The sequence below is a fragment of the Arachis hypogaea genome, chromosome 15 (assembly GCF_003086295.3).
Source record: "Arachis hypogaea cultivar Tifrunner chromosome 15, arahy.Tifrunner.gnm2.J5K5, whole genome shotgun sequence".
NCBI classification, from domain to species: Eukaryota; Viridiplantae; Streptophyta; class Magnoliopsida; order Fabales; family Fabaceae; genus Arachis; species Arachis hypogaea.
In genome coordinates, this window is record NC_092050.1 from 158,866,285 (window position 1) to 158,932,742 (window position 66,458).

General features: G+C 32.9%; 5 protein-coding genes across 6 annotated transcripts; 1 reads left to right on the forward strand and 4 right to left on the reverse strand.

The window, feature by feature from the left end:
• Positions 1 to 25,524: 25,524 nt before the first annotated feature.
• Positions 25,525 to 28,478, forward strand: LOC112751882 (DEAD-box ATP-dependent RNA helicase 35). The gene is made up of 2 exons (XM_025801178.3): positions 25,525 to 26,043; positions 26,435 to 28,478. Exon 2 carries the CDS (start codon positions 26,477 to 26,479, stop codon positions 28,241 to 28,243), a length of 1,767 nt encoding a protein of 588 aa, XP_025656963.1. The 5' UTR covers positions 25,525 to 26,043; positions 26,435 to 26,476; the 3' UTR covers positions 28,244 to 28,478.
• Positions 28,479 to 30,886: 2,408 nt separating this feature from the next.
• Positions 30,887 to 32,529, reverse strand: LOC112751884 (UDP-glycosyltransferase 1). Its single transcript, XM_025801180.3, has one exon. It carries the CDS (start codon positions 32,367 to 32,369, stop codon positions 30,990 to 30,992), a length of 1,380 nt encoding a protein of 459 aa, XP_025656965.1. The 5' UTR covers positions 32,370 to 32,529; the 3' UTR covers positions 30,887 to 30,989.
• A 9,562-nt stretch (positions 32,530 to 42,091) lies between these two features.
• Positions 42,092 to 43,785, reverse strand: LOC112751885 (UDP-glycosyltransferase 13). The gene has a single exon (XM_025801181.3). It carries the CDS (start codon positions 43,625 to 43,627, stop codon positions 42,287 to 42,289), a length of 1,341 nt encoding a protein of 446 aa, XP_025656966.1. The 5' UTR covers positions 43,628 to 43,785; the 3' UTR covers positions 42,092 to 42,286.
• Positions 43,786 to 45,377: 1,592 nt separating this feature from the next.
• On the reverse strand, positions 45,378 to 52,536 carry LOC112751881 (SPX domain-containing membrane protein At4g22990). The gene is made up of 11 exons (XM_025801177.3): positions 50,856 to 52,536; positions 49,885 to 49,943; positions 49,654 to 49,774; positions 48,866 to 49,177; positions 48,661 to 48,765; positions 48,106 to 48,560; positions 47,620 to 47,930; positions 47,287 to 47,462; positions 46,808 to 46,998; positions 46,442 to 46,575; positions 45,378 to 45,927 (listed from the first exon to the last, which is right to left on the reverse strand). The coding sequence occupies exons 2-11, from the start codon at positions 49,935 to 49,937 to the stop codon at positions 45,689 to 45,691; spliced, it is 2,097 nt and encodes a 698-aa protein (XP_025656962.1). The 5' UTR covers positions 49,938 to 49,943; positions 50,856 to 52,536; the 3' UTR covers positions 45,378 to 45,688.
• A 3,993-nt stretch (positions 52,537 to 56,529) lies between these two features.
• LOC112751880 (receptor-like protein EIX2) lies at positions 56,530 to 60,677 on the reverse strand. Of its 2 annotated transcripts, XM_072217361.1 has the most exons (3): positions 60,363 to 60,677; positions 56,964 to 60,211; positions 56,530 to 56,839 (listed from the first exon to the last, which is right to left on the reverse strand). In XM_072217361.1, the coding sequence occupies exon 2, from the start codon at positions 60,147 to 60,149 to the stop codon at positions 56,991 to 56,993; it is 3,159 nt and encodes a 1,052-aa protein (XP_072073462.1). In that variant the 5' UTR covers positions 60,150 to 60,211; positions 60,363 to 60,677; the 3' UTR covers positions 56,530 to 56,839; positions 56,964 to 56,990. The 2 variants fall into 2 exon arrangements, with proteins under 2 accessions (XP_072073462.1, XP_025656961.1); XM_025801176.3 differs by having other exon boundaries at positions 56,964 to 60,677.
• Positions 60,678 to 66,458: the final 5,781 nt, after the last annotated feature.

Here is a 66,458-nt window from a genome sequence, read left to right on the forward strand (position 1 = left end):
AAAGGTAGTGGGGAGAAACCAAAGGGTTGGAGGAAGGAGTTATGAGGGAAGAAGAAGGAGTGTTGGTAACCGCACCGTGAATAAAAGTTTTTCTCAAAACATGCAACTGCATCACCTCTGATTTAACTTTAAAAGGACTTGACATCACAAAGAGAAAGATTTGATTTTATTAAAAATGAAATGGAAAGTAATTTTAAATTTGAAACTTTTTGACTGAAAGACAAAATGAATAAAATAAATAAATAAAGTAAACTCAGATACAATAAATGAATGGATCATGTAACACTCATATTGGGCCCAGAGGTGGTTTGGTTTAAGAAAACATATTAGACCACCCAGATTCTGAATTTTAAGGTTGGCCCAGATAATTCAGCATGTGCAGTAACGTTTAGAGATGGTTCTTCATATGCCCAGAATTGTCTCATACCTGTTTATGAGACAAAAACTCCAACAAACACATCATCAATTTTCAAACAATGAATCATAACTTAAAATTCCTTGACTAGTCCTAAGCATGCAAAATATGTCCTCAGCTAGTGGTTTAGTAAAAATATCAGCTAATTGCTCTTCTGATTTAACAAATTGAATGCTAATATCCCCTTTTTGAACATGTTCTCTTATTGAGTGAAATCTCATTTCAATATGTTTAATTCTAGAGTGCAAAACTGGATTCTTTGAAATATTAATGGCACTCATATTATCACACAACAAGGAATATTTTCAGCAATTAGTTTATAATCAACAAGCTGTGTTTTTAACTACATAAGCTGAGAACAATAAGAAGAAGCATCTATATATTCAGCCTCTGTAGTGGATAAAGCCACTGTTGACTGCTTCTTACTTGACCAAACATTCAAAGACTTTCCAAGAAAACAACATAAGCCTGATGTGCTCCTTCTATCAACTATTTCACCAGCAAAATTTGTATCACAATAGCCAACTGCAGAAAAATCATCAATCTTAGGATACCATAGACCAAAATTGAATGTGCTATGAACATATCTAATGATCCTCTTAACTGCAGAAAGATGAGACTCTTTTAGTTTTAATTGGAATCTTGAACACATTTCAACACTCTGCACAATGTCAGGTCTAGAGGAAGTTAAGTACATAAGAGAGCCAATCATTCCTCTATACCTAGTCTCATCTACATCTTTCTCAGTTTCTCCCTTTTCTAATTTTGAATTAGGGTGCATGGGAGTTCCCATGGGTTTGACATTTTCCTTACCAAATTTCTTAACTAGTTCCTTGGTATACTTCTCTTGATGAATAAAAATACCATTTTAAGTTTGCTTAATTTGAAGCCTAAGGAAAAAATCAAGTTCACCCATCATACTCATGTCGAATTCACTTGTCATGAGTTTTCCAAATTCAGTACAAAGGGATTCATTGGCTGATCCAAAAATAATGTCATCAACATAGATTTGGACTAGAATAAAAGAATCATTAGAATTCTTGATAAATAGAGTAGTGTCTGAGGTGCCTCTTTGAAAATCATTTTTCAAAAGAAAAGAGTTAAGTCTCTCATACCAAACTCTAGGAGCTTGTCTTAAACCATAGAGAGCTTTTGATCATTTGAAAACATGGTTAGGAAATTCTTTATTTTCAAAATCAGGTGGCTGCTCCACATACACTTCTCTATCTATCACACCATTCAAGAATGCACATTTCACATCCATTTGATATAATTTAAAACCACAAAAAGTAGCATAAGCTAAAAGAAGTCTTATGGCTTCCATTTGGGCAACAGGGGCAAATGATTCATCAAAATCTATTCCTTCTTCTTGGTCATATCCTTGTACCACTAGCATTGCTTTGTTTCTTGCAATGCTACCATCCTCTCCTAACTTGTTCCGAAATATCCACTTGGTGCCGGTCACTTTCTTTCCATTCAGCCTTAGAACCAATGTCCAAACTTGGTTATTCTCAAACTCATGAAGCTCATCCTCCATTGCCTCTACCCAAGAAGGGTCATCAAAGACTTCCTTGACACTCTGAGGCTCCATTTGAGAGAAAAGAGCAATGTTTAATTCTTCATTTGCCTTTCTAGTTGAAGACCGAGTCTTAATACCATGAGAGACGTCTCTAATGACAAATTCTTAAGGATAATTTTTTAAGAATCCCCATTGATGAGGTCTGGTGGACTTGGAGGCAGATTCAGTCACCAAGGGATTCATGGAACTGTTGGTTTCAGGATTTCCTTTAGATTCATGAGACAAAACGGAATTGTCTCTTGTTGGATTTTCAGCAGCTGCAGTCTCTGGTTCAGTCTTTCCAGAATTTTCATTTTCATGATTTTGTGCAGTTTCATCGTCCTTTTGAGCTTGATTCCCTGCATCACAGTCTTCCAAAATACTTTGAATCAAGTTAGTATCACAAAATGTAACATGTATGGACTCCTCAATTATTCTAGCATCTTGATGATAAACTTTATATGCTTTACTAGTTGTGGAATATCTTACAAATAAACACTCATACGCCTTTGGATCAAATTATCTTTGTTATTAAGAACAAAACTTTTGCATCCAAAGATATGCAAGTAGTTCAAGTTTGGAGGGTGACCTTTCCAAAGTTCATAAGGGGTTTTTTTCAAAAATTTCCTTATGATGGTTCTATTCAGAATGTGGCAAGCTGTGTTAACCGCTTCAGCCCAAAGGAATTTTGGAACATTGCTCTCACAAAGCATAGCTCTTGTCATTTCTTGAATGCTTCTATTTCTTCTTTCCACAACACCATTTTGTTGTGGTGTCCTTGGACAAGAGAATTTGTGAGATATTCCAAATTCCTCATAAAAAGATCTAAATAATTGGTTTATAAATTCAGTTCCATGATCACTTCTTATAGAAGAGATCTTTAAATCCTTTTCATTTTGAACTTTCTTGCAAAAGATTTCAAAGGCCGAAAAGGCTTCATTTTTGTGTGCAAGAAATAAAACCCAGCCAAACCTAGAGTAGTCATCCATAATTACTAAACCATAATGTTTACCACCTAAACTTTGAGTTCTTGTTGGACCAAATAAATCAATATGTAGCAATTCAAGTGGTCTTTTAGTAGAGATATCTTCCTTTGATTTAAATGAACTTTTTGTTTGTTTTCTCATTTGGCAAGCATCACAAGTGATGTTTTTGTAAAATTTTATTAAAGGAAGACCTCTTACTAATCCTTTCTTAACAAGTTTGTTTATTTGAAACATACTTGCATGGCCCAATCTCTTGTGCCATAGCCACTTTTCAGATTCTTTAGAATGAAAGCAAGCTACATTTTGATCCTTTAGTTCATTAAGGGTAAGTCCATATACATTATTACAACGCTTAGCAATAAACAATACTTCATTTGTCTCTTCATTCACAACAGAGCATTCTAATCTTTTGAAAGTCACTAAATAACCTAAGTCACACAATTGACTTATACTCAAAAAATTATGCCTCAACCCATTTACCAAAAAGACATCATCAATGAAGGTAGAATGATTATTACCTACTTTTCTAACAGCAACTATTTTACCTTTTTCATCATCTCCAAAGGTCACAAAACCTCCATCATACTTGTTTAGTTTGATGAAGAAAGTTGACCTTCCAGTCATGTGCCTTGAGCACCCACTATCCAAGTACCACATATCCCTTTTGTTCTTGGATGCTAGGCAAATCTACATTAAAAACTTCAAGTAACCTTAGGTATCAAAATTAGTTTGGATCATTTGAAGTTAATCCATCTTGGTTGCCCAAGTGCATTGAAATCACAAACAACATTGTAAATTTAGTTTCCTACAATTCTTTTTTCAATGAAGCATTGTATGAGTGACCAAATTTCTTACAGTTAAAACAATGATTTTCTGATGCATATTGCTGAAATTGAGGTGAGTTATTATGCTGAAAATGATTAACGGACTAAAATTTTCTGGTTTTTAGAAGAAGTGCATTTCTTTTGACAAAACAATTTTTGTTATAATTGTTCCTCTTTGCAAAAGCATTCCAACCAGAATTTTTAAAAGCTTTTGGATTTTTCGAATGTGAGATTTTGTTGTAAAATGGTGGATTTTTTAAAGCAACCTCATTATTCAAAATGTATCCCGGACCTGACCTATTTGATGTAGGTTCGATTTTTGATGATGGCTCAGTTTCACTAATGTAAAATTAATCAAATTCCTTCTCATGTGTGGGAACATATCCAATACCAGGTTTGTTGGAAGTGAATTTAGTTTTTGATGAAGAAGCCACAAATTTCATAGAGGAATCATTAAAAACTACACTTTCTTTGGTTACATAACCTAAGCCAGATTTTTCAAACAGTGGTCTTTGACTTATAAGTAATTTGTCCAAGTTACTAGAACTTTGAGAAAATTTTGCTAAATCACCATTCAGCCTTTTAATCATTTCATTTAATCTTTCGTTTTCAGCAATAATCTCTTGAGAAGGATCCACAATATGCTTTCCTTTTAGTTTTTCAAGTTCAGATTTTAGAAATCTATTTTCTTCAATAATATCCAAGGCACATTCAGTTTCCTTCACCTTTTCTCTCAAAAAATCATTTTCAACTTTCAACATATCTTTTTCAAATTTGCATTTATTGTACTTATCCAACAGTTTTGAGGAATTTAGTGTAAGATCATCAATTATAGTATGTAAATCATCTATAGACAAGTCATAGTAATTTACCTCATCAAGATGATCATTACCAGCCATGAAGCAGATTTTATCTTCACCTTCAGAATCTTCTTCCTTATTCGAGTCATTCTCAAGATCCTTCCAAGATGCCATGAGCACTCTCTTCTTTTCTTTCTTCCCTTTGTCCTCCTTCTTGAGTTTCGGACAGTTGAACTTAAAATGACCAGCCTCCTTGCAATGATAACAAGTTACCTTGCTCAAGTCCTTCTTGTATTCCTTTGAGCTTGAACCCTTGTACTTGCCTTTGTTCTTCATTATCCTTCTAAGTCTCCTAACAAAAAATACAAGTTCATCATCTGAAAAACCATCACTAGACTCACTCTCTTTTGATTCTATTTTTGACTTGAGGGCTATTCCCTTTTTCTTTGAGTTCGGGTTTGTGTGTGTGGCTTCATAGGCAAAGAGTTTTCCTCTCAACTCATCAAAGGTTATAGAGCTTAGATTATTACTCTCGGCTAGGACAGTGGCAGTTGTTTCCTACTCCTTTGTGAGGCTTCTAAGGAGTTTTCTCACTAGGGTTTGTTCTAAGTAGGTTGTACCCATAGCATCAAGGTTGTTGATTATGATTGAGAATATCTTAAACACTTCATCAATGCTTTCTCCATCCTTCATATTAAACATCTCATACTCCTTTCGCAGCATATCAATCCTCTTTTTTTGACCTGTTTGGTACCTTCGTGTGTAACCTGGAGTTTCTCCTAGATTTCTTTGGCTGTCTTGCATCTAGACACCTTTCAGTACTCTTCAAACCTGATAGCACAGTGAAGAAGGTTGATGGCTTTAGCATTCAGCTCCACTTTTTTCTTGTCATTATCGTTCCATTCAGTTTCTTCTTTTGGAGTCACTATTCCATCTGTACTTGTCTATGTTGGAATCTTGGGGCCGCTTACAACAATCTTCCATATGTTATAATTAATGTATTGGATGAAGATCCGCATCCTCTCTTTCCAGTAGGCATAGTTCTTCCCATTGAAGAAGGGAGGCCTGTTGTCTGACTGGCCTTTAGTTAGAGTGTAGGCAATTGTGGTTGTACCCAAGTTGTTCGCCATTGGACCTTTACTCCAAGCGGTGAAGCTTGATACTTGAGACATTGGCTCTGATTACCAATTGAAGGTTTTAGAAAGCTTAGAGAATGGGAGATTGAATCTATGACCTTCTTTAACTTTAATAAAACAACCCTTTAAAATAAACTTTCAATCTGATTCTGTTTGAACTCAGCAGCAGAGAATTTATGAGACAATTTCATTTTGTCTCATAAATATCAGAAAACAGAACAGAGAAGGGAAGAAAGAAGCTGACACCATCAAGTATCCTGATTCAGTGCCTTGTGCAATGCAACCTACATCCAGTCTCCACCACAACTGTGGTGGAATTTCCACTATAGTTAAAGTATTACATACACCAATTCCACAGGATTGACACAATCCTTTCACTCTCAAGTTCTAACCTAACTTGACTTGGTTATGCTAATACCTAACTATTCACTTTTAGTGCTCACCCAACTAAAAAATTGGTACCTCACTGGTACAAGATACAAGACACAAAATCAACCTAAAGAGATCTGAAATCACTCTAGACTTTTCACTCAAGTGTATCTCTCTGCCTCTTTCCACTCTTAGGCTTTTTTCTTAAACTCTCTCATTCAACCTTTTACCTCAAGAAATTACAAAAAGATAAACATTGAAAAGAAAAATACAATCTGTAAAATATGAAGGAGATTAATGCTTCAACAGCCTCTTTGCTATGTGATAAACCAGATTTGCTTGCCTCTGATTTAGTTCCTCATTCTGGCAGAATGCTCCTTTGACTAGGAAGCACTGTCCAAGTTGATGAACTTCTTCAGAGAACTCTTCTCAGAACATGAACCTCAAAGACACTGGTTATCTCTCTTTGGCTTCAGAATGATGAAAAATCTTCTTTTGTATCTCCTTGCATGTTGTTGAGTTGCTCTCTACCAAGTCAACTCCTTGAGCTCTGTGCTACCAACTTACCACATCACTTTTTCCAGTTAATCCCCAAATTAGAAATTTGAGTCTGACCTTTTTTTGCTTGACCGAAAGTCTTAGTGAAGTAATTAAGAACAGTTTTCAATGGTAATCCCACATCTGAACCCTTGAGATACTACTTTGTCCCCAAAAAACAAATTTGACCATTGATTTACAGTAGTGGTGAACATAGATCACTTTCTTCATTTATATCAATTTATAGTGGCAGAGAATTGGAAAAGAGAAGAAGAAAGCACGATACATGCAAGAGGAAATAAGTTACCTTTAACTTCTGTCTTAGCCTAAGATGGGTAGATTTGGGTGATTAGACCTCAACCTTTTTGCTTAACCCTTCTCTTTCTTTCTTCTTTAATGAATAGTTTAGGAACGAAACTCTCTCTCACTTCTCTGATTTCTAACCGAAAGAGAAAAAGGTGAACGTTGCTTTGGAGGCAACAACTTAGAGGGATTTGCTTGTGAAGCTTGGGCTTGGGTTGGGTTTGATTTACTTAGCCCATCTGATTTTATTGCTTTGTTTTTTTTGGGCTGTTAGTGTTCTATAGCCCACCAGCTTTGGTTTTATTTTCTATCCTATTGGACTGCTGCTTTGTTTTTTTTTTGGCATACAACACTTAATCATAATAATTAAAAACCAATTGAGTAATTAACCCAATAAATTAATGTTTGTCATCATTATTTATGTTAGTTAATTTCTTAACTCAACAAACTAAAATCATATAAACAAAATATTGGTCAGACAAATAATTTAGTAGGAGATAAATTATTTGTGAACTAAAACTATTTATAAAAGTTTACTTACTATAAAATAGATTAATATATAATAACTAACACAATTCTCTTCAAAAATCATAATTATGTGTCTATGTTTACACAAAAAATTAAATATGGTTTGTTGGGAGTTGAGCGGATGTTTGTATAAAATTTGTATCATTAATAATATTGTTATTAATCTTATTATAATAGAATTCGCTAATATAAATTTAGATAATTTTCATTAAAACTTCTTATGGCATGAATATCAGCAGAAGCCAAAACAAATATTTGTTGGGAGTCTGTGGACTAATTAAAAAATATAGTTTAAATTTTTTACTTTGTGATTATTTTAGAATTATATCTAAAAAATGTTTTAAGTAAAATAATGTCTTATTATGGCTCTATACTCCACTATTGATAAAAAAAAAATGATTTATTATGGACAGTAATTAGCCTAATTTTTAAAAAAAGTAGAGAGCTAAATAGAACAAATTTTATTTACGAAATTATATATAACACTCTAATTTTTAACACTTTATGATCGTACTAAAAGTTTAAGTACTATCTACTTTTATTCCTTTAATTTAGTATTATATTTATTTAATATTGAGCTTTTGCAAATACAAATTGGATTTTTAATTAAGAAATAAAAAAGTCTTTACTTCAAACCACATAATCACATAATTATATCCACATAATAATAAATATATAAATTTATTCAAAACTTCTCAAATACAAGTCTTGTCCCTCTAAAAATCAAAACAATAATTAATGAGAAAAAATCTAATAATTAAACTAAATTCATAAAATACAATCATATATTATAAGCTTGTAGTTCAATTGCGGCTTCGCGCCAAAGCTTCTTGAACCTGTCATTGAAAAAGAAAATTTGTAAGAGGTTGAGAACATCGTCCTTGCAAGTTCTCAATAGGAAAAAAATACTATCAAAACAAAAAAATACTTGCAAATAGAATTAATTTTATTTTAAAAACAGTTTATCCTTGAAATAACCTTTTGAAAAAGCTTTGTATAAAAACTTACTTTGAAAAGTTGTAAAGAAATTCCTTTAGTTTATAAATCAGTAAGGTGAATAGTTTAAAGAATTGAAAAAGACCAAAGAAGTGCCTAAGGACTTCCTACCCAACTTGCATCGGTCACTCTTATCCAATATATACATAAATAAGAGTAATAAGACAACACCTAGTCCATCCTGCCTCAACCTCTATCACCACATATCAGAAACAACCCTCAGCGTCACCACTGTCAGCATGAGGGATCTTTCACTAAACAATGCAAAGCATACACAGAGATTATAGATAGAGCAATTAGATCAAATAGCAGATAGATGCAATTACTCAATTAGGTAAACCAAAAACAAGATTCACACCCAAACAATACACACAAATACAAATGATGCATGCCTGTCCTATGGCTAATAAACTCATCTGTCGGTTATATAGTCAAACCCGACATGTCCAGAGCAAGTAAAATTACTCCACTGCATCTACCTAAATAGGTATAGCTAGCAAGTGGAATCACTCCACTGCAATTAAATCATTCTCATAGGCAAGTAAAATAACTCTACTGCAGCAAGTGGAATCACTCCACTGTATTAACAATCATATCTAGAGGCAAGTAGAATCACTATACTGTGGCAAGCGGAATCACTCCACTACATAATCATAATCATCATCATATCCCAACCAAAAATCATTTACCACTCATCATACATCACTTCACATTTAGTTTATTTTTCCTTCAATTCGCTAGCTTAATTCTTTAGGTCCCGTTTCTAACTCTTCTATCCTCAATCACACTGGCTATAGGATCTTATCGAGGTTTATAGAAGTTTAGAAGGCTCAAGAAATGGTTGAGAACTTAAAAATTCACGTTTCAGAAAAACATGGGTGGTCGCATCCGTATGCACATATTCGTGTACGCATGAGTGTAAATTCTCAAAACTCGCGTACACGGACCACCTTCGCGTACGTGGAAGGTTTAGGCAGTGGGACTCGCTTGCGTACGCATGACCTGCATCGCGTACGCGTAAGTGTTGGCAGTGGCCAACTCCTGCGTACACACTATGGGTTCCACGTAATGAGAAAAAACTGATATGCTGTAAAAATTAGTTTTTCAGCCCACATTTTAAACATTCATAACTTTTTCCACAAAATTTATTTTTCAACCATTCTTGAACAGTTGAAAATATTGATGAAGAAAATTTCATAAAAATCTAGTTTTGTAAAATTTTCAACCCCGAAGACCGAGTTATGACCCGTCGAAATTGACAAAAAATCAGTTTAAACTAAAAGCAGAATTTACCAACCTTTCCAAAAGTTCACAAGCCAAAACAGTTTTTAACTCAATAAATGACCCAAACCACTCAATTTCACAATAAAACAAACTCAAATGGTCAAACCTACTTCATTCACACATTTCACTCCATTCTTATTCATAACCATCGTTAGTGATCACTATACCTCAATCATACTTAATCATTATCCTCTCTCTCAATCTCAAAATCATCATCAGACCTTAATCAAAATCAATTTCAAGTATAATCTTCAAACAACTTACCAAACTTACCTCCAAATCAAACATCACACAATTATCATCATATTCCTTAAAATAATTCTCTTTCTCTCAACTCCAATGTTTAATTCCATTAAAACCTCAAACTCACTCTCCTATTCCCAACCCTTGAATTTATAATTAATTTATTTTTTAAATCTTTAGCTAGTTAATCAAATCTCTTTTCGTTGTTATTAAAAACCAAATAAATTAAAATCACAAATCCACCAAATCATAAAATTCAATTCTCTTTAAAATCCTTAAAAGTCCAAAAACTTGATGAAGAGGATTTATGCCAATTCAGAATTCACAAAATAACTTCCGTTGCAAGTATACTCCAAACCGATAATGGATCCTCTCATCAAAAGTTTAAATTAAAGATGTCACAAAAAATAAATATAAACCGGGAGTTTTAAATCCCGGGTCGTTCTCCCTAGGAATTGCAATGAAATGCTCAATCATTGATTATGGAAAAATGGGGGTTTGATGGAAATTGACAAGAAAATAAAAAGGCAAGAAAGTAAATAAGCATGCAAGGGAATTAAAGCTCAAAGCAAGTAAATAAAAAAAAATTCAAGTACTAAAGAAACCTCTTGGCAAGGAGTGAGAATTAAGGTTACCTATTCTAGCCATTGACCACAAACATATGATGATTATGAAGAGTTAATCCTACTTAGTCAACCCTAACATCGAGGATAAGTCAAATAGGCATAATTGATCACAATCCATAAGTCCTAGCCAATTCACTAATTAACTTAGTGAAAGACTAGCGTTAATGGAAATCAAATCAACTAACTACTCTAATATATCAATCAAGAATGGACATCAATGACTCAAGGTCACCAAAGTCCTCAATTCCAAGCCAAGAGTGGAGAAAAACTACATTAAAACTAAGCCAAGTATTTTATCAAACACTTGGTGTGCATGAAAATAAAAGCATATTAAATTGCAATAAAAATAAATTCTAGAGCTACCAAATGCAAGAAATTAATAACCAACAATTAAAGAAAGCAACAATGACATGAAAATATAAATTGCATTAAATAAAATAGAAATTAATAAGGGTTCATCAACATAAAAAGTAACCAAAATGAGAAATTAACAAGATAAACTAAGAAAATTAAGGCAATAGAACAAAGAAAGGTAAAAGAAACTAAATGAAAACAAAAATTAAAAAGAGAAATTAATGATAAATTAAACTAATAATCCTAATTTCTAGAGAGAAGGGGGAGCTTCTCTCTCTAGAAAATGACCTACAACATGATAAAATCTAAACCTAATTGCCCCCCTTGTTTTCTCTTGAATTAGGGTTGAAATAGCTTCAGAAATAAGTTGAATTGGGTTCTGGGGGTCAAAATTCGCTGCCAGCATTTTGCATTTGATGAGGTCACGTGCTGGGATCTGTGCATATGCACGTGGGCTAAATCTTGACTCGTACGTACACACATATTGTGTGCGTACGCACACTTAAACTCATGTCCACTATAGACATATGCATATCATTTTGAAGTCCCGGATGTTAGCTTTCCAATGCTGCTTAGACCGCCTTATTTGAACCTCTGTAGCTCAAGTTATGATCAATTTAGTATCGATAGGTCAAGATTGATAGCTTTACAAATCCTTCATTTCTTGAATTCTCCCATTTTGCATGCTTTCCTTCCTCACTTCTTCAATTCATATTTGCCTTCAAAACCTTAAATCACTCAACAAACACATCAAAGCATCAAATGAAATTAAAGTGAATAAAATTTAGCAATTTTAGGGCCTAAAAAGCATATTTTCACTTTTAAGCACAATTTAAGGAGAATTTACAAAATCATGCTATTTCATTGAATAAATATAGAAAAAGTTGATAAAATCCACCCAATTAGAGCAAATAAATACTATGAAATGTGGATTTATCACATCCCCACACTCAAACAATAGCATGTCCTCATGCTAAACTCAAGAAAGAAACAAGACAGGGGTATTACATTTATTCAAAGTAAACTACCTATATGCAACTATCTACATGCAATCTATCTAAATGTATGCAACTACTTGGTCAAAATAAATAAACTTCCAAAGATACACATATAAACATAAGGGCTAAAGCAATAACAATCAAATCAAATCCACAATTGAATTGAGTTCTAGAAAGAATTTATAACTTGTAAGATAAGAAATAATCATAGGTGGAAACATAGAATTGAGCAATTGAACTCCTCATCGGATGTGTATACACTCTAATAGCTCAAGTGTTTAGGGTTGATTCACTCAATTATCTTCTTAATCATGCTTTCTAAAATTTATTTTTCATCTAACAATCAATAATTAGTCAATGTATGCATACAAGTATCATAAGGACTATTCATGGTTGTAATGGGGTTAGGGTAAAGGTAAGGATGCATATGGTCAAGTGAGCTTGAAATTTGAATCTTTGACTAACTTAAACTCTCACCTAACCTACATAACAACCTATATAATTCAAATGCAAACCTAACTACCCATTATTCACTTTTTTCACACACTTATGCATTCTTTCAATTCATGTCACATAATGCATTTTTATTTCTCAAACTTTGGGGTTAACATTTGTCCCCTTTTTATTGCTTTCTTTTTTTCTTTTTTTTTCTTTTTCTCTTTTTTTATATAAAATATATACAAGAGACTAATGCATATGGTTTAAGTATTGAATGCATGAATATGTACTAAATTCCCAAGATTTTCAATGAGAATACACTCTTATCTCAACCAATGTTTCCAAGTTTTCCCACACTTGAATGATACACACTCTCACTATCCTAAATTAATCAAAGATCCAAATAAGGGACATTTATTATTTTTCACTTTAAGGCTAGTGATGTGCTAAAATATAGAACAAAATGGGATTAAAATAGGCTCAAAGTTGGCTAACAAAGGAAGATAAAATGGTGGGCTATTTGAGTAAGTGAACTAAATGAAATGATGGCCTCAATCATATAAATGCATATATACATCAAACAATGGACATAAATAATTAAACAAATCAAAGATTGCAATCATAAAAAGAGAATAACACACAAGAATGAAATAGTGGTTAACATGGTGTAAGTGTATAACCACACAATTAGGCTCAAAACTCACATGCTTATATGTTCTTAGCTCAAAAACATGTTCCACAATATAGTTCAAGCAATTTTCAATGAAACAAATATCAACTCAAATCAATTAGGATATTAATGCCCTATTAAAAACGTTTTTCTTGAAAATTTTCATTATTTTGACTATGCTTATTATATATATGGAAGGAAATGCAATAAACTAAGAAAAAAAAATACAATTAAAGCTCTATAATATATACAAACTAAGAAAAAAATAAAATGTGCAAGTGTTTGGAATTAGAATTTGTCACTCAAGATTGCCAATTGGTGACAACCTCCCCACACTTAAAGGTTTGCACCGTCCTCGGTGCATCCAAAGATGAGCAAGGGGTATAGCGACTATCCGAGTTGTCACCTTCAGCTGGTGGATCAATCGGCTGCTGTATATTCTTTCTCCCGCTTTCCTTGTTGCTAATGGTGCATCATCCATGAAAAATAGAAAACAGGATGGCAATACAAGTAAATACAAAAGCAAGGAAGCATAGATTATTGGAATGAGGTGATGAATCACTAAAATGAGTGAGTGAGTTCGTTTGTGACATTGAAAGAAACAAGTGTGTGTATTCTAAGTTGCGCGGTTTAGAATACACACACTAACAAAGAAAGCTATGTCACAATTACACAAAGGAGCATGCACTTCATTCATTATAGTGTGCTTGAGATACTTTAAAAGAGACTTGTAGGTGAAGATAAACAAACAAGTACTCAAGGAGCATAAAAGCATTCAAGCAATAATCAAGGAATTGTGAAAGGATGATAGAGGAAAGTTTGTTTGCAACACCTAATTGACATGAAGTGGAAAACATGGCAAGCATAGTTGATGCGTGAGCATATTTTCTATCTTTTCCTAGTGAATTTGCATTCGAATCGTTAAGTTAATCAAGATTTAAATACATTTTAGCCACTATGAATGCTACTTTGATTTGTGTGCAATTCTGTTTATTTCAGGTAGCATTCGGATGGATTTGATGGAGTCTCTGTAGAAAAAGAGAAGAAAGTGAATGGTGTTGTCAACTCTGACCTCCTTGCACTCCAACGAGAATAACTTGAGCTACAGAGGTCCAATTGACGTGATTTTAGTGGTATTGGAAATCTAACTTCCAGAGCTTTCCAACGATGTGTAATATTATGCACTTCTTCTCCAGCATACTCGGTCATACTGGCGCCTAACTTGGCCATTCCCAAGTTAGGCATCGGAAGAAGAAGTAAAACTCCAATTGCTTGCTGCCGGGGTGGCACCTAACTTCAGGATTCTGAAGTTTGGCACCAGTGATCATCAACGCCTCCAAGCCATGCTGCAATAGTGGCACCTAACTTGGGATTTTCTAAGTTAGGCGCCAGCCCAAATTAAAGAAGTGGTCCCAACGCTCATCAAAGTAAGCAACGAAGATCCTATTTGATTTTGATTAAAACTTTAATTTATTTATAAATATAAAAAGATATTATTTAGTTTTAAAAAAGATATTTTACATTAATTAGGATTAGATATAAAAGGAAAAAAGAATCAGCCTTTCGGTCTCATCTCTTCTCTGACTTGATTTCGCACTTGACAGTTTTTCAGAATCCTTATTTTCTCTCTGAGCTATGAGCAACTAAACCTCCACTGTTAAGGTTAGGAGTACTGTTTATTGTATGGATTGATACTATTACTTTTCTATTTTAATTCATGTATTGATTTCAATTTCAAGAATTTGTTTTTGTTCTTCATCTTATGAATATGGGTGGAACGGAAGTATGACCCTTATTCTATTTGAGTTCTTGTAAACCTTGGAAAAGTAATTTACTTGAACAACAGCTTGAAAATAATTTCTCCTAAATTTTTAATTATCTGGACTTAACGAGATATGTGACATATAATCCTCTTATATTTGGATAATTAGGGTTTCTGTGGCACATAAACTAGTTTTGAACTTAACTCTCTAATCAGAATCAAGTGACCAAGGAATTGGCGGTTGATGAAGGTTAGAGGAGAATAAAAAGGTCTAAGAAATTAGGGTTTAGTCACATATAGTTTGCCATGAATTGAATCTTGCATGAGTAAAATAGTTGGTAAGAAAAGTTAATCCAGAAAATAAACATCTCTGAAACCTTAACTGTCTTCTTATATATATTTCACAAACCGTTTACTGCTTGCTTATTTAATTCTCTGAATTTACTGTTTAATGCAATTGAACTCTCAAAACACAATTTTCTGTTTGTCTAACTAAATAAATCACTCAATCATTGTTGCTTAATCCATCAATTTTCGTGGGATCGACCCTCACTCACCTGATGTATTACTTGGTACAACCCAATGCACTTGCCGGTTAGTTTATGGACTTTAAATTCTGCACCAATAGTCCACAAAGCTTAAAAAGCTTAAAAAATGTCACTAGGTAAGCTTATGATCCAATTTCACACTTCCTTAATTTTAATGCATCAACTAGGTGACTTAAATTAAAATCAATCATAGCAAGCATCACCTAACAAAAAATGCGTCAACTAAAAATAAATTACTAAATGATAGATAATGAAATCAAATCACATGGTAGCCAAAACATGCAATTTAGAAATTCAAAAACATTCTCAAAGGCAATGTTATGAGTACTTGGTATGCACAAAATTAAACATGAAGAATTCAATACCAAGTAATAATTTATAACCTCAAGAAAGAATTCCAACAATAAATATTTATAACAATGATGCTAAAATAGCATCCAATCAATAATCAGCAGCAATAGCTCAATAGAATCAGCAAATTAAAACAATAATCCAACACTTAGCACCAAAACAGAAAATTAAACTATCTAACTAACTAACTAAAAGAGAGGATGGTGGGTGGTGAATAATAGCGGTGGATGGTGATTGGAGGAGAGAAAGAATAGAAGAGAGGAGAAAGAAGAAAAGAAATAGAGATAGGAAAAGAAAAGAAGTAAGGTGGTGTGAGAAGAGAGTTGTGCGTACGCACACATGTCCGTGCGTACGTACAAAAGGTGTAAAATGGGAGTTATGCGCACGCACAAGAGTGTGGGAGCGCTCCTAGCAGAAGGTGAAAATAGGTTTGTGCCTACGCACACCAAGATGATTGATATTTTTTTAGAATATGAAACGTCAAAATTCGATATCTGTGCATACGCACACAGGTCCGTGCGTACACACATAAGGCAAAAACAAAGGAGACGAGAACGCACAAGGGTATGCGAGCGCTCCCAACAGAAGGTGAAAATATAATTTATTCAAACCAAAGTTCTAAAACTTCTTCAAGGTCTATATCTTTTGATAATTAATTCAAACCAAACTCATTTTCAAAATCATAACTAAAACTTCTTCAAATTCTTAGAAAAATTCTGGCAGCACCTTCCCTAAAAACCAAAGTTTGCCACCCATAACAGGTTCTCTCAATTCAACCTCAACTCAACAAAACCAGCATTTCAAGCAGTGGCGGAGCCACATAGAACCAAAAGGGGGCAATCGCCCCCCTAATTTTAAATTTTTACATGTAAATTATATATAAATTTCAGTTTAGCCCCTCTTAAAATTTTATTTTAGTCTTATTTTATTGTGTAAATATTTTTAGTCCCCCTCTAATATTTCATCTAGCTCCGCCCCTGATTTCAAGTCAACGTTTCTAAATCCGTCATTTAAGACCAATCGTTATCGATTTCAAAAAAAAATCAACATATATATTCAATCCATTTAACGAAAAATTCAGAAATCAACCAATTCAACAACAAACACAACATGTCAATCTCAACAGAAAATTATTTGCATCACAAACATCTATTTACATTAACCTACTAAACTTATCAGGTATTCAAAGTCCAAAATAATTTTTTATTAAAACGATCCCCTACCTCGAGGAATCAAGCCCGTAGTGATTTTAATGCAATAAATTTCTTTTTTCGGGTGGCAACAGCGGTGACTGCAATCACAGTTCTGTTTACTTTCGCAACAACAAAAACAATTTTCATTTCAACATACAATCTTGATAACTTAATCCTAAAACATCAATGTCACAAAATTTTTAATAGTGCATAATAGAATACTAACGGCGAGGGTTTTCAAGTAGGAAAACTTACTGTTATTGTGAAGGTGCAGTTTTTATTATAATATCATAATTAGGAACAAAATCAGAAAAATATCAAAGAGGATTAGAAAAAAATTAATGTAATTTATTAGGATATTATTCCATAAAGAGCGTACTCCTAGCGTACTCTTGGTTTATATATTAGTAAAAATTTTGTAATCACAGATTAAAAAAATAAGAATATGATATTTTTTAAATTATTCATAAATCCTTTGTACCAACTTACCAGTTTTTGTTGACAAAACAAAAATGGAGAAGCATGTATTAAAGCACCGCAAGTATCAAATCAAATGCAAACCTTGTGGCAATGTCTTTCCGAAGAAAAAGGACTTGGATCTTCATCAATCCAATGTTATTAATACTCTTATCTTTTTTTTCCTCTCGTTCTTTCATATCTGAATTTTTTTCAACTTTTTTTTTTCCTTCTCTTTCTTTCGTTTGCAGTGTTTCCACTTTCAATTTATAGAGCAAGTGTTATCATAGTACGAAGAATTTAAAAAAGAAACGAAGAATTATTTTAAAAAGTATTATTTTTGTTATTCATATTTTTTATCTGTGATTACAAGATTCTTACTAATATGTAAACCAAGAGTACGCTAAGAGTACGCTCATTATGTAAGCGGTGGCTTTTCATGGAAGAGAGTAAGACACAGAAAAGAGTGAAGTGAGAAAGGTTATTTGGAGGCGCACGATAGTACGGAAATCAGCAATGGTGCTAAAATGCGCCCGCTAGTTTGTGTCTGAGTGTCTTGGGTAGTTATTTACCTCGTCGACTGTGTAATGGCGCGAAAGGAGGACGATCAGCTGCGGCCAACTCCATCAATTTTTATTCGTGCACAAAAACTTTACACAATTACCGTATCATTATCATTGTTTAGAAAAAATGGCTATGATTGCATTAGGCAGTGACTCACACCACGGCCATCCAAAACACCCATTCTATTCTGTTCAGTGTATAGGAGAGAAAGGAACCGAGTTAGTTACACAGTTAGAGTCGGTTAGTTAGCTAAAGCATTTCGTTCATGTATATATAACGATACCTGTAACTAATCAGTGTTCTCTCCTCACTCGTTCTAACTCTTCTTTTCCTCACTCATTCTCTTCTCTCCTCCTCCATTCCTCATCGAGAAAGATGAAACCACCGCTGCCGCAGCTGCCGCAGCTGCCACCGCTGCCGCAGCTGCCGCAGCTGCCACCGCTGCCGCAGCTGCCGCAGCTGCCACCGCTGCCGCAGCTGCCACCCGTGGAAGAACGCTTTAAATGCGTTTATTGTGATGGTGCATTTTTTCTTGCCAAGACAGAAATGGAGAAACATGTAGCCAAGCATAGCAAATGTAAAATCACATGTAAGCCTTGTGGAAACGTGTTTCAGAAGAAAAAAGAGCTCGAGCTTCATCAATCGGAAGTACTATTCTTCTCTTTTTTTTCTTCTCTTTCTTTCATATCTGAATTTCTTTCAAACTTTTTTTTTTCTGTTTCTTTCTTCTTCAGTGTTTCCACTTTCAATTTGTGGAGAAAGAACGCGGACGTGCTCGCAAGGCGATGAAGAAACAATACGTTGATTTGATTTGACATTTTGACTTGATGATTTGTATTAGTTAAGTCATGAGAAATTGTTATCTGATGAACTCTGATGAACTTGACTTGAAGGACTAAACCTAGCGTGTGTGCAGGTGCAGCCAATAAACGTACTCGTGCGAGACTTATTAGAATTTTTAGATATTTGCTTCCCTTTATTTCTTTAATAACTGCACAGTTTTTATTTCGTTTTCTAGGATCAGAATAGAGGATGAAACCCTTGCTTGTTTATCCTGATGAGGGTTTATGAATCACTCAAACGAGCCTTTCTAGCCGCATCTGAATCGGCATCCCTATCGGTTGGCCTTTTCTGATTCCAGTTTTTGGGATTACAGATTCAGGGGCTTAGCTTACATAGATAGAAGCAGCTCCAAATGTCATTCCCCTCGCTTCCCCTGCTGTTCATCCGCACACCATCGACTTCCACAACCCAGTGGATGTTCTGACAAAAAAATACAACTAATTAGTGAAAGAATAATTAATAGTCCAGTATTTTTAAATTTTTTTTCCGTAGTTGTTCATATTTTATCTTACTAAATTTAAAGAAAACGAAAAAACATTTTGAGAAAAGGACAAATTAGTTCCTGAGCTTTTAAATCGTGGACAAATCGATCCCTTAAGATCAGAAAATACTAAAACGCCCCTTACCATTCAAAACGGGTGACGTATCGATCCTTCCGTGCAAAATGATGTGCCAGACGCAACGGAGAGGGGTGACTTGTCGCTTAGTTGGCGTGTGTTGGGCCTAGGTGGCAAGACGGGACCGTTGAGGGAGCTTGGTGTGCCCGTTGGGAAAAAATCGTGGACAAATACGTCCCTATGATTGAAAACGACGTCGCTTTGAGAACGTTGGCTGTAGTCAGAATTCCAAAGAAGCCCATATCAATCACACACAATTCCAAAGAAGCCCTAGCACACATATGTATGATCTTTTCCCTCCAAAAAAAACGATTGATCTTCTTCCCGTCGTCGTCCTCGTGTAAGGTTGCGGTAGTGAAGCATCATTGGTGGAGTTGCGGGTGTCATCGGTAGTGGTAAGTACCCTTACTGCGAAACTGAATGTGATATTTACTTTCGAACGTTATCTGCTTTGCATGTCGTGGGTTGGGGTTTAGGTGTAATGTAGTGTTGGGAGGGGCATGGAAGATGAGTTGTGTGTGGTTTATGGCTTAGGTAGTTGTTTATTTGCTGATGCTTAGTGGTAATCGTTGAGTGAAACAATGATGCAGATGGTAGATATTTTCGTGATTCCTGTTTTCCATCACGGGGGCTACTTTCAACGGGCTCTGAATGGTGAGTTAGTCTATGTCGATGGTAAGGTTGAGAGGTTTCCCCCCATGGACCTGGATTTTGTCAATTTTGGTGATTTGATAACACTGTTCAAGGGATTGGGATATCAATCATACAAGGAGGCGTACTGGTATGATCCAAAGAGCAAGGATATGGAGTCAGGGCTGCATGTTCTGAGGGGAGATGCAGGCATCAACCAGATGCGTCAAGCAAAGATGACAAACAAAGATACTGATGAGTTCTATATATTCTTTGATCATCCTATTGATGACCCAGAACCTGTAGACTGTGGTGGAAAGGAAAACGTTGAGGCAGAGGAAGATGATGTTGGTGTCGGGGTGGATGAATTGGGTGAGTCATCGACGGAGCACGATAGTTACGAGAGCGCAGAGGATGAGCCGTATGCACCTCCGCCTCCCGGTGATAAAAGTAACAGTGATAGTGGGGAAGATGTTGTCAGTGGGTCTGTGTTTGGCAGAGGGAAAAGGAAACAAGTGCCTCATTCCTTTAAGAGATCCCCTCAATCAAGTAAGCAACCCAGGAAGCAAGCGCGACGTATGTCCCAAAGAACAAGGTCTGCTGCAAGAAAGAAAGGGCCTGTCCATGAGCCCGAGGCAGGTGGGCCTGGTGGACAACCCAGTGGATGTAGGCCTGCAGGGGAGCCCAATATACCTAGGCCTGCAACGGAGCCCAATAGGGCCAGAGGACCAAGGCCAGCACTAGTAGACTATGTGAGTGATGTAGAAACTGATGGTGATGATATTGTATGGGAGTATGAATCTGAGGAGCTACATACACCTGTCTCTTCTGATGATGAGGGAAACAAACATCATTGGCCGGAGTTCAATGACCAATATAGTTTCGGAGAGGGAAGATTTGAGCTTGGAACAAGGTTTGCAACAATTGAGAGGTTCAAAGAGGTTGTAAAGGACACCTTCATTGCTGAAGGCCGGGAGTTGGTGTGGATAAAGAATGATAGGGAAAGAGTTAGGGTTGGATGCAAGGATGAAGAGTGTGGTTGGATTGCCCACTTGTCTTACAATCGGCAACTACAATGCTTCCAAGTCAAGACGTATAGAAACGAGCACACTTGTGCAAGAGACCTTGGAAGCAACGCCGCTGATCAACACTGGATTAGTAAAAAGGTGGAGAAGAGGATGGCAACGCACCCGCATATGACAACCCATGAAGCCATTGATTTTCTAAGAGAGGACTTTGACCTTACTGCACACCCAAAGATGGTGTATAGAGCTGTGAAGGAGGCAAGGGAGAGGATGATGGGTAACGAAAGGCAACAGTATGGAAAGTTGAGGGATTACTTGTTAGAGATACATAGAAGTAACCCTGGATCTTCTGCATTGCTAGACCTGATCCCTCAGCCTCAAGCAGCCCCTATGTTTGACAAGTTATATGTTTGTTTTGAGGCCTGCAAACAGGGATTCAAGAGTGGCTGCAGACCATTGATCCACCTAGATGGAGCATTTCTTAAAACATACCATGGGGGACAACTACTTTCTGCCATTGCACAGGATGCCAACAACCAGTTTTACGTGGTTGCATACGGAGTTGCAAGATACGAGAACAAGGAATCTTGGAAGTGGTTCCTAACATGCTTACAGGAGGATATTGGTGATGTAGGAAACCACGGTTGGAATTTTATGTCGGATCAACAGAAGGTTAGTTCCTTTTTTGTCATTTCGTGTTTGTTGTCTTAGTCATTCACTGTATTATGTATTGTTATAAATGGTTGCTTCATGCCTTCATTGTTATTAGGGACTGCTACCTGCACTGAAGGAGGTAATGCCTGGTGCACATGTTAGAAACTGCGTCATGCATATGTGGAAAAATTTTGTAAACCGATTCAAGGATCTGCATATAAGAGAAATTGTGTGGGAATGTGCTAGATGCACAACCATCTCAGAGTTCAAGGCAACCATGGAAAGACTCAAAGTTGTGAACAAGGATGCTTGGGCCTATCTCATGAAGTTTGAACCTGGTACCTGGGTTAGAGCATACTTTAGCCATGGTCCCAAGGTCGACAACCTAACAAACAACATGTGCGAGTTGTTTAACGCAAAGGTGGTGAAGTACAGAAGCAAGCCCATACTTACAATGTGCGAGGAGTTACGGTGCTACGTGATGCGGCAAATGGTTCAACACAAGAAACTTCTGGGGACTCATGAGGGAAAACTGGCACCAGTGCAGGAGAAAAGGCTACAAAGGCTTATCAAACCAAGCAACAAATGGACAGCGAATTGGATTGGTGATAATGAGCGCAAACGGTTTGAAGTCACTCACAAGGGATCGAAAGTTGATGTGGATCTGATCAAACACAGCTGCTCGTGTAACAAATGGCAACTCACAGGTTAGTCAGGGTTCCTGAATTTCAACATAACCATGCTGTGTATTCTTTTAATTTAATCCTGCTGTGAATTCATAGTTGATGTGATTTTTAATTTTACTCATACATGATGTTAACCATGCTGTGAATTTGGACATGCTTGGTGTGAATCTAATTAACATGCCGTGATTGTGTTGATATTAACTATGCTGTGATTGTCTTGATATTAACTATGCTGTGAACCTGTTAGTCATGCTGTAAATTTATATTAGTTCATTCAACTCTTAGTCATGTTTATGCCATTTTGTTGTTGTGAAACCGCTGCCCTGCTGTGAAGGGATGCCGTGCATTCATGCTATAGCGGCAATCAGAAAACGGCATGATAATCCCGATGATTATGTTCATCCATGGCTATGTATGGAATTCATTAGAAAGACATATGAGCACTTCATCCAGCCGGTAACGAGTGAGGAATACTGGACAAGATCTGAGTATACTAAGCCTGATCCGCCTGTGTTAAAAAGGCCAATTGGACGTCCCAAGGTGCATAACAGACAGAAAGACCCACCTGAGGCTGTTATTGATGGGGACAAATTGAAGAGGAGTTTCTATGTCACATGTAGCAAGTGTGGCGAGAGGGGACACAACTACAAGACATGCAAAGGGGCCCCATCCAACCCAAACTGGAAGCCAAAGACGAAAAAACCAAAAACAAAGGCCAAGGACTCTCAATCACTTGTGGTTCTACCTTTGTCACAGTCAGCTCCCGAGCAAGAGGTAATACTTAGTTTCACAGGGATGTAATTGTCCCCCCGATAATAAACTCAGGGATTTAAGTGTCTATTTTATTATTAGTTAGGGAGCTATTTGTCTATATTTTCATACTTCAAGGTTTTAAATGTCTTATGATATATTGTGCTTTACTGGGACTGTTTAAACTAACTGGATACATTTTACACAATGCCTCATCTCAGATTGTCGAAGACAGTCCCCCTGCTGCTACGAATCCTCCTCATGTTGAACAAAATTCTGCTAATGAGTCTGTTGCTAATGAGGTAACAATCTTGGTGACATTTCATTGTTGTTGCTTGCTGGTTTCATTGCATTTCACACTTGTTTCGACCTTCATGCAGGGTAATTCCAATGCAAACACTGCATCGATGAATGAGCAAGTATCTGGCCCCTCAGTAGCAGCGGTTCAGACACAATCAATGCCTCCCAAAGCACCATTCAAGCCCCCAGCCCAGTCTACATCACGCCTGGCACGAGGTACATTCAGGCCTAAGCAACCAGTTAGGAGGAAGACTGTGACAAATAAACCCTCGCAACCTGTACCACATGTCCAGAGTGAGCAGCATCTCCCCTCTCCACAACAACCAACTGCATCAGGAGCATCTCCACAGACTTTGGCAACAGCAGGCAAAGCAACCCAACGGCTATTTAAGTTCATCCCCACTCCAGGACTAGACAAGCCAAGTAGTTAATGCTACATGTTTAGACTTTAGTCATGACCTCATCCCCTTTTTGATAAACACTTTTATTTTACTAAGCAACTCTTTTTGGAAAACAATGTGATTAGCTATAGCTGTCAAGCTTAAATTATGCCTTACTATGACAGTTGACATGTACTTGACTTCTTTTGTCAATATTAACAATTCTTTCATGAGATTAAATTATGCTTTACATATATAATGATGTCTCTAAATAATTATGTCACTCACTTGCTTAGTGCAATGACTTTGCTGCACATATTATAATTTAACTTACAACATTGATTGTTCAAATACCATACAACAAAATGGAAACTCATCCCATACTACATTACAAGGTTTTTTTTACCTACTTCTCAGCCAAGATTGACTATGACAGAAGCAAAAATTACACAAACCACTGCTACAATAACCAAATACAGATTAACATTCTTCTTCCTCTCTAGATACAACACCTTCTTCTCCAAATCAATCACCTTCTGTTCCACTACCTTCTTCCCAAGATACACTTTCAGATCATCAACCTCGTTATCCGTAGTAAACTTTTCAAGAACTCTTATTGTTGAAAGATGGTCATCCAGCCATAAGAAGAACTTGCAGTGACTGGGATTTTTCAGCTGCATGTTCAAGGTTCCAAAACAAACAGAACTTAATCAACTCCCCTATAATCAAACTGACCAAATAAAATCACCAACATACCTTAAAGAATGGACACCCAAAGAACAATCTATTGGGGTTCGTCGTCGTCCTCGATTTGTACAATATGGCGTACACACGGCATTTACACATCGGAGCAATATCGTCTTTCTCCTCTGAAGCTTCCACGCATTTCACGGTTGGCGGCAGTCGAACTCGTCGTGAGCTGGAGGAGGCTCCGTCACTGGCCATTTCAGCTTGCACAATATCCCCACACTCAACCAGTCACAGAAATGAACAACGGTAATGGCGAACGAGTTCCATTTGAACAAATAGGGCAAACACCAAAGCGACGTCGTTTTCAATCATAGGGACGTATTTGTCCACGACTTTTTCCCAACGGGCACACCAAGCTCCCTCAACGGTCCCGTCTTGCCACCTAGGCCCAACACACGCCAACTAAGCGACAAGTCACCCTTCTCCGTTGCGTCTGGCACATCATTTTGCACGGAAGGATCGATACGTCACCCGTTTTGAATGGTAAGGGGCGTTTTAGTATTTTCTGATCTTAAGGGATCGATTTGTCCACGATGTAAAAGCTCAGGGACTAATTTGTCCTTTTCCAAAACATTTTAGTTATGAACATTTTTTTAACAAGAAATAAATATAACATATAGTGTCGATTCTTTCATTACTAATGTAGTTAACAAAATACTAATATCTATAATTAATTGTTAATGTGAATATTTAGTATTTAGATGATGTGATTGAATAATTAATAATTTTTTTATGATATCCTCAGTTTGATATATCAGAAATTAATTTATAAATCTAAATGTTATTTAAGAATCTATCGTTAAATTAATAAATTGTTATATATACAAAATAAAATGAACCTATATGTTGACTAACCCAAATTGATTTGAGTAATTATAATTTTGTAGCGTATTTGTATTTGTCAATTGTGGGTTGTAAATACTAATTAAGTCAATCAAAATGACCCAATCCTTTATGCTGTAGCTCAATAGCCATATCAGATGGGTCAGGACCAAGGTCCCATAACCCAATAATGCTTATTTAAAATAACAAAAATCAAGCCAGAAAAGAGACCCGACCCGGCTATGTTGCCCCAGCTCCTAATCCCCCTCCTCAATTAGATTGAGTTACTAAACTGAATGTGAATTGTGAAACTCTGATGCTGAAATTGAAAGGAGCCCTAAATTGAAAATGCGAGAGCTGGAGGCTGAGCTGCGCCTGATGACCGACGTTGTCCCTCCGCCGTAGGCTGTCATTGTCCGGCTGTCTTCTTCGGTATCGCTGCTGTGCTTCGTCCTCGTCGAGCTCGATTCGTCGTGACGTCGTTGCTTTCTCCAGCGCGGTCCCTGTTGCCGCTGCTCACTGTCCGACGCCATCCCTGTCGCCGCCGCTGAAAGTCCTCTGCATACTCCTTCCCTCGTCGGTGGCTGAGTTGCTTGCTGCTGACTCCTTCCCTCCGCCGCAATCACCGCTTCTTCCTTGTGGTCCAGGTGAGCTTTTAAGGATTCCAAATTGGTGCAATATATTCTGGATATGTTAGTGTTATCTTTTCTTTTTCTGTTGAATGTGCAATCTGTTCTGTGTAATCCGTGCAATCTTTTCTATTTCTTGTGAGATACTTGTAGCTTGATGCTTATGCATATTTCTGGCGTCTCCTAAGGAAATGATGATTTATGAGTGGGACCTTTTAAGTTTGATGAAGAAAAGAATGGGAAGTTAAAAGAGAGTGTATTTGTTGTGGAGTTATAAGGAATACGGTTTTGGTGAGCTTGAATAAGAGCAACTAAAAAACTCTGGTTGATCTTAAAGTGGAGAAGATTGCTTTGTTTATAAAATTTTGTTGCTTGCTTTATGTTTAATTTTCCTTTGAAATGCTATTAGGATCCAAGGGACTGTTATTCTGAGGTCAAATTGGTAGCTAACATGGAAGAAGAAGACGATTATGTTGAGTATGTGCCTGTGGCCAAGCGTCGTGCCATGGAAGCTCAGAAGATTCTCCAACGCAAGGGTCAGGCATCTACTGCCACCGATGCTGATCTCGAGAAACTAAGAGTAGCTGAAACTAAGCCCAGTCTTCTAGTTAAGGCTTCACAGTTGAAACGAGAGCAGCCTGAGATTAGTGCAACAGAACAGATTGTTCAACAAGAGAAGGAAATGATTGAGAACTTGTCAGATAGAAAGACCCTTATGTCTGTTCGTGAATTGGCTAAGGGGATTACTTATACTGAACCATTGCTTACCGGGTGGAAGCCACCTTTGCAGGTGAGAAGGATGTCTAAAAAAGAATGTGATTTGATTCGCAAGCAGTGGCATATAATAGTTGATGGTGAAGATATCCCACCTCCAATTAAGAATTTTAAGGATATGCGGTTTCCTGAGCCGGTTTTGAAGAAATTAAAAGCTAAGGGAATTGTGCAACCGACACCCATTCAGGTGCAAGGCCTTCCTGTTATCTTATCTGGGAGGGATATGATTGGGATTGCTTTCACAGGCTCAGGAAAAACCCTGGTATTTGTGCTGCCAATGATCATGGTAGCAATGCAGGAGGAAATCATGATGCCTATTGCTCCCGGAGAAGGTCCATTCGGTTTGATAATTTGTCCTTCACGAGAACTGGCTCGGCAGACTTATGAAGTGGTTGAACAGTTCTTGATACCTTTGAAGGAAGCTGGATATCCGGAGCTCAGGCCTTTGCTATGCATCGGTGGAGTGGATATGAGATCACAGCTTGAGATTGTGAAGAAGGGTGTCCATATTGTTGTTGCCACTCCTGGTAGATTGAAGGATATGTTGGCCAAGAAGAAAATGAATCTTGATAATTGCAGGTATTTAACATTAGATGAGGCTGATCGATTGGTAGATTTAGGATTTGAAGACGACATAAGAGAAGTTTTTGATCACTTCAAAGCTCAAAGGCAGACTCTGTTATTTTCTGCCACTATGCCTACAAAAATTCAGAACTTCGCCAGAAGTGCTTTGGTGAAACCTATTATTGTCAATGTGGGACGGGCTGGGGCAGCAAATCTTGATGTGATCCAAGAGGTAGAGTATGTAAAGCAAGAGGCGAAAATCGTTTATCTCCTTGAGTGCCTTCAAAAAACCCCACCTCCTGTTCTGATATTCTGTGAGAATAAGGCTGATGTCGATGACATTCATGAATATCTTCTCTTGAAAGGAGTGGAAGCAGTGGCTATTCATGGAGGCAAGGATCAGGAAGAGAGAGAGAATGCCATTTCGGCTTTTAAGGCTGGAAAGAAAGATGTGTTGGTAGCAACTGATGTTGCATCCAAAGGTTTGGATTTTCCAGATATTCAGCATGTCATCAACTACGACATGCCAGCTGAAATTGAAAATTATGTCCATAGGATTGGTCGAACAGGAAGATGTGGCAAGACCGGTATAGCTACAACATTCATTAACAAGAACCAGAGTGAGACAACATTGCTTGATTTGAAGCACCTCTTGCAAGAAGCAAAACAAAGAATACCTCCAGTTTTGGCTGAGCTGAATGATCCAATGGAAGACAATGATGCAATCACAGACATAAGTGGGGTGAAGGGATGTGCTTACTGTGGTGGTCTTGGTCATCGTATCCGTGATTGTCCCAAATTGGAACATCAGAAGAGCATGGCAATTGCAAATAATAGAAAGGATTATTTTGGTTCTGGAGGTTACAGGGGTGAAATTTGAAAGCACCAGTCCCTTGTGTACAAGGTTTTTATACACTACTTGGTTATTGTAACATCTTTTAAACTTAATCACATAACAAGTTCACTTCATTGTAGGTTATAGTGTGTATTGATTAGTGGATTGATTTTCGCATATTTTGTAGCCTACGATGGTTGACCGTGGCGTGGTATATTCAGGTTTATAAGTGGCGTGTTAAATGAATAGAATATAAATGGCTATATGTTTTGTTTAAACATTTTTCAGTGTCTTTTCAAAGTTAAAACTGAAGATATCCTCTTATTTAAGTCATAGCATCATAGCCTTTTCCAAACAATGGGAGTAAAGTGTGACATTTTTAAAGTGATAGACAAAAATACATATAATTTTTATCCTTATATGATTTTAATCTTATTTTTCAATGTATTCATTAGCTAGTAACTTCTTGATATACCGAGTAAAATAATGTGAATTACCGAAATACAACAATAAAACATGACTATTAATTTTAATATTAATAATCTTTTTTAAAATGATGCTTGAAGTGTTACCTTAAAAATTGAAATATATTTATACGCTGAATATTATCACAAAATTTTACCCAGAGAATGTACTTCCCCTTGCCAAAATTCAATATTTATTGACATTATTTTCATTTATTTTAGCTGCCAAACCCCACATGGCCACATCATTCTGTAGCGGCTGCGAGCCTAATAAGTGCATTCAATATGGGAAAATGTTATGGAGCTTGGTGACAAGTGACAACAACCAAATTCTCATACCCTACACTAACAATATTGCTCACAAGAAGACTCCCATTATTACATATGGTTAGCGATTTCACAGATTTCTAGAAGAAACTTTTTTTTTTTTGGGTATTAGATTTCTAGAAGAAACTAATTATTAGTTCACAAGTCAAATATTCATAAAGCAAAGCATGCTAGATACGATACAAAAAAAAAAAAGAAAAAAGTTTAGGAGCCAGCAATTTGTTAAATTTAATTGCTAAATTTTAGCCAGCATGTAACCAGCAAAGAAAAGTGAGCCATTAAATGAAATCTCACATCATTAAAATCATCATTTATGATTATTTGATGGCTACAAATCACAAAAGTTACTGGCTCCTAATATTCCTCCAAAAAAATTTCAGTGAAACGGACGTACATATATGCCGTGAAATAATATGCACACAAGACATTAATTTTTGTTTTTATATATTTCCGGTTTTCTTACTTTTAAAAAAAGAAAATTCTTAAAAAAAATAGAATTTTGCTAATTTATGTTTTAAAAATACATTTTAAAAGCATTATAAAAAAAATTTAAATTTGACTAAAAGTTATTGAAAATTTATTTTTTATATTTTTAATACATTAAACATATTAAAAATGTAAATGTTTTTATTATTATACTCTTCACATGTGTTTTTTAGGATACAAATTACTTAAATCTAAAAAATAAATATAAAAATTGAAAGCAGATATTAATTCGGCCTAATAATTTACCACAAGGAGGGACCATTGGGAGCCATAAAGCGTATATATTTTTTTTAAATGGATCAGATTCGATCTGTATATCTGTGGTATTTATCCGAATTCAATTCGAAAAATACAGATATAGATCAAATCCGCAAGACATCTAATCCGCACACTAATATAATCGGATTGCGGATTTTGTGTAGGTATTTGCATATCCGCGTATTCACAAAAATAAAGAAATAAATAAAAAATATTCTTTTTATATTTTATTTTAACTAATAATTATCATATATGTTGTGTTATTTTAATTTATTATTTAAAAAATATATATTTAATATTATTTTAAAAATAAATATATTTAAAAAGATAAAAAAAGTAATTTTTATTGAATTTTTTTAATAAAAATAAACTTTAAAAAATATTTTTGTATTTAATGGATATATCTAATATCACAAAAAACCGTGTATATTAAATCCGATCCAATCCGATAATCGGATCGAAATTTTGACCATATTCAATTCGATTCGATTCGCGACGACGGCTATTTCTTCTTCTTCTTCTTCAATAATGTAACATATATTAGTTATCGTAGGACCATTATTTATTACATTACATAGACGTTAATGGTGGCGACGGTTTACCGTGTTGGTTGCTGTCCTTCATTATATTGGGTAAGAAGTAAGATATAAAAAAGTCTTCACTAATAAAGATCCTATGATGCAAACACATGGTTGACCCTACTATTAGAACACAACATGTTCCTCTAAATCAATGATGTATGTATATGCATTCATAATCTCTATCATGCATTCATCCTCCATTAATTTGAAGTGCTTGTGTTTGCATGAGATGTCACACAAGGTATGTATTTAATGACTAGGGTGGAGTGAAATGAGCACAAAAGGCAGATTAATCCCGTATTCTGTATGCAATCATTTATTAGACAACAATAAACTTTATTTATCATAAATTAATTTTTGTCTTTGAAATTAAAAGATACCTTTAAAAAAACCCATAATAACTTAAACTTGAGCCGATATACAAGAACAACGACACAACACTGGCAACTAGAGCAATATTAGGACCAACAACTTTTGTGATTGGTAGCCATCAAATAGTCATCAAGTGTAAGATTGGTGTGAGATTTCATTCAATGACTCATCTTTTTCTACTGATTATATACTAGTCAAAATTCAATAAAATTGCTACCCCTTAAATTTTTTCAATTATTTAATAGATGATTACACAAAGATAACTTTCTCTTATGTAAATAGTCAACTACTTATTTTAACACTTCAAGTTGACTTCCAAAGTTGAACCAACCTGTTCAAAGCAAGACGAGAAGATCCACCTTCATCTTTTGCTTCCACAGCACCGATTCTCATCTTGAAGATTCTCTGTCGAATCTCTTTCCCTCTCTCCGAGTCCATCAACTCATTAACTCGCTCCTCCAACTCACTTGCACTCACCAACCCATCTTTATCCTCCTTCACCTCCAAACCAACCTTCATTTCTCGCACCATAATCACTCTGTTCATCTTTTGCTCTGCATAGAGAGGCCACGCTACCATTGGCACTCCTTCACAAACAGCCTCCAAGATCGAGTTCCAACCGCAGTGAGTCACAAACCCACCCACCGAGTCATGACTCAGTATCGCTGCCTGTGGGGCCCAATCCTTAACCACCATTCCCTTCTCCTTCGTTCTCTCCAAGAACCCTTCCGGCAACAACTCGTTCAGACTCGGTTCCGAGTTATCTGACTCAGCTTCAGCCCTCACCACCCACAAGAATCTCTGCTTGCTCTTCTCCAACCCCATAGCTATCTCCTTCAACTGCTTCTTGGAGAACGTTCCCAAGCTTCCAAAACTCAGCAGCACCACGCTCTGACTCGGCTGCGAGTCGAGCCAACTCAGGCACCCTTTCTCGTCATTCTCGCACGTGTTCGAAATCATGGGTCCGATGCAGAATAGTTCTGGTGTCTTGTTATTCATTTCTTTGTTACTCAAAGCTCTTATAGCTCTTGCTTCAATGGCGTCACAGGTGTTGACGATGATCCCATCGCTGTCTCTCATGGTCTTGGATATGTCAAGGAAAACACGGTAAATGCTACTCTCACGATCCTTAGTTAAATCGGGGTAATCATCGGTGGACATTCTGGGTAGCCCAGGAATTTGAATCTGCATGGGAAAATCCTTGAAGGATGTTGTGGTGGTTTCGTGAAGAGTTGGAAAATGAAGGATAGTGGAGAGAGAGGAAGCACATGAAGTGAAGTAAAAGTAGGTAGGGATATTGAGCCTGTTGGTGACTTGTGTAGCGGCGGTGGAGTTCATGAAGTCCAAAACAATGGCTTTGATGTTGGAGGTTTTGGAAATGGAGTGGAGGAGTTGGTGAAGGTTGTGGTTGCTGCGGCGAGAGAGTTCGATGCAGAGGATGTGTGGGTGGAGGTCGGCGGGGAGAGTGACTGGAGGGAGGTGGAGGAAGGTGATGGAGGGCGCGGCGGTGGAGAGGGCGGAGAGACATTGTTTTTGGATGGTGGTGGGTGTAGGTGGAGTAGAAATGAGGAAGATGATGGAGAGGGAAGGGTGGTGAGTGGCAATGAGGTTTGCAAGCTCAAGCATGGAAAGGAAATGGCCTCTATCGAGAGCTGGGTAAAGAAGAATGGCGTCGTTCTTCATAATTAAGAAGGTAACTGCTATGGCTATGGATTTGGCTATCAAGTTATGTTTTTAAGAACTTGCAGGTGTTGGTTGATGATGAGGTTAGAGGGTATTTATAACGGAGTAAGGGTCTAAGGGACCAGCTTTAACTTATAGCCCCACTAGGGAGTAGGGTCTCAGGATGGGAAATGCATTCTCTCAAATCTTTTTATAGAGTAAACTATTATTTTTTTTCTTGAACGATTTGGGTAAATTTTATTTGTGTCCCTAACGTTTAAATCGTCCTATTTGTATCTCTAATATTTGTAAAAGTGATTCAATATTATCCTGCCATCAATTACACATCATGCGCTTTAGTTTGAGTTTTAAAAATCTCTTTTTTTTGAAGTTAGAATACAAATATCTGAATCGATGATCTACTCCGAAAAATAGCTCATCAAATATTGAAACTGATTCCTACAACATTTACATAATTCACTTTTCTAGGAATATAATTGAATCTAAACACAAATAGTAGGTATAATATTAAAATCGAACACATCCAAATGATACGTAATTGAGAATAAATATATCAAAGTGAGAATAATTGAAAAATATAATCTGATTTGTTAGTATAATTGATAGTAGGATAACATTGAAAGATACAAATAGTACGATTTAAACGTTAGGGATACAAATAGGACATACCCCAAACGTTTCGAACCCCCGACACTTATTTAAGCGGACGAGTGAACTGACTACTCGACCAATCTAAGTTGATTTCAAATTTTTTTATATTTAAAAAATAAAATGTTATCTTTATAAATAAAAAATATAAAAAATTAGATTAAACAATTGAGACCATCTATTTTGTTATTGAAAAAAGTCTACTCTCAAATCATCACTTTTCTAATATTTTCTTTTTGGAGCACACTTAAAAACAAACAAAGAATCAGACAACAATCATTAATTCATTAAGGCTCATAGATGGGCTGAAACTCGTTGCACCGAATTGCATAACTCACTAAAAAATACGAGTCAGATTAAAATTTTAAAATTGTCATGGTTAAAAAGTTTGTCTAATTCATACTACTTAATCCATAGATTTTGAGAGATTTCGGTGAGGTGGGATGAGTTTTTTACATAAAAATATTAAGTTATAATTTGGATTATGTTCTATATTTAATTGATTAGAATAATGATGTTTAATTATATGTTTTAAATAATATTTTATTTTTTATAATATTAATTTTATTATTTTATTTTAAAAAAATTAATTAATAATTATGTTTATTACATATTTAAAATTATAAAAACTTTAATATTTATAAATTTTAAAATTATAATTTTTTATATTATTAAAAATTATAAATATATTGAAATAATTATAAAATTATATATATTATTTAATATTTAATAATTTATTAATAAAAAATTTAAAAAATAAAAAAAATAACAAACTAGATAGGACAAGAGAAGAATTTAGAACCATCTCATTAAGCATGACATTAAGTGGCGGAAGAGGGGTGAACTAGCCTGATTGCCATCCTTATTAACCACCTAATCAAACTAATTTACTACTTTTTTAAATTATTTATTGAAAAAATATTAAAGAATCATTATAATTAAATTTTTTTATCGTTACTTAATGATTAATTTAATTCTTTTAGTTTTTGATGTGAAATCTTTTTAGTCTTAATTGTTTTAATTTAATGATTTAATAACATACGTATTTTTTCTCATATTTTTAAATATTAATAATTAATTAATAACTAAACATAATAAATTTTGATAGTCTTGTGACATTTTATTTATTTATTTATTGTATCTCACTTATTTTTTTCTTCTCCCCAACGTCACAATTTCTTCCATAACCATCCGCTAACAACTTGCCACTGCTGCCATATTTATGGGTAATGCAATATTGAATTGAAGATGAGCATATACAACATAGTGCAACCATGCATGTGATGGTTCTGGTAAACTAGTATTTTAGTCGTTTTAATTACTGGTTTCAGTTATAAAATATATTATTTTTATAATACTTGAAAAATTTGCAAAGTTATGATATTGCATGCATGGTTTGGGGTTATTTATGTTACATGTTATACAAATAATTAATATAGTAATTAATTTTTAATACACATGTAATTATATCTGTCTCCTGATTAATATTTAATAATACTATTATCTAAACCTAAAATGCTCACTTAAAATCATTGTTGGTTAAATAGATTGCGTATTTGCTACTCCAATGTAATATTAATTCATCTAGATAGATATAGGTACGATTTTTTTTTTCGTTATAAAAGAAAAACTTTATTTAAAAAAAAATTATTCCAACTTTAATTTTCGAGATTCAATTTTTACTTTTTACGTTACGGGTAAATTTGCCGTTATCTTTGGCGACCGCTTTTTTTGACGAATTTTATGAATTATGTGAAATTTATCAACCTGTTCGGCGAACTTTAAATAAGTTCGTCTAAATAAAAAATCCGTTATTTCTTTTCTATTTTACATTTTACCTTTCATTTTTTCTCATTCTCATAATCTTTTTTTTATAAGACTTTTCATTTTGGACGTTTTTAATCTTTTTATTTCTTCAATTCGTCAATTTCAAGTAATTCTGTTTCTTTTCAGTTTAATTTATTGTTGTATTATTTTTTTTATTTTAATATATTTATTTAGTTGGATTAAGTTTTATTGTTAGTTTTAAATTTTAATTAGTTTGATAATTAGATAATAAAGTTAGTTTAGATAATATCAAATGATCATATGATTATGGTAGGAGATTAATAGATATTAGTTAAGAAAAAATTATTTTGATTATTTTTTTCGTTTGAACTAATTATGGCTTAGAATAAAATTATAGTTTATGCTCTAAATATTCACTATTTTTAGATTTATTTTTAAATGTGGTTGATAATACTTTAGTTAATTTTAAATTATTTTATGTAAATTATTGTTTAAGTTAAATTAATATATCTCTTCACCTTCTATTTTTTTTGCTTTCTGGCAATAAATTATGGGTATGTTTCATTGATAATCAGATCCAAATTGGGTACACTGTACAACATACTTTAACTGGTCATTCTCTAGTATCTTATACTCCATAGTCCTCCTAATGTTATACGTTTTAACTGCCATATAACTTTTTTCTTATTTTCATATTGTTGTCTAATCTCAAACTCATTGGTGAGATCATTCTTGGGGCTTTCTTGACTAAATAACTAATATGAAATCATTGCCTCGAGATTCGATGTGAAAAAGTAATATGAACGATCATATATAGTAAAAAATTGGCAGGTTCTGTCATACAATTTGTGTGTCATTATAGTAATTCATCTCTTCCTCCTCCTTCTCATCTGAAATTTTCATTCGTTCAGCTTCAGCATCTTTACCGTTATTAAGGTAACTTGATAGGAATCCATCGTCAAGTCTTTAATGGTAGAGTCCTCGTGACTTTTAATATCAGCTTGCATCATACCATCATTAAAATTTTTGACATTTGACTCTTCTTGACTACATTCAGGAGGCACATTTAGATCAACAATCGTCATTCTAATATTTTTTTCTAACTGTCCCACTTAAACAGGTATCATTAGCAATAGTTCCAACAGATGGACATTTGTCCAACAGTTGTGCCAAGCGCTACCAAGACGTATGTCCTCATCATCTCGTAATCGATACCTAATTCAGAAAAACATAAAATCTTATTAGAACCGTGATCTAGAACAAATAATAATAAAATAATAATAACAATTTCAGTCTATGATATACCTTTTGTAAAACAAGATGTTATTTATTTTGAATGGATATCTGTAGTAGTAGATTTTTTTCATTATTTTCGTGTATTGTTACTCAATGGCATGCAATATCAAATTCTTTAACATTGTTAGACTTTCGACTTCAGATGTTATATATGTAAATACTGGTTGAGCAGAGCTAAACACGATAGATCCTTTGTCATCATACACTATTTCACCCTTATATATGTAAATACTGGTTGAGCAGAGCTAAACACAATAGATCTTTTGTCATCATACACTATTTCACTCTTATAATGAATGAATAACAATGGAATTTTGACATTGTATAAAATAAATAGAAGATCAAAATCAAGGAGAATAATAAACTACTGTTAGTGATTTTGGTTTTTAACTAATCTCAAAGATTTTATTGATGAACCCACTCGAAACTCGCTAAGGGGGTGACAAACTTCACAGAATCCATGAAGTTCGTCGAGAGGTACGACAAATCTTATGAAAATGACAAAGTTTGTCGAGGGGAACGATAAATTTGTCCATAACACCTAAAAAATAGATCTCAAAAATAAAGTTGGAATAATTTTTTTTTAGAAATAAAGTTTTTTTTTTATTTTATACCGAAAAAAAACCGATATAAGCATGATAATTTTTGTGATTCACATTTGAAAGTACTATTTCGAAAAGCTAAGGAAATTTTATAATGTTAAAAGAATTTGTGTTTAATTTGTTTAAAAAATAAAAAAATATATTTTACTTTTAATATTTATGTCATGTAATTGAAAAATTAAGTATATATAATAAGAAAATTTTTTGGAAAAGAATAAGTTTATAATAAAGAAATTTTTGATAAAAGAAAATAAAAAATAACATACAATTATTTTAAAAAATTAACAAAAATAAAATAACATATGTTTTAAATAAATTTTTAGTTATTTAAGAAAATTATTTTTTACTAATTTTTTTAACAAGCATGAATTTCTTAAAATAAAGAGTTTGTCTCTAGCAGAGAATATTTTTTTGGAATAAATTTCTATTATAATCCTTAAAATTTATGCATTTTTTTGGGAGAATATTTTTTAATTAAGCATGAATTTCTATTATTTATTTTATTTTTTAAAATTTAAAATTTTTTTATAATAGTCCTTCAAATTAAGGTCTGGACACTAATTTAGTCCCTCAATCATTTCCGACAATAAATTAGCAAACGATGTTTAAGTGACAAAGTCTTACTACGCTAGATACTCCAACAACAAAATGAGATGACAATATTTGATTTTTTTCGGAAGAATTGGATCTAAGACTGCAATGATTTTTGTCCCCTTGTATTTTGGGGTTTAATCATTATTCTAGATGTTTTTTATTTTTATTTTTATTTCTTTAATACAGATTATTTGTTCTACCATTGGTAGCATTACAAGTTCTATTTTATGGATTTAATAATTAATCATGGTATGTAATTTTTTTGAATTTATTTGATGGACTAAATAGAATTCAAAAATTAAATATTGTCACGTCATTTTTAGTTTTTTTTTTTTTTAATTTTACTAACGAATTTTTAGTAATTTTTTATCAACTTTATTTTTTAGGTATATTATTATATTATTTATGAAATTTTTGTTATTTCTATTTATATGAACCCTTTTTTTTATTATTTATTATTTTTATTTTTGGTTAACTATTTGTTTGACATTATGTATTTTTATAATTGCGATTTTTATGTATTATTTTTTATTATCTTTTTATAATATGATTTATTGATCCCATTACATAAAGTAAATTAAAAAATAATTAATCATAAATAATAATAATAGTAAAAAAATTATAACATACTAAAAAAAGAGTACTAAGAGTACTAAAAATATACTATATAAAAAATATCATTAAAATTTTTTTTATTTATTTCGATCACTACCGAAGTAAATATTTAATTTTTTTATTATTTTTAGTCCTCTCTAAAATTTATATTTTTTCATTTTTAATTAAAATATATTTTGCCAATTTTTATGTTATTTTTATTTTAGTAAGTAAATATTAATTTTATTATAAAATTAATTAATAAGATCTATTCAAATATCTAAATTAAAATGATAAGGTAATATAAAAAAATTATTTAAATTAATGTCTATTTTAATAATTTTTTATCTAAAAATAATTTTAAGTAGTGTAATCCAAATAATATTTATTTTACTATAATTTATTTTAATATAAAGATTGTCAAATATAAATTACTTTAACATAAATTTATTTTTCATCAAAATTAAATTTGTAAAATTAATTTTATACAAATTTTTATTTATAAATTGTAATCTAAAAACATAATTTATTGTTAGAGTGTTTAATTGGCAAAATTTTGCTACTTTTAACACTATTTGTTGATTTATGGCTGAAAGTGGTCAAAAACCAAATTAATTAATGTAAAAAAACTAATATAAAAAAATTTAAATTTAAATTTTAAACTAATATAATACCAATTTTTTTTGAGATAGACTAGACCGAAAGAGATCATTCAGAAATCTGAATACACAGCAGTGATATGATACATGCATGCATTGATTCATCATTATTGGAAATTGTAGCGACAACAGATGTTAAAGGTAGGTGACGTAATTGATGTATACCGGCGGCGAGTACCCATAAACATAACACGATATCATAAATGATAAGGTTATTTCTATTTTTATAATGTTATTTTATGATATTTTTGTATTATATATTCTTATACATTTATAAAAAATAATATAGTTAAAATAAAAGTAACAATAATTTAAAAATAATATATTGTTTCGGAAATATAAGTTCTGCTGTTTTTTATTTAAGAGCGTTAATTGAACTGACAATCATAAATATCACTCAATTTCAAAGTATTCAAATATTACATTCGTCTTCCAAATTTTGAAAATAAAAAAATAATAAATAATAAAAAATTAACTTAAAATAGTTTAAATTTACTTTATTTTTTTTGTAGTTTAGTTATGGTTTATTTTATTTTATATTTATTAACTATATTAGTAGAATAACTAAGTAATATTAGATAGATATAATTATTTGATCACTTCTTATAATATCACTAAATTTTTAATTAATTTTTTTATTCTTTTAATTAAATTCTCATATTATATCAGATTTGTAATTAATTTTTTACTGTAACAAAAATGTTTAAATTATTAAAATATTTTATTAAATAAAATAAATATATTTAATACTTAATTAAATATTTTATTTTGTTTAATAGAATATTCTGTTAATTCAAATGTTTCTGTCATAATAAAAATTTAGTGACAAAAATTTAATATAATATACAAATTCAATTAAAAAAAAATTACAGTAACCTAATAAACAATTTAATAAAACTATGAAGACTGATTGAGTAATAAATGTAATTATAAATATAGATATTAAATTAAATAAAATAATAAATGTAATTATAGATATTACATATATAAAATTATAGATGTTAAATTAAATTAAATAATTTTATTTTTTGAATATTATTATTTTAAAATTAACTTAAGTTGGTCAAATAAGGAGTTTATTTATCTATTCAAGTAAATTAAACGTTAAAATTTGAATTTTATTTATATAACATAATAAATATATTTATAAATATTATATACATAAAATTATATGAATGTTAAATTAAATAAAATAATTTTGTTTTTTTTTAATATTATTGTTTTAAAATTAATTTAAATAAATTAAATAGTCAATTTATTTATTTATTTAAATAAATATTAAAATTTTGAATGAGTATATGACAATTTATTAAGATAAATTTTTAAATAAAACTCTAATCTATAATATATTAATTTTTGATTGAGTTGAGAAATATGGTAAAAAATTAAAAGTAGCTTTAAACATTAAAATATTGTATTTATTTGCTCAAGAAAAAGTTTAGAGGGCTATCAATTTTTGTATTTTGTGACCAGCACTTAACTATCAAAAGAAAAGTGAGTGATCTCCCATCATTAAATGTAATCTCATATCATTAAAAATACTATTAATGACTAATTAATAGTTACAAAACATAAAAATTAGTGACCTCTAATACTCCTCCTTACTCAAAATAAGGTGCACATACATAGCCACAGATTTTTTATGTAGTTGGAACAATTCCATCAGGCTTTTAGATATAACTACAATAATAACGACAGTTACTTACATACATACATCAACTTGCACTCCAATCTAATCAATTATTGGAAAATTTTAAAATGTATTCATACATTAATTATAATTAATTTTAATTATAAAAAATATATAATATATATAATTAAAATAAACGATTAAAATTTATTAAAATACTCAAACATTTATACTTAAAAACTTTTCTGATATGAATCACCTAATCTTAAACATATATATTAAAATCATGATTGACATAAAATTTTGCATATTTTATTTTGATAAATAAATAATAAATATATTGAAATTGTATACTTTTTGTACAAGTACTTTTAGTTAATACTATTTATATGTATTTTAAAAATATATTTTAACTAAATCCATAGATATAAAACACAATTACTCTTTAACAAAAGAGATGCATAGTAAACAAAATTATTGATGATTGTAAAAGTTTATAAGATAAAGTGTCAATTTTTATCAACTGATCTATCCCTAGATTTATTGTTGGAAACGTATACGATAGAAAAATAGTTCATAAACAATGCAATTAAGCCAGTATTTTGAAAAGGAAAAGTATGAATAGCTAATGAAATATTTGTACAATGCGTATAATAGAGGTATAGGGAGTAGTAGAAATATAACTATTAGTGTTATATTTTTTCATCAGCGTAAACTTTTGGGATGAGTGATACCATGACATGGTATTAGAACTTTAGATCTAAAAGATCAAGAGTTTGATTCTTGGTGAACCCCAAAATCAGTTTAAGCTTATGTTTATTATCTCTAGTACCCGAATGATTATTCTAAATATTATGAGTGATGTTCATTTTATAACTCATATAACTATTGTACACATTATATAAATAAACCATTGTTCAAACGACACTACATGTTCATTGTCAATCATCTCATTTATGAACATAAATGACCTGGTTTCCTTTTTTCCATTGATCTGCCTCTTATCCGAAAATGTTTAGCGTTGAGATTCATCTATTTAAGATGTGCGAATGGGAAGAGGGATCATTGACAAACTTTTGTTTTGTTTTCCCCCTTATTAGGAGTCATCGTGAGTTTTACAGATGTATTAAAACTAATTATGTTTTAAGCCAAAGGTAGGTTGAATTTCAATACGAATTATATTATAATTTATTATGTTTTTAGTAACAATAATATAATGACTACTATATCTCTTATTTAAATTATAATTTTGTTATTATTATATATTTGTGGTTATTATTATATGTTATGATAGTGATCATATACTTTTTGTAACCATTAAAAAGATTTTTATCGATAACGGTTTAATTTTTACTAAAACCTTTTAACGATAAAAATATAAGACGACTAATGTCTAATTGTCGGTGAATATATTAGTGATTATTTTATTGTCACTAAAAATAAAATAAATGATCCTAATTTTTCTAGTAATTAATGAACTTTAAAATAGTTATAATCATAACTAGCTGAATAATAATATAATAAATATAAAATCTAAATATAATTTTAAAACTAAACAAATGAATTCAAATATCAAATTTCCAATTTAACAAATTTATGATCCTACAACTAAATTGGATAGATTGGGTTTAAGTGGTGGACTAAAACATGTTTTGGGTCATAGTGGGTTAGACACTTTGAAATCCACTACTTTGGGTTAGCATATAGTGGAGATGGATGCCTTATAACCTAATGGAAATTAAAGAGACTAGCTTTGTGAAAAAATGAAGAGGGAAACCTGTGTTTGATTTCCTGATTGGGTTGGGGGCTTTGAGCTTTTGTATTTGATTTGGGCCAGATTTTGGTCTAAATCTTTGACAAAAAAAAAAAATATTAGTACTTAGTACTAGTAGTACCATACAAGATGAATAATTATTCATTACCAAACAAAAAAATGAATAATTATTAAAGTATGAATCTATGAATACAGATGTCAACAAGGTTGACAACATAACCCAACTCAACTACCATTTACAAAAAAGAGAAAAAAAAAAAAGGAAAAGAAACCAAAAAACTCCAAATACAGATCAACTATTTGACTTTTGAGTTTTGACTAAGTCAACATGATCATTTTTGCTTCCACAAATGAACCAACCCATCCAAAGCAACCCGCGAAGACCCACCGCCGGCGAGAGCGGCGGCACCACCGTTCCTGGCAGCCAACATCCTCTCTCTAACCTCCTTTCCCCTCCTTGTCTCCGATTTCATAAGCTCAATAACTCGTTCCTCCAATTCACTCGCCCTCACGAACCCACCCTCATCCTCCTTCAACGGCAACGCCACCTTCATCTCCTCCACAATAACCACCTTATTCAGATTCTGTTCCGCGTACAACGGCCACGCCACCATCGGGACCCCAAAGGTAACCGCCTCCATCACCGAGTTCCAACCACAGTGAGTCACAAACCCACCCACCGAGTCATGACTCAGTACCTCAACTTGCGGCACCCAATTCTTGATCACCATTCCCTTCTCCTTCGTTCTCTCTAAGAACCCTTTCGGCAACAACGCTTCCAAATTCACCACTTCACTTCCCATTGGATCCCTCACAACCCACAAGAACCTCTTTCCACATCTCTCCAACGCAACCGCTATCTCTCTCATCTGAACCTTCGAGAATCTTCCATAGCTTCCGAAGCTCAAGAACACCACGCTTCGACTCGGTTGCGAGTTCAGCCAACTTAAACACTCTCTACCACCATCATCACCAACAGGATCAGATCCTTTGGTGGTGGAAATCAGTGGTCCAACGCAGAAAACCAGTGGTGAAGTTTCCGATGATTCTGGAACGCACGCAGAATTTTTCAGAGCCATGATGGCTTTGGGTTCGAGATTTTCGAAGGTGTTGATGATGATGCCATTGGTGTTTCTCATGTGAAGTGACATGGTGATGAAGGACTCGTAGCTCTGGCTGCGGCGATCGGATATGGGTGCCGGCATGTCCTCCGGCGAGAGAGGTGGCAAACCGGGAATGCTACGAAGCATGTCCACGTAAGAATAACCGTATTTTATGGAATTTTGGTGGATGGTTGGGAGGTAGAGGAAGAGTGCGACGCAGCTTGCGGCGTTGGGGAAGTAATAGAACGTGGGGATGTTGAGAGAAGCGGCAGTGGCGGCGGCAGAGTGGTTGAAGAAGTCAAAGATGAAGGCTTTAGGCTTCGTGGGGAAGGATTGGAGGGTGCCAAGGATGTTATGGTTTGAGTGGGAGAGTTGGTGGAAGGTGATGGAGGGTGCGGCGGCGGTGACGGTGGAGATGTAGTGGAGGGTGGATCTGTTTGGTGGGGAAGGAAGGAGGAGGGTGACGGAGATGGTGGCGTTGTGGTGGGTGGTTATGAACTTGGCGAGTTCCACCATTGGAACAAGGTGACCCCTTCCCATGGCTGGGTATAAAACTATGCTTTCTTTCATTTATTTTTCTTTTCTTTTAATGTAATAAACTAATAATAATTTATATTATTGCATCAAGATTTCAATGCGATGATGTGTGAAGTTTGATGGTTCTTCTGAGAATTTATACATTATCAGAGTAATGGCATTTTTTGTGTGTTACATTATTGTTGTGATGATGCTTTGGCGTGGAGGAAAGGGATAAACTTGGTCAATAGTCAACTCATGAAACTTACATATAATTATCATTGATTTATGCTATTACTTTAAAATTAGTTATTAGAATAAAATAAATAATAAAATATAAAATATATATTAAAAATAAATTAATACAATACATATATTTATATATAAATATATTATAATTAATTTTAATAGCTAATAATAATAATAATAATAATAATAATAATAATAATAATAATAATAATAATAGTATTTAGGAAGGAATTGATTATTGATGGTGAAATGTGAAGAAGGGTAAAAATGTAGTTAGACAATGTTGGGGCATCCTTGGCTTTGGTTTTAAGTTAATTGACATGCTTTGGCCATTTGGGAAAGATTAAGAGAATAAAGAGACAAGTGGCCAAAAGAATTGTTTGAAGAAAACGATTGTGACGTCATGGCATATGGGTAAATGATACTAATGCACGAATGCATGATGTTATGTTTTTCAAAGGCTTTTTTAGAATTAGTTGTATCTAATTTTTTTTTTTACCAAAAGATATGAAGACTCGAACTCCCAACCTTTTAGATGAGTATAAAGAGATTATGCCATTTGAGCTATTACTCATTGGTTAGTTGTATCTAATTGGCCGTCAAATAGAAAATTTTTTTAATCCAAATCCATGTAAATTAAATTATTTATCTAATTAAATTCAGACAAAAAATTATTTAAAATTATATTAATTTAGATTTAGTTGGATTTTATTTTTTTGCAAACTGTATAGACCGAATTAGATTTTAGATTTATTTCTCAAAATCAATTTAATCCAATCTAAACTACACAATATGTTATATTATTATTATTATTTATTATTATATTTATAATTTTATTTATAATATATTTAATTTTATTATATATTTTTATATTATTCATATATTATTATTATTATTATTTAATAAATATTTTATATTTAAAATAAAATTTATCTATTTATTTTAACTAATCTGTAATTTTATTTATATTATTAATATTTTAAGATATTATTAAGACATATTATGTTATTGTTAGTTATTTAAAATTTAATGTTAAGACTTGTTATATACATTTAATTTTTTTAATTTACAAAATCGCAAATCCAATCTTATCCAATTCAAACCACTTGAAATTAGATCGGATAAACAAAACAATAATTCAATCCAAACCAATTCAATGGAACATGCAAAACCTTATGCATAAGGTTGACTTCCATGCCAAAGTTGTTTCAAGCAGTAATTTAACACTTATGACGCTGTAACCTTACGTATTTGGATCCTCTAAAGTTTGAATTTTAATTTAAAGAATAAAGTGTGATCTCTCACCATTTATTTCATAGGTGGGACGAAGAATAAATAGAAAAGAGAAACCATTCAAGGATAGAAGACCACACTTTACTCTCTAAACTCTAAAGTAAAATTCAAACTTTAGAGGATCCAAATCCGTAACTTTTTTAGTACATTTAACTATTTAAGCTTAGCGGATGTATAAACATACATCCATACATATATATAAATGAACTTCCTTAGTTGAGTAGAAATTAGTGGAATGCAACCAAGATGTTATAAAACTAAATTTGGGAGGGAAAAAAAAAAGGCACACCATGGCGCAACATATTATTTAGTTTAGAACATCTAAGAAAATTAAACCAAGTTAATTATCACAGAAAAATTAGTGACAATTAAGGAATCTATTCGGCCAATAATTCACATTTTGTCACCCTACATAATGAAAGACTAGCTACTACTTCTACCTTATGAAGCCACAATCACTTAACTAATCAAAATTATGGACTGGAGACAAAGAATGACAGATAATAAGTGAGGTCATGTTGAAGAGCATTCTACTCTTACCATCTCAGCCTCAGAGAAACTCAGGAACATAAACTAATATAATGAATTGTAGGTATAGCATGTTGCTAAGATGGAGGCTATGGAAATGAAGAGTGAAGGAAGCAGTGTGACATTAAGGAGATTACTCTGACCCAAGTAACCGGCCAGGGTGATGGTTGCGTCCGCTATAACTCTTGCAATTGTTCCAGCCTCGGTCGACAAGAGCCCTCCATTGTAGGTTCCACGAGAAAGCCTCGAGGACATAACTCGCGAAAGCAGTGACAAGTTGACACCTGAACAAATGATAGTAAGATGATTATGTTATTATTAGGAAAAACAAAAACTAAAAACAATTTACATCAGCTTAAATCAAGCATCAAGCATCCTTTAATACTAAATTATACCAATACATTAAGATAATATTACTCCCTCCATCCAATAATTGTTGGATTGAGAAAATTGGTGCATCCGAAATGTAAATGTTTCTTGATACAAATTATGTCTATATACAAGAAATTATTTGACATATTCCATGTGCAGCATACATAACAAAAATGCTATTCGTACACCAAAATCAGCCACCAATGTATTTGTGTATAAATACATGTGTGGTTTAATTTATTTTCAATGTGTATTTGTATTCCGACATGTATTTTATACTGGAAGCTAATTTTGGTATACACGTAGTATAGTCGATAGCCTAGTACACAAGCATCCCACATCAGCATAGGGTCAGGAGAAATATAATTTTGTCGACTTTCGACAATCATAAATAGTGCAGCAAAATATCAGATCTTATTATCTTACCTTCAAGTACTTCTGCAGAAACAAACAAAAGGAGGCCAGAACATATGTATTGTGGCACGGAGTATGGAATAATCAAATGGAAGCTAAGGAGTACACCAATGCAAACCATAATTTCCGATACCAACAGAATTTGCCTGAAACAGATGAATAAAATTCGAATCTGATCACTTAGATGCAAGAGGAGAATTTTGAACAATATCATGGTTCTGAATGATCCACAAAAGATGGAGTAAGTGAGGATCTCAATCTAATATATAAAATGGTTTCAATTTCCTTCACTTCTTCTTCAACATGAAGAAGAAATATGTGTTACTATCAACTTACATGCATCTTTCTTAATCCAACTAGAGCATAAATTATCAATACCTGTCCTCAAACATGTTGCTTATATAGCTTCCAACAACAATGTTTACAGGAAGAACAGTCAATCCGAGGCATGCGAGAAAAAGTGCAACTCTGCTTGTTGACCAGTTAAAGTAGTATGTTGTGATGACACTAGATTCCGATAGTAAAATCTCCATTACGTATTTGAGCATAAAATATATCAATAACTGAACCTGAAAATGTTAAACAAATTCGGTAGGTAAAATATCTGATATTCCAATATTTTATCTGAATGATCATTTGCCATTGGAATTTATTACCAAAAAAAAAAAAAACAGGAGAAATTGCACATTGAATGAAATAAGCAAGGACATAACATAATCAGTTCAGAGTATTCAGGTGAATGAATTAGTTTTTTCCATCTTAACATTCACAATGAACTGAAACTTCTACATGTAATGAAATCCTCAGCAGCTAATAGAAATTCATACTATTTGGGAGACAGTTAGTTGTGAACAAACCTTCACAGATGGCGTGAGCAGTCTGTATGCAGACCGAATTGAAGTTGCTGGTAGCCGAGATTCTTCTGAAGCTTCTTCACTATCATCATAATCTTGATCGGCTTCTTCATCTCCCTTATCATCCGAAGTAATCAGCAATGGCTGTTTTAGGCCTTGTTCAAGTGCATTGTTCACTTCTACATGAGAAAAGCATGTCATGTTATATTAACATGTTGAGGCTCAACAAAATAAGGGGGAAGAAAATCCATATTTGCAAAGAAAAATGAGTGAGCCTACTATCACTCATTCTGAACAAGTAGCAACAAATTGATGCAGTATAAGTTCAGTTAGTACCATCATTTGATTGATGATTATTCACGTGATTCTCATTCTCTACGGGTTCATGAGAAGGTTCCTTGAAAGTGATCCACAACCATATAAGATATATCAGCCAAGCAACACCCATAACCCAACCGGGCAACGTATTTTGATTAAATGTAAGCTTGTAAATCTTAAAATCTGTCTGCAATATGCCAGCTAATGCAGGACCACAAGCCATGCCAAGAGCGCTGGCACTAACGAAAGCAGCTGATGCTTGCATCCGGATTTTGAGAGGCACGCAGTCACTAATATAACGCCTATTAACGGCTCTGGCAGAACCCAATCTGTAATTATAACCAAGTGTTTATCAGCAAGAAAAGCCTTTATGTTGCTACTACCTCATAATATTCCTAAATAAGATGGTAAACACAATATGTACTAATCAACTCAAGCACACAACATTATTTGCAAGTACCATCAAAATCATGGCATGCGAAAATTCAGGAATAGACTACTTACCCACAGAACACACGACCAATCAAGAGAATCCATAACGAACGAGCATCGTATGCCAATGCATACAGGATATTTCCAAGAAAGAGAGTTATGCTACTGAAGACAAGAGGTCTGAAGTATGATCTATTTGACCACGCACTAAAATATACCGAAGAGAACACCTGAGCAACAGCCATCGCCCCAATTACAATACCACAAACTGTTGGTGCAGCCCCAAGGCTCATAGAGTAGTCATCTGCTGTAGGGACAATAATATATGTATTGACCATATACAAAAATGTGTTTGCCAAGTTCAGGATAAGAGACATGAAATGGTATCTTTCATCATCAACATGTTCCTCCGTAGGGGTTGGCAGCTCTTCTTGCATAATCAGAGCATGTTGCCCCAAAAAGTTAAGGAAGTTTGTTGAGTTAGTTAACCTGTCAACCGCTGCTTTTATTGAATCAATGACAGGATCCTGCATGAAAGACAAAGTAAATATGATAATCAACAACCTTATGATGCTCCAAAGCCAGCTAAAACAAAGTAAGTGTTTGGTGCAAATTAAAATGTGGAACCTGGAGAGGAAGGGTAGGTTGATCATAAATTGATAAATAGCTCCCTTGACGGTTCTGAAGTTCATGAAGATTGCGAGATAAGGCTCCCACAACAGCTCCTATTCCCTACAAATTTCAAATGCATCAGTCAATGGCCATTCACAAAGTTCTGTATTTATTTATGTGACAGTCCAAGTGAAGACTCGTTTCGAATTAAACATATTACCACATGCTTGAACACTTGTTGCAGCTGAGAGTAAGGATGATTCGCACGAGTTTTAACATAGTAATCAGTGAATCTATAGCCAAAACGTTTGTCAAACTTCTTCAATATCTTGCGCAAACCAATAGCATTCATCTCAACAAAGAAAAGAAGCTTTAATAGGTCTTGTCCCACTTCTCTATAAGCTTCTCGCAGTTCAGACATTTTGTGTATTTCAGGTTCCTGCAGAAGAGCATCATGCTGCTCTCCAAGCTTCGATATCCTGCTTGCCAAAATCCCTTGTTGCTCCAAAAGGAAAAGGACAATCTTCTCAATCTGATTTGTAACATTTAGAGAGTGATTGAAACCAATGTTAACACACAACCAGAATCATCACATTCTACTCGAACAATCACATTCGCAACTAGAATGGTTTAATTACTCTTTCAGTCCCTATAGTTTTACTGAATTTTCAATTAGGTCCCTATACTTTTTTTTTCTTTTCGATTGAGTCCCTATATCATATCAAATTTTGTAATTAAATCCCTACCGTGATAAAAACGCTGGAATTAACGGAATATTTCATTAAGCAAAACGAATATGCTTAACACTTGACTAAATATTCTATATGGTTTAACAGAATATTCCGTTAATTTAAACATTTTTGTCACGGTAGGGACTTAATTACAAAATCTGATATGGTACAGGGACCTAATTGAAAATTCGATGAAACTATAGGGATCAACAGAGTAATTAAACTAACTAGAATCTAGTTTACCATTGGCAGTAATGCAAATGAAAACAACAGAAACCTGATTATCTAGCATTCGGGAGAAATCCTTGAGCACATGGCGGCGATCTTGTGTTCCGAGTTGAATTTGCTGAGCATATTGCCTTACTCGCTTCTTCATGAGTTTGTAGTTTATATAATATCTGCAACAAGATTATCAAACTTATGAACCCAAAGTATCATTATAGAGCAGAACAGATATATCCAAGTTGAAAATTTTCAACCCTCAAGACATAGGCAGAGACATACATACCCCTGCCATTCTTGAATTTGTCTGTCTTTCAACTTCTTTCCAAAGGCAACCATCTTTCTCTGCAACAGAAGACATTGTATTCAATGAGAGTGAAACTTACAATATTTATAAGTGTCTAGCTTGGTTCATCCAACACTATACAAATTGCAACAAGACCAACCACAACGATATATTTACCTTCGAGATTAAACCGTAAATATCGATAATTCAATAGAATGTAACTAATCGGAATCGATTTTGGACAACCTAATACAATTATAAAGCTCTCAAAGGTATGTGTGTTTTAACTATCAACCACTTGCAAAAGCCAAAGTTCCCAGAACATGTTTGCATCCAACTCCAATAATTAAAAATAAAAATAAAAAAGCCTTTTTTTTTTCCCAACATCCAAAACCTGCACAACAACTTTGATATTCAATATTCATGCCTAAACAAAACGCTACTTTCGTGAATGTTTAACAAACATACCAAAAAATTCAAACAGAACCCATTTCAAAATTTTAAAACTTGAAATTGAATCTAACAAAGATTTCAGCTGGTTCTAGTTCAGGAACAGAAAAATGGTTTTTTATCAATCACTTTGATATGAACAGAAGAAATTAAGGCGCAGCAGGCAAGTGAATTTAAGAATGATAATGCTCTCAAAGTTTTTTTTTTTTTAAATCTCTCTTCAGAATCAACTTGAATTAAGTAAACAAGTATTAAATTAAGTATTAACCACTTGCAAAAGCCAAAGTTCAATAGAATGAAATGCCACAACATGTTTGAATCCAACTACCGTAATAACAAATTTAAAATTAAAAAAAAAAATATATTTTTTTCTCCAACGTCCAAAGTATGAATTCAATATTCATGCCTAAACAAAATGCTACTATGGGTGAATGTTTAAATACCAAAAACCACAGTATAATGATTCAAGCAGAACCCATGTCAAAATTTTAAAACTTCGGAATTGAATCTAACAAACATACCGAAGTTTCAGCTGTTTCTAGCTCGGGAACAGAAAAGAGTGGTCTTTTTTGTTTTCTCTGCTTTGTTTCCAGAGAATTCTCAACAACCAAACAGAAGAGAGCAAATGTAACGAGCCCAATCAGTTTGACATGAACATAAGAAATTAATGCGCTTCAACAATTTATGTACGTCTAATCATTCAGGAGAAGCAGCAAAAGAAGAAAAGGAAGGAAAAAAAGAGGAAAAATGATTGAGAGAGAGGAGAAGAAAATATGAAAAGAAAGAAGATTCTGTGAAACACTAAAAAGATGGAAAATTTTATAAAAAAGGAAAGGAAGAAGGTGGTTTTATGTGTTGGCAATGTAGCCGCCATGTTATGTTTTGTCTTTTACGATGTGAAGCTGTGAACACATCACATGTAAGTCTATTCTTTAAGCCTTTCAAATCTTCAGTTCTTTGCTTGCCACTCATTTAGCTTCTTTGTTAATTCTAATTATCCATTCAAAACTAAGTATTAGTTAGTCTTAACTCTATCTTAACAGTTAATCCAATAATCTCGAAGAAAAAGAAGATATTTATCTCTCTAGATTAGATTGTTTCTGTTATAACTTTATTCTCTAAATATTTAAAATATATAGTATAACAAAAATATGTTTTTCTATTTTTCTTAAAAAATAATTTTTCATTAAAAAATAATTAGGGTTTGAAAAGAAAGTTAAACAATTTAATTTTTAAATATTATTTGATCATTTTAAAAAGTTTAATTTCTATTAATTATTTTATCTTAGAACATTAAAAACATATTTTTTAAGAGAAAAAATATTTTAAATCAATTAAATACAGACCACTCTCATCTTATATGTACTTGGCTTTATAGAATTATCTTTTTATTTATTTATTTTTCGATAAATTAGATACAATCCAAAATAATAAATAAATTATTTTTAAAACATATATGAAAATACATATAATATAATTTTTTTAGTAAAATTAAGTACACACATTTAAAATAATAAATAACAAATCAAATATTTTGTAAATACATCCAAAATTATCAAAAATTATAAAAAAATAGATCCTATCGAACGTAAAGATTACTATGTTTATTTAGCTATGATAGTTTCAAAATTATTCTTACAATAATGAAGCTTTCTCTCTCAAATACAAGCAAAAAAATAGATTTAAAAAGATAGAATATTTTACCACAAGAGGCCAGAAAGCGTTATTTATAATTTTTTATTAGTATTTTTTGAAAAAAAAAGTGATTTAATTTATGATATAATTTTTTTAATTATATTCAAGACACATCTAAAATAATAAATAATAAATAAAATATTTTTAAATTTAAAAATATATATAATATAAATTTTTTTAGTAAAATTAAGTAAACATATCTAAAATAGTAAATAACAAACTAAATATTTTGTAAACACATTTAAAATGATAAAAAATCATAAAAAGATAGAATCTTTATTAGAGTCTTGGAGGAGATGGTGGGAAAGACAAAAAGTGCGTTATACATCCAAATTTTGGCAAAAGATCGAAGCGCGGTCAAGATGGGAAGAACACGGGACGAGAAAGAACGCGGGGCGACAGAAGAACACGGCTCGAGGAAGGAGTGTAGCGAGGGAAGAGCGCGGGGCAGGTGAGGAGCGCAGGGCAGGAAGGAGCGTCGCAACGGAGAAGGAGTGTGAGGGCTGCGAATCTAGATTTTTGGTGGAGGGGATATTTAATGGAATGAAACCTGTATTTTGAGATATTTAAAAGATGTTTTAGGATGTATTAGGATTTAAAAAGTTTAAAATTAAATTGTTGAATTTTAGTTTTATTTAAACTGTTTTTTAAATTTATGTTTTAAATTAAAAGACATTAAATTTATTTAGATATGTTTGTTTTAATTTTTTTAAAATTAGTGTCACAAAACACTTTTTAATGAATAAATTTACTAAATATATAGTCGTATTGATTTATTTATTACTTTTGAAATTAATTATAGAAAAATGCCTAATGGTAGTTTTCAACTGCTATGACAATAAAAATTAAAAATAATTATAAATAATAAAATAATATTATATATTAAATTTTTTTAATTAAATTAATTAAATATAACAAAAATTTATTATAATTAATATTATTCTAAATTTTATTATTTAGATTGAATTTAATTTATAAAAAATCTTGAAGGTGTTACTTTAAATAATAATTTTGGATCTCTAATTTGTAGCCGGGTAAGTATATACATTCCAGAGCAAGTGCAAATAGCATGTATATCCAACACTTGTCACTGTGAATTGTAAAGTGAAAGAGTCACATGCAGTGCAGTAGTGTGCAGATCAAACATCAAATCCATATGATAATTGGATTAAATCAATATGCTCATAATTAAATCACAAAAAAAGAGCACTCAAAATTGAAATAAAGATACATATAACACGTCAACTAAAGCAACTATGCAGCTGAATTTTATTTTATTTTATTTTAATTTATTTTTTATTTTTTTAAAAAAATAGAGAATGGAGAAGAAGCTTAATTACCTTGAACGGTAACCATCAAATGTAGAAACAGCAGCAAAACTTGATGAGCCTCCAACTATTTATATTTCAAATGTAATTTTGACCAAACACTTACTTAAGGTGTTATGAATAATCTCTCTGACAAAATTGTGGATGAGATTAAATTCATAAATTTGTGAAACTTGTCTTTTTTGGTTTTTAATACTAAAGTAGTGTTTAGTTAGAGACGGAAACTAAAGAATTATAATTCAGTATTGTGTTTGGTGATTAGAAAATTAAAATTTTACTTTTTTCAGTATTTTTAAAAAATAGAATATAAAAAATAAAATTTTATAAATAAAAATTAAAATTTTAATATTTTTTATAAAAAATATTTTTATTTAATTTTTAAATTTTAAATTTATTTTTTAATTTTTATTATTTTAAATTAAATATAATATTAAAATATAATTTAATTTAATATATTTTATATTAAATATAATATAAAAATTTAATTTAATTTCATTTTTTCAATCGTTATCTTTTAATTTCAATTTTTTAAATCCCAATTTTCCTTTCAAATGCAAGTATGCAAGTGAAGCCACTGTATTGTTATTATAGAAGAATTGGTATGATATGATAATTTCATTATTAAAGTTTTGGCTCTTGAGAGTGTCTAAGGCTAAGATGGTCAATTGGCACCACAGAAACAATACCTACCATGCTACCCAATGTAACAGCCACACGTTTAAAGTTAATGAATGTGGTGCAGATTACAAAATTGAAATTTGTTTTGTTCAATATAACTTTCCTTTTTATCATCATGCAGCTGCTGACTATAATTGACGAATTAACATTCAATCACGTTTTTTTTTCTTTTGTTTAATTCAAATTTAAATCAAAGATTTAGCTAATATATATTCTTAACACATAAAACAAATAATAAAATTATTAATTAAATTTTTTTATAAAAAATATAAAATTTTTAATATATTTATTAAAATAAATTATTTAAATTTTTTTATTATTAACAACCTTAAATCAAATACTCATTTCATAGTACCTAATTAATGCTGTGGACCTGTGGTCCGATCTCCGATCCAACGTAGTTTATCAATTTTCTTTTGTATTATAGGGTATGCTTTATATGCGCCAGATTTAATTTAATAAAAAAAATATAAAGATCTAACTTTAAGAAACCTGATGATGTATATAGTTATAGCATATGACATGTTTGGCATATTAAATAATAGCATATCACGTTATTATTGATTTGAACAGCGACTTAAGCAGTGTACTTCCGTAGTGGTAGCTAGCATATTAATAATGTTGTCATATACTCAATATGTATGTATCAATCAATTTGTGATGTTGGATCGATCAAATCTGATCTTAGATTATACTTAATAAATACAACTATCCAAGATGGTATCCGTCGGATCGTTGTCCTATTTCATCAATAATGTCTAATAATAATAATAATCAACGAATTAAGAATTAATGAATTAACAATCATGCATCATCCTGATCGCACCTAAAATAATAAGAATAGAGGACACAAAATATCTTCCATTTTTATCATGATGCTGGTGCTGAATGACGACAACTATTTAAAAATGTCCAATCACGTTTTTTTTTTAAAATACACATTTAAATAAACATATCACTTCGTTTTGAAGACTAATATATATATTTGATAATACTTTTTTTAATTTAAAGAAAACTAGCTAGCCTCAACTATGTTTATTATAAACTAGCACATGGATTTACGACATTGATATGGATACACAAATAAACATAAGTGCATGTTTTCTTATGCAAAGTAGTCAACATAATTTAGTGTATTTACATACATGTTGCAAGCGAGTTTGCTGCGGTTGGATGGAATGATCAATTGATAATTGATATTAGAATCTTAATTACTGCGGCTAACAAAAATAATATCCGGCGGCTTCTTTGTCCAATTTCATGAATCATGCATCACCCACCTCAAAAATATATATAAAAGATATTTCTGTCCATTACATGCAAATTATTACATATTCGACTTGTTCGACAAACAAATAAAAAGAAAATTAATTACATGAAGATAATTTTTAAAAATATTTTTAAATTTTATTTTGTTTCAATTTTGTTCTAGAAATTTTCGAATTACATCAAATATATCGTTGATACTCTGATAGCTTGTTTTTCAAAAAAAAAAATTAAGATCAATGCAGCAATAATTTCATAAGAATAACTTTCAAATTCAACACAAGTAAACTGGACATAATTGTCATGTATTATTACTGGATTAAATCTAAATTTTTTGGAAATTTTGCTGGTAAAGATATATTTGATGCAAATAAAAAAATTTAAAAATAAAATTAAAATAAAATAAAATTTAAAAATATTTTTAAATTTTTTAACCAAAAAAATATACTTTATCCAAATATATAATATTTTTTTTAAAATCCATAACAAAATATACGTCTCTTACTTTTTCTGAATTAAATGATTGAGATTGTTGGTGAATGCAAAATGAGAGAAAAACCATCTTCACCCAAAACTGCAGCTTTTTGGTTTGCTTCTCATCCGACTCAGTCGTATCCCAAAATGGCTTTGGCCACTTCTCTCCAACTGATAGGCCATTTCATGTAACTGTTCTTTTGATAACATACATACCCATGTTTCCAAAACAACGAAAGACAACACTTTTACTAGGTTGCACTCGTGATTCATCATCATGCACAACACGTGTATGTTTGTGATTTTGTTTTTGTTGCAAGTAAAGGTCCCACGTAGAAAACTGGTGGTGTTGGACCAATGAGTACGCATGAACCTTCGGAATTTGCTTTGAGGTTTCTTGGTTCTAATAAGGCCTCAAATGTGTTCAATATATAACACCGCGTGTTTTGGATGCAACAACTGCGAATTGAAGAAAAGAATTGCAGCTGGGAAGCAATGATGAATGCAAGGAAGCAGAAGAAGTAGGCATCTAAAACAGGGGAAAAACAGAGTTCTTGTGGCTTAGGTATATGCAAAGAGCGAATGTAAGATAAATGTTATGCAACCAAATGCACCAAAATCCAAGACAACTATGTCACATGCATGACTGTGATGCATCTGAAACAATGATTGCTTAACATCTTCCCATCTTCCTACTTAGCTCAATTCAGTTAAGCCATATTGAACTGCTAGTCAAACTTCTCAAGAAAATTCATTGCCATGCAAAAATGATTTGGTGACTATTATCCCATGAAAGATATAAAATAGACATCATATTCTCTTGTCTAAACCAAATACATCATAATACTGATTGGTAACCGGTAGTTACAATTCACAAATACAAACTGATATATCAATAAGTAACACTCACTAGTACTTAGTTACAAATACACAACTCATTTTATTTACTTTTAAAGTTTCACACACTCACTTCATGAACGACTACTTTTTGTTAATCCCTTGAAAGTACTGCTGCTTTATTTGCTACCTGACTAGAATGATGCCAGCACATGGTCGCTGATCCGCTATCAGTGAAAAGATAAGAAATCATTAACATCATTCAAAGTCCATAAATCGAACAATATTTCATATCAACGAAAATTGAAATAAGATCAACTTAAAATAAATAAATAAACAAATAAGTATTACCAATCAAGCTAGTAGTTGTTGCATATATTACCACCGTTGCCACCTTGACATAACTTTTTCTGTTATGTTGTTCAAGAACCGGAAGTAAGCATGTCTCCATGAGCGATTGAAGAGGATAGTGCCAAAGATCCCCCAAAATCCAACAAAGAATCCCAATCCCATGCTTGCAAAGAATGCCTGAATAAAACCATCATTTTCATCTTGGGTTTTGATCAAAGATTCTTGATGTGGCCCGTCCTTAGGACACATTTTTTCAAGAGGAAGCCCACAGAGATTTTGATTTTCTTCGTAGCTTGAGGCATTGAAACTCTGCAACTGTGTGCCAGTTGGAATTTGTCCAGACAAATTATTATGTGATAGATCCAACACAGAGAGAAAATCAATTTGTGCAAGACTAGAAGGAATGGAGCCAACTAAATGGTTTCTTGACAAATCAAGAGACTCCAATGATAACAACCTTCCAATTCCTGAAGGAATTTTTCCTGTCAAGTTATTTCTTGATAAATTCAATGAAACTAGCTCCACCAAATTCTCAAGCTCTGATGGAATGTCTCCTGACAAGTGATTACTTGAGAGATCAATACCTTTTAGAAGCAGCTTATCATTCTCAAATATGTGTTCTACACCCTTCCACATCAACAAAGCAATTATATCATAATTATACACATATATTCCAAGAGTGTGGTTGACAATATAAGAATGATAATCTGGTAAGAACCTTTCTTGGGTGGTCATTGCAGTGAAGTTAATGAAACATTTGGGAATTGGGCCCCACAGATGATTAACCGAGAGATCCAAGAAGCGAATGCCATTTAGAAAACAAAGAGATGATGGTATACTTCCAAAAAAGTGATTTTTCCGCAAGCTTAACATTTGCAGTTGTTGTAAGCTGCTTCCAATCCAAGAAGGAATGATTCCTGATAATTTGTTCTCTCCTGCATCCAGCATCACTAAATTTTTGCAATGCTTCATCGAGGAAGGAAGCTCCCCCGTCAAGCTATTGTTTCTCAATATCAATACACGAAGCTCAACAACTGATCCCATTGAAGTGGGGACTTGTCCAGAAAAATTATTGTTACTCACATCTATATATGCTAATGATTTAAAATTCTCCCAACAATCAGGGATTTGACCAGATAAATAATTCTTTGAAATATCTAATTGGCCTAATCCTTCAGCTGTATCATTGGCACATACAAATGAAGTAACATCTGAAAATTTATTGTTGGACAGATCCAGGGACACAGCTCTTCGTAAAAATGCCGGGATTGAGCCTTCAAATTGATTTGCAGCTAGATTTATAGAAGGATATTCCGTAAGCCTCAATGGAAAATCTGGAATTATTCCAGTGAGATTGTTGTAAGAAATGTTCATCCTATTTAGCCTTGTTGATAGAGCCCAAAACCACTCTGGAGTGATATCCGAAATTCCAGCATTGGAAATATCAAGTTGCATCAAGTTTTTCTGTGTCTGCAACCATTTTGGAAGATACGGACCCACCATGCAATGTTGCAACATTATCACTTGCAACTGAAAAGGTGGAATCCAATCAGGATTAATTTTCAAAACGAATGAGTTGCCAGTTAAGTCCAAGACCTTCAACTTAGACAAATTATGAAACAGAGAGTCTGTGATCACCCCTTCCAAAGAGTTTGAGTTCATGATCAATGTCTCCAACTGTGACAGAAATTGAATTCCTTCAGGAACCTTCCCATTTAGCTTATTTTGAGACAAATATAAATCTGTTAAAGATGGGAAAATTGAGATGTCAGGCAAAGTTCCGTTGAATTGGTTATATTGGAGATTCAAATATTGGAGTGAGTATCTTGTGCATCCAGACAAGTGGTGGATTGCAACTGGAAGCTCTCCCGTCAAAGTGTTGTGGGACAAGTCTAATGATGCGAGACTACATATGTTTCCAAATGACTTTGGAATTCCACCTTGTATAGAGTTCGAAATGATGGACAAAGCCTTTAACTGAGATGGCAACCTGATATTGTCAGGTATTTTCCCTCTTAACTGATTAAAATCAAGGGACAACTCTTTTAAAAATGGGAATATTGAAAGGTCCTCAGGTATTGAGCCAGTCATCTGGTTATTTTCCAAATACAACTCTTGTAGTGAGTGAGTGACACAGCCAGCAGAGAGATTATGAAGAATTGATTCCAAATCTTCAGTCAAATCGCTACCAAACACCTCCAAAGAAGATAAGGTGCATATATTCGCAAAGGATTTGAAATCCCTGGCCGTGATTTGATCATGAGATATTTGAAGCCGCTCAAGTGATTGCATTGTGATGTCAAAATGATTTGATGTGGCAGGTGTGGAACCCTCTAAGAGGCTGGAATCAATGGCAAGTTCAACCAGGTTGGAAGTGACATTGGACAACCATTGGAATAACAGGGAAGGAGTGAAGGTGTTATAAGAAAGATCCAAGATTGAAAGAGAATTAGGAAATTTGAACTTGGAAAGTATTGGTGTTTGTGAAGAGATAAAATGATCTGAAAGTGCACAATTGATTAGGCTGAGTTCTGTTAGTGTGGAGATATTACTGATGGCTTGTATCCAGTTATAGGAATTGTTGAGATTCAATATAGACCTCAAGTCAAGATGGGTTAAAGAGGTAAGAGTGGATAACCATTGTCCATCATCATTCATTTTGAGAGAATCACCTGAACCGGCAAGGTAAAGCTCGTGCAAGCTTGAAAGGTTCCCAAGTTGAGATGGTATTGTTCCTTGGAAATCATTTAGATCGAGATTAAGATACTCCAACTTGGACAGATTTCCAAGTTGATAAGGGATTGAACCCTCTAAACGATTGTCAAAAAGATTCAAGTATGTTAAATGAGGAAGAGATCCAAATTGAGTTGGAATTCTTCCACCAAAGCCACAAGATGACAAATCAAGATACCTCAAGCTGGTGAGGTTACCAAAGAATTCAGGGATATGGTAATCTTCAAAACGATTGGAATTGAGGTTCAAGTACCTGAGGTGCTGCAATTCCACTAACGAGCGGGGAATCTTACCTCTCAAAAATCGTTCTATGTAGGAATATTCATTTACGATGAAGTCACCGTGAAGGTCGAGACTGATAACATGGGCAGTGAGGTTGCTGCAGCGAACACCGTTCCAATGGCAGCAATCACGACCCTTCCACGAAGAGAGAATGCCGTAGTCATCAACCATGGCGGCCTTGAAATCCAGCAGTGCTTGCCTCTCCCGCTCTGCGCACTTCACCGCTCCTCCTGCTGCAGTAGCACAAACAAGAAGAAGTAAAACAGCTTCAATCAGAATCAGATTATTCATCCTCATCATGACTACGCTCATCACAAGTGAAGTATGAACTCAAGAATGTGCCTGTTATAGCACCATATATGGATCCAATATATAGTAGAGCACCTCCATTCGTTGCTATGAATTACTATCACTATCATGTCTCACTAAATTTCCAGAGTATTTCTGACGTTGCAACTTCTAAATTTCTTGCACCATTTTCCACGGAATGAAGCTACGAGGAGGACCACAATCTTTATAGAGTATCTTCAATTGGGTGCTTGAACAATGAGGACGATCCATTCTATACTCCAAGCTGCATGCAACTTTGAATTGAATGACACTATTTTCCACGATATTGGTGTGGCACTCATTTAAGTCAAAGTTCTCATCTACTAGTATCCATGGCGTTCTACATGCACGATTCAAAGTCATCAAATTATCTTTCTACAATGTTTCACCCCCACTTTGAATTATTCAATGACACCATTTTCCACAATATGATGTTGATAGCGTATCCTTGTAAAGAAAGTGTCGTTATTATTTGAATAATTTTACCGATTCCTATTACTTCTATTTGCTCTACAAGTAAAAAAATGAGATCAAAATTTTTATGGATGAATTCTATATCTAATTTGTAACTTAAGATATTTGAACTCTCTTCTATTTTATTTATCTATATAAAAGTTAATATTTATATTTTTTTGTAATTAGAAAATAACATCTCTTCTACTTATTTTATATTGCCACATAAGTTCTTATGCCAAATTGTAACTTTTATAGAATTTTAATTTTTTTTTTGTTATTATCCTTCTTCATCTAATAACATTAATTAGCATCATCCCCTAATTAATAATAAATTGAATACCATTATTATTTTATTTTCTAAAAAAAGGTCATATTTATTTGTCATTAATTAATTTTATTTATTAAAATATTAATCTATTTTTATGTATTTTATATTATAAATGAAATAATCTATGTGTTATATTTTTTATAGCTTGAATTCAAAATTTTTTTATTATTATTTTGGTTGTCTAAAAGATTTATAAAATTTTTGTATAACATTTGTTTTTCGCATATTGTGGGGTTCTAAATTTAGTTTATTTATAAACTTCATACTTGGTCCACTTGATGCATTAGTAGAAATTAGAGCACAAAAGAATAACCATTTTTTTCATAAACATGCTTATTTAAAAGTATAATTTATTTATTTATTCATATTTTAAATAAAAATAATATTTTTATAACATATTAAAATTTAATTTTGTAATTCATTGTTCAATAATAAAAAAATTACCTCAAGACATTAATAAAATTTTTATTAAAATATCTATCGTATTTTTTTAATCTATAGAAAACTAGTTAGCCTCATGTATGGCACTATGTTTCGTATAAACTAGCACATCTACTTACGACATTGATTTGATATATATATGAATACACAAATAATAAACATGAGCGCATTTTTTTTTATGCAAAGTCAACATCAACATATATGATTTAAATAAAAAATAGGATGTGCATATTATATACTCAGCCATTAAATTTAACCATTATGAATTTATGTATAAATATATATTTTATTTTATTTATTTTTAACATATATTTTATATTTTAAAATATTATATATAAATGACTAATTTAGTAGGTAATTATTTTTTTTATAAATAGTATAACTTAATGTGTGTTTCACTGTTTCTATACATGTTGCAAGAAGTTGTGCTTCCACTGGATCGATCAACTAACCAAAACAATAACGGCAGCTTCTTTGTCCAATTTCATGAATCATGCATTAGCATTACCCACTGCACCTCAAATACAAAAGATAGGACAATTTACCCAAATAAATAAAGTAGATGGAATCTTTACTCAAATACACAAAATAGAAACATGTTACGTGTATGTGCAATTTTCCATTTTTATGTAATCCGTGGGAAGTAATCACGGTTTCTAATTTTTACATAAACCGTGGCTGTCTAGAACGGATTATGATTGTTTTATGTTGTGTGTAAACCGTGTCAAGTAGTCACGGATTACGAAGGGAAGAAGGAAGCCATAAACCGTGGCAGGCTCCCACGGTTTATCAGTAGTCAGTACTATCCATTAGAAGAGTTTCAGAATTTGAATGAAAAAAAAATTAATTTTTTTATGGAAAAGTCTACGTTACCAACAGCGTATCTGCCAACTCTTATTTATAATTGTGTTTCATAGAAGTGTGTTCGTGGATGTGTCTAATAATTAATATATTTTAAATACATATATAAAGAGACACATCCAGAAAATATATTTATAAAGACACTTCTATTAAACACAGTTATAAAAAAGACATTTTTATTAGACACATCTACGAACACACTTCCATGAAACACAATTATAAATAAGAGTTGGCAAGAAGTTGGCAGATATGCTGTTGGTAACGTAGCGGAACCATTTTTTTATATCTTATTCAATAAAAACGTATCTAATATTTCTTATTTTTTTATTAATGGTTTTAAAATGATTAAAATGAATAATTAAGCTAAGTTTTTTAGATCTTATTCAATAAAAATATATCTAACATATTAGTTTAAAATATGATCTCTTGTAGGGTTTTAGATGTGTGGGTTAATAATTAAAACTCTTAAGATTTATTTTTTGGATTTTAAAATTAAAATCTTTAATTTTACTGAATATAATTTTTGGATGTATATTTAAATGATAATCTTTTAATAATTAAAAATGCTAGAACTAAAACAGAAATTTTAAATTTTAAATTTCAGTTTTATTTAGTTTGTATTTTGAATATGTATTTAATTTTAAAAAGACACTAAATCTATTTAAGTGTGTTTATTTCAATTTTTTTTTTAAATTATTATAATAAAAAACTAAATAAAGGATCACATTTAAAGGATTTCTTAGTCTTCAAAAGTCTCTTTTATCTTAATATTTTACGAATTAAAATGCTTCTGAAAAATCACTAGAGAAGAAAATATATGAATTTAAACGTCTGTAAATATAAAGTTGATATACAATATATTTCATATTCAAGTAATAAAGTTTTAAATCAAGAATCCTTTAAAAATTCATTATTTAGTTACTATTTTTATTTTATACACGAATTTATATTAAGCAGAATACTCATCTCAATCCAAAATCAAATCATGTTCCCATTGACAATAAATACGCCATTGGTATTTAAACTTTATAAAAAAAAATTCCATTCCTCAAGGCTTCTATTCTATGTATGTAAAGAAAGTGTAGTTCAACTCATGCATATAGCATGCTAATGGTGCTAACTGCTAATGCAAATAAACTTCAATTAGAATTATGTTCTTTCACACTATATTAAGCAAACAAAATTTAATAGGAGCCCACTCACTCATCATATGATTGAGATTCTGTCTTTTTTTTTTTTTTTCACTCAAATTCTGAAACTCTTTTAATAGATAGTACTGACTACTGATCAGTATATCAATCCCTCTCCCTCTTCCTCCCACAACGTTTTATCACCATTTAGCTATCTTCATAAACCGTTGGAGCCTGCCACGGTTTATGGTTTCCTTCTTCCCTTCGTAATCCGTGGCTACTTGCCACGATTTACACACAACACAAAACAATCATAATCTGTCCTAGGCAGCAACGGTTTATGTAGAAATTAGAAACCGTGGTTGCTTCCCACGGATTACATAGAAATAAAAAATTGTACATGCACGTAACATATTTCTATTTTGTGTATTTGAGTAAAAATTTCATCTACTTTATTTATTTGGGTAAATTGCCCCAAAAGATATTTATATCCATTATAATAGGATAATGGTACAACATGATTTCTCTACAACTTTGTATCGCTATTTATCCAATGTGTGACTATATATCAAGCCGCATTAATGTCTTCTGTGTCTTCAACCATCTTGGAAAATAGGGACCCAACTTGCAATGCTGCAATATTATCGCTTGCAACTGAAAAGGTGGAACCCAGTTACGATTAATTTCCAAAACAAATGAGTTGCCAGATAAGCCCAAGACCTTCAACTTAGACAAATTATGAAACAGAGAGCCTGTGATCACCCCTTCCAAAGAGTTTGAGTTCATGATCAATGTCTCCAACTGTGACGGAAATTGAATTCCTTCGGGAACCATCCCATTTAGCTTATTTAAATGTGTTAAAGATGGGAAAATTGAGATGTGAGGCAAAGTTCCGTTGAATTGGTTATTTTGGAGATAAAATGTTGGAGTTGATGAGTTTGGAAAACTTTAATACATTATGATAAATATTATTAAAATAGTAATTAGAAATTATTAAATTGATTTTGCTTTAAAATTATTTAATTAATAATTTTTATGTTGTTTGCAAATTTTGGTTATTGGGCATAAAGAAATTGGGAGCCCAAAAATATTGGCAAAATATTCGGCCTTTAGTACAAAAATGATCTAAATTTTGTGGTTGAATTATTCTTGTGTTAATTGGGCCAGGAAAACCAATATGAAACCCAAAACTTTTTTTTGAAAGACTAACAAAAGGTTAATTCGAAATTAAAAAAGAGAGAAAGTAAAGGTTGCATGCTTTCCACGGACACACACTCCCATTCAAAGGGGTTTTGGAAAAAGGAAACTGAACTCATTTTAATTTCTTTCTTTAAGTCCATTGAAAGCTTTTCTCTCTTCTCTCTCTAGTTTCGGTCATGTCACAGAAAAGAAGAAGAAGTAAGTTATTAGAAGTGAAGTACTGTAGCAGTGAAGCTAGGAAGAAGCAAGCGGCCAAGGTGATGATGGCCCTTGCAGAAAGAAGATCTACAGTATGGGGTGGTTGAGATCTTTGCCACTAATGGTAAGATGTGGTGAGGAAGTCTCAAGATCTCCATACCTAGAAATGAAAAAAAATCCAATTCGGTCAGAGAAGAAGATCCTTGAGGCATGGCTTGTCTCTACTTTTTGTTCACCCATCACAGAAGGTAGCTACTGTAGCTGCGTGGAGGAGAAAGCAGAAGTGGAGCAGAAACGGCTGTCAATGATCAAGTGTTCATCAAGGGTCAGAAATCCTTCTTGGGGACCAAGTCAAGATGGAAGGCTCAGATTGATGAAGTTTGAAGTAATGGGATGAGGAAGAGGTAATTGTATGTTGGTTTTTGCATTCGGTTCCTTCTCTCCTCTCTCTGTCCGAAATCGGGTTTGATGATTGAAGAAGAAAAAATTGGCTCGGTTGAACCGTTTCAACCTTGGAGGCTTCCCCTTCTATAATAAGGGTGAACAGCCAAGGCTTGAGACAAGGAGAGTAAGCACATAGTTCTCATAGCTACCCAAGCTAACAGAAGTTCTTCTCCTTCAATGTGTTTCATTTTGTATTTTCTTTAGTTTTGTCTGTCTTGAGTCTCATGGTGAAAAAGGCAAACAGTGTGAGGTTTGTAAGAAAAAGTCAGTGAGCAAAAAAAGGCAGAGTGTACAAAATTAAAGAAAAATCTATGGATGTCCTAGAGGTCCTTTGTACATCTATGTGCTGTGTATCATGATTCTATGGGAATCCCCTTGCAAGTTGGGTTAGCACTTAGTAGTTGAAAGTTTGGTAGGTGACCAAGTCAAGTTCAGGATTGGGGATAGATTATGGACTTGTCCCCGATAGGAAGGGTAGTTCCTAGGGAGAATTGGTGTCTGTAATCTGTTTGATTATAGTGAAATTCCATCATTATTGTGATGGAGACTGGACGTAGGCTGTATTGCATTTAACAGCTGAACCAGGAAACTTCTTGGTGTGATTCTCTCTTTCTCTTCTACTCCATTTCAGTTTCTATTACTAAGGAGACAAAATTGAAAAAATATCTCCTGACTGGGTACGAGACAAAAAGAAAAGGTCTCGTGTCTGGTTATGAGACAAAACGCAGAAAAATCTCCTGAAGCTAAGTTAAAAAGACAGCAAGTATTACTCAGCAAAAAGGGGCTAAGATTCAACCCCCCTTCTCTTAGCCACTAATTACCATCAATTGGTATCAGAGCTTGGTCTCAAAGAGATCAAACTTTGCAGCTTGAAGAAAAGGTCCTGATGGCAGAAAACAGTGGCTCAAACCTGGTGGCTTATACTTTGACGGAAGGACAGTCAAGCAACAGACACCATCTCTTCAATGGAAAGAACTACACATATTGGAAGGAAAGAATGAAGATTTTTGTCCAACCAGTAGATTACAGACTATGAAAGATAATTCTAGAAGGCCCTCAATTTTCAATCACTACATATATTTTCTACTTCAA

Excerpts from the sequence above, each read along its gene's own strand:
- LOC112751882 (XM_025801178.3), top strand. The coding sequence starts at position 26,477 with ATGGAAGAAGAAGACGATTATGTTGAGTATGTGCCTGTGGCCAAGCGT.
- LOC112751884 (XM_025801180.3), bottom strand. The coding sequence starts at position 32,369 with ATGAAGAACGACGCCATTCTTCTTTACCCAGCTCTCGATAGAGGCCAT.
- LOC112751885 (XM_025801181.3), bottom strand. The coding sequence starts at position 43,627 with ATGAAAGAAAGCATAGTTTTATACCCAGCCATGGGAAGGGGTCACCTT.
- LOC112751881 (XM_025801177.3), bottom strand. The coding sequence starts at position 49,937 with ATGGTTGCCTTTGGAAAGAAGTTGAAAGACAGACAAATTCAAGAATGG. Across the intron at positions 49,775-49,884 it reads CAAATTCAAGAATGGCAGGG|ATATTATATAAACTACAAAC; the intron begins GTATGTATGTCT and ends ATCTTGTTGCAG. Across the intron at positions 49,178-49,653 it reads CCCGAATGCTAGATAATCAG|ATTGAGAAGATTGTCCTTTT; the intron begins GTTTCTGTTGTT and ends GTTACAAATCAG.
- LOC112751880 (XM_025801176.3), bottom strand. The coding sequence starts at position 60,290 with ATGAGCGTAGTCATGATGAGGATGAATAATCTGATTCTGATTGAAGCT.